Consider the following 72,089-nt stretch of genomic DNA (forward strand, 5'->3'; position numbering starts at 1 on the left):
GCCGTACCACGGCCAACTTTGATTTCTCCAAAATTGGCGCAGAGCAGGTAATAAATTTCCAGTGTGTTTTTTTTTTATTCAAGGAAGAAAGGGCTGATTGAGTCTGAGAAGACTGCGAGCCCGGCGAAACACCATCTGATTAATCAGGGCGAGATATGTGTAACGGCCACGCCAACGGGGGGATACGTGGGGACAGGGGTGGGGACACCCGTGGCGGAAGTATTCCGACCACCCGTTGGGGAATTGGTAGTCGTCCTCACACGACCATCCACAAACTCTGCCTCCCGGACGCCTGGGATTACAGGAGTGAGCCACAACTCCCGGCAATTTCCAGTGTTCAAACGAGTTCTTACTCAAAAAATAGAATAAAATAAAATAAAATAAAATAAAAACACACAAATTATAAAGTAACTTCGACAAGACACTTTAGATAAAATAATTCCTTTTTGTGTTAAAATACTAAGTTCTTCCCTAACAAATTATAAGTTCTCCGGTACAAATTATAAGTTCTCAAATACGAATTATAAGTTCTCAGGTACGAAATATAAGTTCTCAGGTACTAATTATAAGTTCTCAGGTACTAATTATAAGTTCTCAGGTACAAAATAGTTTGATCTTTTCACAACAGCAGAGTGGTCCAGACTAGGTAATATTGCACCGCTGTTTCTTTATTTGCCAAGTTTCAAGGGTTTTCCTAACATCATCGATACTCCACTGTTCACCAGTAAGACCTAGCACCTTTTCGATCGGCTCCCCAAAATATTCTGCCCGCCAGTCATTACTAGATTGACTATCGCATGTTTCGGGGCATTCTAACAGCACATGATAAATATCTTCGTCGACCTGGCCACAAAGTTTGCAAAGCGGAGAACGATAAGGAAGACCCAGCAATTCAGTCTGACGGACTCCTGTGAGGAGGGTTCCTGTACGAGCCTGGAAAACCAAGCCACTACCCCAAGAACCATTATAGCATTCCTCTTTAGCTGGCTGTTTTTTTTGCCTTGTAATAAATTAGGCTTTTCTTTTGCCGAACCTCAGCTTTCCACTTGATTAATGCTGCTTCCTGCACTTCCTTATCAACATAGGCTGTCCACTCCTTATAAGAGTTGGCTTGTCCACTTTCAGTTCCAATAGAGTACTGCTGGTCAAGCCGCTCTACTGCTCGTGTTCGCTCAGTATTGGCACCCGTTTCTCTGACATATTTATAGATTTGGTGAGCCATACGTTCTTTCTCCATAAACTTGAGTCTACCCAGGAACTTAATTTTACTTCGGGCTTCTCTAGTAGTCATGCTGTTCCATCCCATCTCACCATCGATTGCCGCATTAGCAGAAAAAGGGCCTGCATTCAAAGCTGTTTTACCAACTAGTCTTTGGTATCGTTCTAACATTTCTCTGGTAGGTTTAGAATAACATACAACTTCATTTGCATAAGTTAGCAAAGGAACTGCCACACTTTTCCAAAGCGTCCGTGCGACTGAGTATTTATTGTATGAGTTTTCTGCTAAGTTGCGGACTGTCCAACGCATTTTATTGCATTTTCCAGCTATGTTGCTTTCCATATCCTTTATATAAAACTCAGCGTTACTAATAGAGACTCCAAGGTACGTGTAGTTAGTCACCGTTTCCATTTATTTCCCATCAAGGGTATATGGCTTTAGAAGAGGGGTTTGAGTGTTCAAAGACATTGAATTTGATTTTTCCATACTAAAAGTCAGATTTCTGCTCCTTGCGAAATCCGAACAAAGGTCCAGGAGAATCTGAAGATCCAAAGAATTATTGGCAAATAGGGCAATGTCGTCCGCATAAAATAAACAAGGTATGGTGAGATCTAAATTTTGAGGTGGATAGCCGGGTAATGTAGCGCCACAACCAGAGTTCAGAAGACTATGTGCCAGATCATCCAGATATAATGTAAATAACACAGCAGGGGAAAGAGGGCAGCCTTGCTTCAGTCCAACCCGACTATCGATTTCATCAGTCAGTACTCCATTAAGGTTATACGTATATTTGCATTCCCTATACAGCTCCATAATTCCATCTCGTAACGCAGCAGGGACAGCTTTGCTTTCCAAGCATTCCCTTAGCTTACTTCTATTTACGCTATCAGACGCTTCTTTAAGGTCAATAAACGCAATTTCTAGCCAGTTTGACCTTTGCTTTGATAACTCAATTAATTGAGTTAGTATAAATAAATGGTCGCCCAGACGCCTATCTTTCCGAAAACCACCCTGCGCTTCACTCAAAATTCGATTAGACTCTAAAAATCCAGTAAGTCTATTTTTCAGTAACATAGCGTATATCTTGTAAATGACTGATGTAATGGCAATTGGCCTATAGGAATCTAGGTCGAAAGCATTTTTCCTTTTCCTTTGAAGATGAGAGCTACCCGGGCAAGAAACGAGGACTGGGGTAGTACTTTATTCTTCCTAATAGAGTTCAACACATGACAAAGAGCTGATCTAGCGCCTATCCCCAAAATCTTCAGACACTCTGCATATATGCCATCCGGACCTGCGGCCTTTCCCTTTTTTAAATCGGCAAGTACTTTATTGAGCTCCACCATTGAAAAATCATCATTATATGTAAGGCCTTGAGTTCCATCATCAGAAAGATAAGGCACAGTTGAGGGGGAGTGCATGGTTGTATTTTCTGAGGAGTTTGGCGATAGTAACTCAACTTCTAGATCCTTAATATACTCAGTAATACGCATGACTATAGCCTGTTTTTCCCACAGTAAGGAACCATTCTTAGCTTTAACACCTTTAAAAGATTTTTCCGCAGTCTCTCCCTGTTTCCTTAGCAGTAGCGTCGCTAAGGGTGGGCTGAAGTGGGCTTTAGCCCCCCTGCATTTCTGAGAGGGGCCACATATTTATATTAAAAGGGCCACATATTTTAGTTTAAGAATTTTTTTATCTCTAGAAATTTGTTTTATTGTCAAGAAACGTTTTTCTGGAAAAAAATCTTTCGAAAAAGATAGTAGGGAGCGGAAATTGAGAGAAAGTTGAAAATAAAAGGGCTTAAGGGAATTTAAGGAAATATCCCAGGCATGCACGTGGGTTTGGGTCCACTTGCGCAGTTTTCATTTGCGCACTTCCCACTTCCGCAGTTTTCATTTGCGCACTTCCCACTTCCGCAGTTTTCATTTGCGCACTTCCCACTTCCGCAGTTTTTGTTTACGCACGTTCCCAATTGCGCTTTTCCAATTTGCGGAATTGCTATTTGCGCTGCTCCCCATTTGCGCAGTTTGTCATTTGCGCATTTTACCATTTGCGCGCTTTTTCCCGATTGCGCAGTTTCTCGCTTGCGCGGGTTTCTCGTTTGCGCAGTTTCCCGTTTGCGCGGTTTCCCTATATGAAAACGGTGCCTACGCGCCTGCGGCGCGCCCGGCTAACCTAACCGTTGGGCGCTTCGCGCGCTAGCCTTGATATAACTACCTCTATATGACAAACCTGCGCAAATGGAAAATATCTGCGCAAGTGGAAAACTGCGCTTACGGAAAAAACGCAAATGAAAAACGCGCTAATGGAAAACTGCGGAAATGGGACACTGCGCAAATGAAAACTGCGCAAATGGAAAACCGCGAAATTGCATTTGCGGAAATGGGAACTGCGCAATTGGCCCATTACCTGCACGTGTACCCTCCAGGTCGGATACAAGGTCAGTAGGGGTTCCGGAAAATGCGACGAGAGCAGCAACAATAAAATGACCATGCTCCTCTCGCTTCCTGGAAAATCTGGGATTTTTTCGATTTCACCATTTTTGCGAAATATGGTCAATCCAAGGTTCCCGCTAAGGGCCACAAAATTCTTAGGGGCCACAAAATAATTAGCCCACCTGTGAAAAAACCTTAGCGCCGCTGCTGTTCCTTAGCTTCTTCAGGTATTTCCAAAACTTCCGTCCCTTATCTTTCGCCGCTTTCTCTATATCCCGTTCCATTTTACGGTTCACCCGTTTAATTTCTCTTGCTATCAAATATCAATCATCATGGCCGCGTTCAGTAACATCCATAGAAATCTCATAGGTAACTAGAATGCTGCCGCCTACGGCCGAGCTTGTCGCCAGTTCGTTTTAAACCTTCAGCCAATGAGAGGCCGTAGAGTGGTTCCGCCAAAGAGGATAATAATCCTCCTTGGTTCCGCTACTATCGCAGGAGTAGACTTGTAAATAGCGGCAGTCCACGCGTCAAAAATCCCTGAAAAAAATCACGGGACTCCTAAAAAAATGTCTTTAGAAGGGGGTAAAGAGTCCACGGGACTCCCTCAAATTAGATCGTTAGCTGTGTAAAAAGAGGGAAAATATCGATAATTAAATAAAAAGTTGAATTATTTTTCTCCTTGAGGCATCTGTATAGTCATGGAAGAAGTAGAGAAGGAACCATGGAAGAAGTAGAGAAGGAACGGCGGCCTCATGTTAAAAAACCTGTCGCAAAAAGCTTTAGAAATTCCCCTATTGGTTCATTCCCCCCATACTTTTACCGGGCATAAAGTTTCGTTTGCGCAACCCTCACGCGCATCCTACCTTATGTTATTGGTCTGAATGTCCGTATTCAATGCTCTTTAGTAAGTTACAACTTATTTGTTCGGTCATCTACTGCGTACAGTTTTTAAAATTTTAACGGATATTTTTTTCATGTGTAAGGCTTAGGTAGTTTGGGGTTAATTAAATTGCTGATTTAAGTTTTAATTATAATGGTTCTTATATTGGGTTAGGGAATGTTAAAAATGAAACGTTCTTCATATAAGGTTCTTTGTAAATCTTACTGCTATTTTTAAAACCCGTGTAACAACATTTTGTGTAGTTTACCATTGTAGATAATTATTTATAAGCTAAACTTAAAACTATTTAAAAAAATGTAAATCAATTAGGCCTTTGCGCCTTGTGAAGATCAACACAAACACACGGAAGACACTCTTATTCGCGGTCTTTTTGACCTCTCTTTTTGGCCGCCCGCTAGTCGGCCACTACCTGGAACCACCGGTGGGGGGTCTAGGCTCGGGTCTTTGGTCCCAGGATATGGAGAATGGGGGTTAAGGGGGGTAAACTCAACTTGAACGCGCCCAGCAAAATTCCCCAAAAAAGTGTCGCTGACTAGACTTCGCTTCGTGACGTGGTGCGCGTCGAAGAATGCGCATTAAGGACTGAGTGCAATAACCAAAGGGGGTTGAAATGGGGGAAGACAACAACATTTTCGGTACAGGCTTTCCTATTCTGGCCGCCGTTCCTTCTATACTTCTTCCATGGTATAGCGTATACTGACCGCCCCTATTTCAGCTCTCCGAATATTAGTCGGACTCCCCACGGAGCTAGAGCTCCCCTATCTACTTATCTGTGAGGCCTATAGAAATTGACAATGACCAATGAAAAATTTGGAAAACTTGGGCCTACCAGGGAAAAACCTATTTTAACTTAAACAGGTGTGGCCCGTGTGGGGAATAATTTCCATACTACTACTAAGACTAACGAAGTATGAAAATTATTAGTCGATAATTAATAGTCTTGCTCTGAATTCCATTAGGCGCAGTAATTGTAACAGTGCCATTGAAGACCAAAATTTTGCTTTATTAAAATGAATAAAGGTAGAAAAAATTAAGCTCTATGGGTTTGGAATGAAGACTTTAATGGTTAAATTAATTGTGATAATATTTACGAACATTTTAATTTACCCGATCACGATTATATATTAAAATATGTAAACTTTGATGTTGGGAATATATAATGTAATAATGCTGTAGTTCGATTACTGACTGTCTCTTTTATAATTACCATATACATTTTATAGGCTTTGCCTAGCTGGTTAGGTGCCATTTATTTTCGAATATAATATGGAGAGATTAAAGAACATATAAATTTAAACGAGGGAGGGAGGGGGGAGAGGGAAGAGTCCTGGACTCGTCGAAAAATAGATCGGCGGAGGGGTCCGGGTCCAGTGGACTCTCTTAATAATATACACGATTTACAAGTCTGCGCAGGAGATAGATGATGGCATTCTCTCTGGTGACATTAAATTCTTGGCAGAACCACTCTTTCAGCTCTGATTGTCTGAGATCTGGCTATCGTCTGCCACGGCGTTTGGTCCATTTGCCAGTTACACGGCAGCATTCTAGTTACCTATGAGATTTCTATGGTAACAGCAAACGGAAACCGTTGAATCAAGGATCCTGTATGTTAGAAAGATAGGTAGCCCTCCGGCCAGCGCGTGTTTTCAAAACGCTGGCAGCGCCGTCGATATTAAGAGAGCCTCTAAACGTGGGACGTCTTGTTTCTATTCCCTCAAGGACCAATTTTGGCGGTGCTTCCTACATGTTTTGTCCTTGACGGAATCTAAAGACGGATTCTCTATTGCGCATGACCCACCGACGGAGCTGCCATTTTTTGTACCTCGCCTCATATTCTTCCGAGGGGTCTGTCACTTGAGAAATCAGGTGTACATTTAAAAAAAATCGATAATCGGATTACTAAAAATCACGAAATCCATAGAAAAATTCAGAAATCGGAAGAAATCCGAAATAATCGTGAAAATCCAAAATAATAAAAAAATCTTTAGAAAGGCCAAATAAAATCAAAAATCTCGAAAAAATCAAGGGTAATCAAAAAAAAACGTTAGTGATTTAAAAAATCTTACCAGTTTAAAAAAATCACTAAATTTTAAAAAAAAATTGAAAAAAATCCCAAATAATGAAAATAATCTAGAATAATCTGGAAAAATCAAAAAAATCATGAAAAATCCAAAATAATCCAAAAAATTAATAGTAATACGAAATTTGTTTATAACCTACCCCTCGACCCACCGACCTCGCCTTAGTTTGTTCAAGTGGCTTCTTAGACACTTGATCTCTTTTTGTTCGCTATTGTTGGCTTCCAACTCGAGAAATGGAAATAGCGAGGGAAATACCAGTAAGCCGCATTCTTTCTTTACCAAGTTTTTCTTCAACTATTGTCCGGTTAAGTAAGCCAAACCGAGCCAAACGCAGGAACTCGGGCAGGTGGGATATAATACTAAAAGAGGAGCGCAGTAGCTTTGTTTAGATTCTTTCTTATAGCGGGAATGGGCTATATATTTTGTATTAGTCCCGAGATAAGGGTAAGAACATTATCATTCCTAAATCTTCGTTATGCTGGCTGTTAAGTACAGGAGATCAAAAACTAAGTAGTGATCGTTTAAAGCGAATGACGCAAAAAGCAGATACATCAAATATTGTTAATAATAAAAATCCAGTTGGCAGTTGCACGTCCAATTTTCCCCTTTTAGAACCATTCTGCAAAGAAAAAATATTAAACGTTTCCGAATGGGCAATATTTTGAAAAGAAAACCGAAAAAATGTGCTAATTGGACTCGTACTACATTTTTCCTACTGAAAGGGTGTTGCAAAATCCAGAGAATATACTTTGAACTCAGTGCCCACTAAGCCTCCATCTAAAAATGCGAAGGGTATCGGTGTAGCGTGTAACTGGTTTTCTTGGGAATCTAGTTTTATTTTACGTAACGCAGAAATTCAAGGTTACGGATTTTATGATATACGCGTATACTATTAATCGTCCCGAAATTATGGGAAACGATTTCTTCGTTAGTAAAACCACATTGGAGAAATTAAACCAAATGGTTAAATGAGACAAATATATTTTTCGCTATTAAATTGACCATTTAGCAAATAATAGTTTAAAGTAATTTGGTTAAACAATCTGCAGTAATTAAGCTAAACTTGTTTAAGACTACTTTACAAGTTTTGTACCAATTCATATTAAAATTTCAATCAAGATTAAAATTTCTAACAATTATTAGCTTGTGATATTTTATGAGAAAATTTTAGACCTGTAGAATTAATTTCGTGGAGAGTATAAAGCTTCGTTTCCACTAGCACGCGTCATTATGTTAATATTTTGGGCACATAAGATATTGGGACACACCAATTTGGATTGTCGTGGTGACACTCGGTTGACACTAAGCTAAAAAATCACAAGTAAACCAAGGTAATGAAATGAAAGGTAAGAGCGACTAATCATTGGTAAGAATAAGAATAATGAAAAAGTATTAAAAAATATACATATACAAATTGAAAATCGTTAAAAATCAATTAGCTTAGATATAGAAGCCCTTTAAGACATTTAAAAAAATCAAATATTATTTCCGAAATTTAAAAAATCAAAAAAAATCTAAGAATATTTCGAAATACGACAAAAATCGAAGAAATCATGCGGTTTAGATGAAAAACAATCAGTAATCTTTAATAAAAATCTAAAAAATTAAAGATTATTTATAAACTAAAGAAATTGTTGAAAATCAAAAAAATCACGGGAAATCTTTGGTAATCACAAAAAATCAAAGAAATCAAGGTAAAACCAAAAATAATACGAAAATCTTTGTGAAAATTTTTTTAATCACAGATTTTTTTTGTAATCGGAAAATCTTCGAGAATCAACGAAATCTTTTGAAATCAAAGGAAATCTGTGGTAATCAAAAATCTGGTGTACATTTTTTACTTAAGTGGCAGGCCCCTCGTATTCTTCTAACATATAGGATCCTTGGTTGAATCAAAGATAATTTAAACTCGTACCCTAGATTCGAATACTTAGAGCTTTCCCATTGACGGTTTTGTTACGAAGCGCCGTTTACCCTTTTCCGGCACGTAAATTCAGAAAAATCGGGCTCCATCGGTTGCGGTAAGGCGCAAACCATGGAGCGAATTTTTTCTGAGTTCCGACGGGAAGTGGGTAAACGCTATCGGCAACGCCCGAGAGAGTGATTTCGAATCTAGGGTACGAGTTTAAATTATCTTTGGTTGAATGTGCATTCGCCACTGTACGACCTTTTTCACTTCCGGGATTGACGTCACGTTGGCAAATGGAGAGTCAACGAAATAAGCGGCTCGAAGAGCCGCTTATTTTGTTGATAAACGCAATCGTGACGTCACAGCACGTGGGAAGGCTAGTTGCAGACGACACGACAGACGATATTTTATAAAATTTACAAAAATCGTAAAAAAGCGTTCAACAGACGTGGCGTCACGATTGCAAACGGAGATAACGGTTAATTCACAATTTACTTTCCGTTGAGCGTCACTGAACGCGGCCTATAGCTAGTCAAATGACAATAAGCATTTCTAGTCAAAAGTCAATCGGCATTGCCAGTTAAATGATCAATGGCAGAAAATTATCTATTTCAGAAAAAGTATGCTTTGAAAATTAGCAGAAAATTGGTCCATTGTATGAATATTGTCATTAAACTTACCCGAATATTAACAACACCAGGCGCTTCTATACAAAGCCACGGCACCGATGAGAACCTGCTCTGCTGGGTGGAAAACGTCTTACGAGACCACGGGTTCCAGGTCAGAGTTAATGGAGAACGCTCAGCTTCTTACATTGTCAAGAGGGGCGTATCCCAGGGCAGCTCTATCAACTCAAACCTTTTCAGTGTAATGCTGGATGTAATCCCTCAACTGTGTCCCCGAAAGGTTGCTCAAGGTGAACACGCGGACGATATGGGAATATGGATTAGCGGTAGGGATCTTGTATCTCTGTACCATAATATGCAAGTTACTTTGGATTACGGTGTCCCCTGGGGACTCAAAATCCTGGCACTCAAATGCCAATTCATGGTTATATCTCACACACGAAGTATCCCACCGCGCCTAACCCTGACGCTCGACGATACCTATCTGACTAAAGTACGCTCCTACAGGTAATTAGGGGCGTAACTGACGATAGACTGACATGAAAAGAACACATCGATATCCTCATGTCCTCCTCAATGAAAAGGATTAATCTCCTAAGGGCCGTATTCTTCGGCTACTGTACACCCACCTGATTCGCTCCCAGCTCAAATACTCATTTTCACAATATGCGTCGGCCACCTCCACTCTTCAAGCTAAACTGGACAAAGTTCAAAATGTCGCCTTCCGTGCTGTTTTAGGAGTCAAACAGTTTACTGCTATCAAGCTGATGTAAGCAGAGACTGCAATCCCTCCATATTGAGCTACAGAAGGGCTCTACAGGACCTGATAAGCCTCGCCCCGTGTACGTGGGGCTGCCGACAGACCAGCGTACTATCCGTCGTTTCTGAGTGAAAATCTGGCTTCACTGTAAATTATTGAAGATCGTTTTTCGAAGGGCCGGCCCCCCTTTCTCCTTCGGGCATGGCGCTTGCATCATAACCTCTCTTGGCTATTCCATACCACCAGAAGCCATCTCTTACTCATTGTTACTCCGATGTGGAAAAAGCCGACTTCCTCGATTATCCTTCGTTAACTTACCACTCCTAAGGACTCTGTTCATCGGCGCCTAATTCGTCAATAGTTACTAATGAAACTATTCTTCATACCAAAACTACCAATCCCCTCCCCCGTTTGTTATTCTCACCCCCCCCTTAAACCCTCTACCCATATTCTTAGATACCCAAATGCCTTCTTGAAGTCAAACAAATGTAGAATGCCTCAAATTAGTTGAAAGTTTTTAGGAAGTAAACTAGCCAGGGTGGGATACGGCAACTCCTAACGTATTTTACAAAACCTTGAATAAGGAAAGTTATATTTAGGCTAATGGAAAAATCCTTTAGACACATTAGCCCAACGTTTCAGCTACCCTTCTAAGTCTGTCAAATTTTAAATGAACTCAATTTTGCCAAACCTAGGAGGATTCAAGGGGCAAACTCCGTCGTCCACCCTTAGCACCGCAGCCAAGGCTTATTGAAAATTTTAATAAAATTATTTTATAGTTTCCAAGTTAAAAATCAGAATGTAGAAATAGCTATAAGAAAAAAAAGTTGTATTTCTGAAGGTATTTTTTTAAGTTTGAGATCTAGACGAGTTTCGATAATGTGTGGCATTTAGCCAGAGAAATCTTAAAACATAGAATGATTCCGTATAAATACAAAATGGGCCAATTACATTTTCGGAGGTTTCGTCATTATAGGCCAATCACGATTCAAAGAGTGACTACGGCAACGACTCGTTGCCATCTAGTTTGAGTTACTGAAAATAATAATAATTCGATTTTAGATTACGTCACCTTAAGAACCAGCATTTGATTGGCCCACGTCAATCGAGTTTAATGTAGTTTTTAAACATGGTAGACTGTTTTTTTTTTCTCGTAGAGATTATTCTCTTATACGCAAACGTTTTGGATAACTATTACGTTGTTTGTTGTTTTGGGTACTCGATGCTTCATTTCCACATGTAGAAAACGATTTGCGGTGGACGATAATGTGTTGCTAGAAGGTTCTTAATGGTTTGAATTGACCTTTCAGCTAGACCATTTGACTGGGGTGGTATGGACTGCTAGTGATGTGGCGTACACCCCATAAATCGAGAACTGTTTTGAACCTGAATGAGCTAAATGGTGGGCCATTGTCAGACACCAGACGTTGGGGATGGCCATATCGTGCAAAATGCGGTTTTAAGAAATTTATGACAGATTCAGCAGTTGTATTTCGTAATTCCTGGGCCTCTATAAACTTAGAAAAGTAATCAACTAAGATTATCATTTTGGACTGAAACTTTTCGCGTGCTTAAACTATACCCATAGAAATCTCATAGGTAACTAGAATGCTGCCGTGTAACTGGTAAATGGGCCAAACGCCGTGGCAGACGATAGCCAGATCTCAGAGCTCAAAGAGTGGTTCTGCCAAGAATTTAATGTCACCGGAGAGAATGACGTCACCTATCTCCCGCTATAGTAGCGGATCCAAGGAGGATTATTATCCTCCTTGGCGGAACCACTCTACGGCCACTCATTGGCTGAAGGTTCAAGGCGAACTGGCGTCAAGCTCGGCCGTAGGCGGCAGCATTCTAGTTACCTATGAGATTTCTATGACTATACCAAGTAACTCACGTTCAATTTGGGAATACCGCCTTTGAGTCTATTTGAAAGTCGTCAACGCATATTCTATAGGTTGTTCATTTTGTAAGAGAGCCGCACCAACGCCATTTGCACTGGCATCAACAGTGATAGTGCATTGTTTCCCAGGATTGAAAACTATGAGAACAGGAGCTTTGAATATTAAAGATTTTAGAGAGTCATATATTACTTGAGCATTTGGTGTCCATACGAAGTCAGTTCCCTTTTTAAGTAATTCCCTTAAGGGTGCAGCTTTCTCCGAATATGAAGGGAGGAACTTCGTGACATAATTCACCATTCCGAGGAAACGCTGTAGAGCCCGTCTGTCCTGTGGTGGTTGGAGCTCAATTATAGCCATAGAAATCTTATACTCCTACCTAGAATGCTCCAGTCTACGGGAGAACCTGACGCCAAGTCATTTTGTAGCAACGACCAATGATTATATAGTCTTTGCTTAAGCTTTAGACAATCAGCGGCCATTCATTGACTACGGCCATGGCCAACTTCGCACGCTCACTACGCTCGCACCAGGCGGCCTACCCAAAAGATCAAAAATAGCGAAATTCGTTCTTTCCCGCTACGGAGGCGCTGGAGCCACCTCCGGACCTAAGTATTAGCATAGAATCGAATGGAACGATTATGGTTTTTCGTTACTTTAAGGAATTTATTGATAACTATTCGATATATTCGTCGATGTCAGAGGTAGAATAAACCTTTTTCCATGATTTACAACCCTTTTCAAAATTTTCTAATTCATTTTTCCCGCCAAGATCGACTATTTCCAAAAGTGCCACCGCTCAGGCGTCAGTGAAAATCACGTGTTTAGAATGGAATGTAAACAAACCGACATGTGGAATTTTTCATCAAACGTTTTGGTTTGGATTTTAAACTATTTGATGGCAAGTAGATAAACAATTAAACTGATATTTAAAGTGATGCAACTAAAATTTTAGTGTAATGAGCATAAAAAATACTTTTAATATTTTTATGAAATAATTTGTTTGACATAAAAGTTAATAATTGCATTTTTTCATTAAATTTTAGAGACATATATAGTTGGAATAATAGTGATAATGAACGAAAACATGAATGAACATTGGTAAAAAAAGTATGAATACTGGTAGATATGAATGAACGCTGGTAAATATGATGGTATGATTTTACTATGAGTGTCGAAATCGATTTTGTAGGTCAAAAACCTATGAAACCTACGATATATCCCAATATTCGTCTACTTTGGTCTAAAATCAAAAAAAATGCTATAAAAACACATGAAAAATCCGTTTAAATTTTAAACACTCTATAATATAATAAAAACACTCATTAGTTTTGTCTACATATAATAATTGTATCTTCGTGTACCCTACGGAATATCAAAATGTATTAATATGACCAAATTGCGCCCTCTACTGGTGTTAACACTCATAGTAAAATCTTACCAATATGATTATATGAATACTGGTAGATATGAATGATAACTGGTAATTATGAATGGTAGATATGAAAGAATCCTGGAAAACAATGAAGTATCACTGGTGAATGGTGATCAAAATATGAAAATCCATAATGAAGTTTTCTCGATTGAGGTTTGTAAACTAGTTCCTTTACTTTCTCAAATCAAATTGTCCTAGTTATGTTATCAACTACCGGTGGTATTATTTAGTCACAGATAAATTTGGCAGATATCGAGGCATGAGGGACATTAAAATTGCAATGCAAAATTGGACACCTGGTAAGTTTCGGCAACACGGGAGCATGGAGGAAGCATGTGACTGATACTGCGTTCAGTCAATAGGAGCGGACATCTCCATAGAAGAGGAGGGGTTCAAAAATCAAGTGGCTCTGCCGAACGGCGGAGACACGAACTGAGTCTAAGCGGACGATTTTCGTGAAAATTGTTTTTTCTCCCTAATGCTTTTCCTACGGGAATTTGTTTTCCTAACTGTGTTGCAATTCGGAGACTTTTTAATAATATTAGTGTTTGTACTCAACTTTGAATTTTTCATATGATTTTTAGTAAGTTTCCAGGTTTTATTTAAAACTACTTTCATAATTTTCCCTTAATTATTTCGCTCGTAATCTACTTTTAAAATCGACGAAAATTTTAAGGCGAGGAAATGAATTCCCCGCCTTTGGGACCTGTATTTGTGCTAGGCCTCGGTATTGCGCAATGATTTTTAAATTCCAAACATTAAAACCGAGGCCTAGCACAAATATAGGTCCCAAAGGCGGGGAATTCATTTCCTCGCCTTAAAATTTTCGTCGATTTTAAAAGTAGATTACGAGCGAAATAATTAAGGGAAAATTATGAAAGTAGTTTTAAATAAAACCTGGAAACTTACTAAAAATCATATGAAAAATTCAAAGTTGAGTACAAACACTAATATTATTAAAAAGTCTCCGAATTGCAACACAGTTAGGAAAACAAATTCCCGTAGGAAAAGCATTAGGGAGAAAAAACAATTTTCACGAAAATCGTCCGCTTAGACTCAGTTCGTGTCTCCGCCGTTCGGCAGAGCCACTTGATTTTTGAACCCCTCCTCTTCTATGGAGATGTCCGCTCCTATTGACTGAACGCAGTATCAGTCACGTGCTTCCTCCATGACGGGAGATTCAATATTTTCGCTAATTCTTGCTGATTCTCGAAAATAAGGAAGTGCTGCCTCAATGAAACATTACAAAATCCTTATTTGGGTAACTTATACCTAATCTGTCGGATGTTTTAATAAAGTCTAAAAGTGTTGAATTTGAGAAGGGTCCGGAAATGCACTCGAGACAGAAGCTACAAAATTCAGCTTGCTCCATTTTCTGTACCACTAAACCAGCTACGTAAGCCAAACTTGCCAATTTTAAAGTGGTTCGTTGCGTGTCAGGCTCTGTACTCAACGCATTTGGTATCATATAAGTTGGATACTGTATAGCCACTCTAATCTAGAAGGTTGGGTAACGTGCCTTCGGAGGCCTTAGAGCGAACTATACAATAACTATCCTATTATAATAAGATACTAATATTTCTTAGATATTCCCACCAAGGGAAGAGAATGCAACCTGGCAGCCACTGGGGGAAAACTACAACTGACTAGCAAGCTAGCTGGGAGTTAACCACTCCAATACTAGTTTCTGACTGCTACTAACCACTGACTCTACAGCTCTTAAAAGCCCTATCTCTCTCTCTGCTACCTCCTTTTATACCAACTCCCACACTGCTGCCACCACCCGCGCCCTTGGGAGTTAGGCCTAATAAGATAAGGGTTTGCCTGTTTGGCGTACTAGCAATATGACTGCCACTGACCAGGTTGGCTACAACTGTGGGAATACCGTAGGTATTGCCGTTTTTCCCAGCGTTCGTAATTTAAGACCTTTACGGTAATCTGTTTCACAAAAATGTAAACTACATACAACGCTCAATTCTGATCTGTCATTTATTTGAAAATTATCCCTAGAGATATTTTCAAGCCACATGCCTCTCAACGCCCCATCAGAAGGAAACTCGTGGAAAGAAACTCCAGGTGTTTTGCCTTTTACAGATGGGTCATAGGGAACGCAACTCGAAGACATTTTTCGGTAATTTATACAAAAATTATTGATATGTAACAACTTTAAATAATAATTGAAAAATGAAATAAATATCTTTTTACATAAATCTAATATCATTCAGCATTAAGTAATTATCAAGTGTTCGAATTTCCCGCCGCGAAAATTGTTTTAAAAGACAACAAATCTAAAATCCAACAAGGCTTAACTATTCATACAAACTATTTAAAAATTACCTAAGTAATGAAGTATTTGAGGGGTTATTTATGGAAATTGAACTTTTAAGTTATAACCTAAGTATAAGATAAATACAATTTTCTGATATTTAAATAATTTCCAGTACTATGTACTCATTATGGTCAAGTTTCGCGCCATAGAAAACCATGTTATTTATATCGTAAAAGGAGCCGACTTTAAGGTCCGGAAGTAGCGCTCCCGATGGCCGTCGAAGACACTAAAATCCAAACTTTTAATTCGCGCCAATACATGGATTTGAAATTCTTTGGATAGGCCGCCTGGTGCGAGCATAGTGAGTGCGCGAAGTTGGCCATGCTACGGCAAGCCGCTAGCGCCATAACATGGCGGTTAAAAATAGTAGAAGCTCAGACGATTTTTACAGGATCCCTCCGATCCAAGCTCGCAGAATTCCCATGGTTTTTGCTGGAATTTTTCACATCAACGTTTTTGGATTTTTATTTAATAATAGTGTTAAGATTTTTTTAACTTTAAGTTTTGTTTTCATATTTATTTATTATAAGGAATATTTAAATGCCATTGTGAGGTAGAAAAATAAGATTTCGTTTAGGTTCGCTTGGAAAATATTTAAGCCTAGGCCTGACATAGGCCCAACTTGTAAAATATCAGGCAATGTCAATTGCAGTTTTGGGAGAAGCAGTGACTGAAGGTCCTTAGTATTAACCTTTGTATTTAAAGGTTATTTCACATTTAAAGTAAGTAATATTATATTTGTAGAAACTTGGATAAAGAAAAACCTTATGAAAGAGTAATTATAACCCAGAAAAAAATACATTACACTAAAGAATGACACTTGTGACGAATTGACGACAGTCATTGAATTAAACAGCAACAATCACTGATAATTGCCTTATTTTCAAAACTTTACCTTCTATTTAATAATAAGCTTTTTATCTTAGAAGCTTAGCCAAGATAAATGTCTCGCACTCTGCTTAAATTCAATATTCCACTGTTAAACAACATAAGAGATAGTACTCAACGAAGACCGATATTTACAATGTTAAATAAAGTGTTTTTAAAAAAAACGGATATTGCAGTAATTATAGTCCTGAGTTGTTGTTCCACTAGGCTCACTGAACTTCCTGAAGTAACTTTTACCAAATCATCAATTTAAAAGCCCGCCGTTGGTTAACATTTCAAATTGTCCCGAGGCTTAAGGAAACCAAACTTTTACCTGTACAACGACACATTACCGTCCACCGCAAATTGTTTTCTACATGTGGAAATGAAACATCGAGGAGCCATAACAACAAACAACGCAATAGTTATCCAAAACGTTTGCATATAAGAGAAAAATCTTTACGAGTAAAGAAACAGTCTACCATGTTTAAAAACCACATTAAACTCGATCACGGCCCCCTGCACGCTTTCACTAGAGCAGTAGGCACAAAAGTGGTTGACAATAATTGTGTGGTTTCATATAACTAGGGATTGCAATTGCTGGATCCCTCATCCAGCTGGATCCAGCACATTTTTCGGTCTGCTGGATCCAGCACCACGTTTTGGACGCCAAAGCGTTCACCTTGTAAAAAATAAAGGTCCTCAAAAATAAAGCTATTTTTCTCGGTTTTAAATAGACTTTGTTTCACTAGTTATTTCACCAATTCGATCAAACGATAGTTTAGTGGATTGTTTCAGTCCGATTCGCTAAAATCAAACGCTCTCCTAAAATGAAAATTGTTACGGGAAGAAATAAACCGAAATTCTTCACAGCGCTCCGGGTTCTCTTTTGATCAGATTTCCTACAAGAAAAAACGGGCTCTTTTTAAACGCTCCATCAATGATAAAAAAAGGGACAGCTGGAGACAGTACTGTGCCAGGCTTCACGCTCACACTCCTCTGACCCAAGTGTGGTCTCAGGTTCGCTGGCGCAAAATGGGTTCTGTTACGGTTGCGATAATGTAACAATCTCTATATGGTTCGGTGGTTGGAAGAGTCTTTTTATTTGGCAAATCGCAGCCGACTGAAAAACCGTGTTTCCTATTTTAATTAATAATTGACACTTTCCACTATAACTCGGTTTAATCTAGTTTAAATAACTCAACTCTCAATATATTAAAAAAACTTTTGATCGACCGTCTCACTCCTTTCAAAACAAAATTCTCAACTGCCAAAATATAGTTTTCAAATCCTCTTTGTGCGCGTGGAGTGAAAACGTTTCACGCACAAACTTAAACAATTATTCCGCGCAATTTCTTCAAATACATTACAAATCAAAAATATACGATACATAACAATAAATATTAGCACGTGATACATTTACACAACTATTCATTACAGTTCAAATATATCGTAATTATTTTACAATGATTTACATCTTAAATTTATATATATATATATTAACGTTTGGATATATTTATTATAGTGAAATTCCTTACCTCGTAAACTTCTCACCCTTAAAACTGGCGCTGCCTTCTTTACGGACCAGAAGGAAGTCGCGGAGTTTCTGGCTTTGACTGCCTGCTCTGACATTCATCCTCCTTTGGCGCTTCGTCCTGACCAGGTGTGTCTCGGTTTCTTTCCCGGCTAGCCCACCAATCAGTTACAATGCTCCTTTCTCCGAAGAAGAACTCTATGGCGTTCTCTCCGCTCTACACAACACTTCCCCAGGGGTGGACAATGTATCTAATCTGATCATAAAAAACTCTACTCCGGCCTATTGCGTGGCACTCTTGGTACTCTACAACCGCCTCTGGGCTGAAGGGGTGATGCCTTCGAGGTGGAAACACGCTATCTTACACCCGATCTTGAAGTCAGGGGAAATCCGCTACGGACGCTACCTCTTACAGGGACATTGCTCTTCTCCCAAATCTGGGGGAAATCTACGAGAAACTGGTACTTGGTCGGTTAGTCTGGTATCTAGAGCTCAACAAGATGCTCCCTCCGGAACAATCGGGTTTCCGAAAAGGTCGTCGTGCCACTGACAATGCAATTCGTCTCGCTTCTACGCCAGCTGCACTCTGGCCTCCAATAAGCATTGCCTAGCGGTGTTCCTGGATCTCAAAGACGCATTCGGGAGTGTCCACCATCGCGCGCTCCTCTAAAAACTCCAAAGTTTAGGCCTTGAGGGCAACCTGCTGCGGTGGATTGAAAACTTCTTGGCGGGTCGCACTTCTCAAGTTTGCGTCAACGGTGAATTTTCGGCCACTTTCCCTATTAGCCCTATCCTATTCAGTGTCATGCTAGATGGGATTCCTCCGCTCTGCCCCAAGGCGGTTGACCACGGAGAGCACGCGGATGACATCGCCGTCTGGATCAACGGCTTTGATTGGGGGAATCTTTTCAGGACTATGCAAGTCGCTCTTGACAGGATCACCGACTACGGCGCAAACTGGGGACTAAACTTTCAACCTCTAAAGTGCAATTTTATGACCTTCTCTCACGACACCGACTTTCCGGCGGCTCTCACTCTCACACTGGGCTATCAGCCACTCACTAAGGTGTCCACCTACAGGTACCTAGGTGGTCTTTTCGATGACCGTCTCTCTTGGATTCCCCATATCGAGGACCTTTCCTCCTCTTCGATGAAAAGACTAAACCTCCAGCGAGCGGTTTCGGGTACCCAGTGGGGTGCAGGTCGTAAGGTTTTGCGGCTTCTGTATACACACCTGGTACGCTTCAGACTGGATTACTTTAGTCCCCTTTACGCGTCGGTGCCCGCTTGTGCCCTCAAGAAACTAGATACAGTTCAAAATGCGGCCCTTCGAGTCTTCCTCGGGACTCCGCCGTCTCCTCCTATCAGTTTAATGGAGGCCGAAGCAGCCATTCCGCCCTTAAGCAACAGGAGAGACTATATGGATCTAATAACCCTTGCTCCATGTGGGGCGGTGGACATTCCGGACTTCTAGGGCACTCTCCTGCGCCGGAACCTTGCTTACTTGGAGATTTTGGAGCATCGCTTCCCAAAGAACAGGCTGCCTTTTCTACTTAGAGCTTGGCGCCTGGCTCAGGCCTGCAATCTTGATTGGCTTTTCCACGTTACTAGGCAACACCTCGTCACTGCGGCGACCCCACTATGGACCACTCCGTCGGCGACCATCATCTCGCGCTGGCTCACCAGTCCTAAGGATGACAGTAACTCTGAACAGTTACGGCAACTGTTTTTCTACATGGACGGTTCGGCTTCCCCCGATTCAGGGGTCGCGGGTGCTGTCTTCGCAATCCCCTCCCTCAACGTTGGTGCGGTTAATTTAGTGGACTCCGGTCATCCTATTAATCGGGTCGAGCTATTTGCCATCCAGGTGGCTCTCTCCTACGCGTCCACACATCCCCATTCACCGGTAGTTGTCTGTTCCGACTCTAAAAGCGCACTCACCCAACTGGTAAGTCGGTCGATGGACCCGGTGGCCATCTGTATCCAGGAGCTTTGCGATTAGTACCCGTATCCGGTTTCTCTAATCTGATGTCCAGCACACGTGGGAGTTCCAGGAAACGAGACGGCCGATCGTCTCGCCTCGGTCACTGGGCTCCAGCGCTCTTCTAGAGTGGACTTCCTCCTAAAGGTCTACTCACTCTTATAGAAATAAAGAGTGCGTGTCGTCGGGCTCTCTCAGCTGAGTGGAGTACGGACTGGCAGACCAGTAGAGTAGTGCGGCCTCTTCGTGAGGCAAAACCTTTTCCCGCCTCTAGTACTATACATCATTTGAAACTCTCGCGCAAGTACGATAATCTTACCTCGCGACTAGGTTGTGGTCGCCTTCCCACAAACGCGACCCTACACTGAGGCTAAACCGGTGCAACCTCAGTGTGACGGCCGCTTGCACTCACTGCGGAGCTATTAACGATGCGTACCACGTCTTATTCACCTGCCCCTATCACACTGGGTGTTGCCCAGCGCTGGTTTCAGCGCTCCAGAAGCGCAATCTTCCGAACACTCTCGGGGGGTTCTTAAAGCAATACATGGAGGTCATATGGACATCATTATCGCCACCTGTGCTATTCTGCCACGTGCGGTGCATTGACATTCTGATCGGCTTATTTAATTTGTTTTCCTTTGTTTTTGGTGTAATTCTAACATTTCTACAGTATTCTTCGGGCTTTTTATTGTTTTGGTTTTGTTTTTTTGTTTTTTTTTCAAATTGCGCGCCTGGTGTGAAGGCCCCCGCTATATACACCAAAAACTTGTAAACCTTTATTTCGACCCCCTCCCACGTGATTTTACGAAGGTCACGGGTGTCGAGAAAATGATTCTTTGGTAATCTCAATGAGGTAGAATAAATAGAGATCCAAATCCGCCTTCCGGGACCTACCGTTTCGCGGGACAGTATTTGATGAGTTGGAGAGTTAGGCCTACTATATGAACTTAATCAAATCGTGTTGACGACATCAATCTTGTTATTGGAAAACTAAACCTTAACATATTTTGCAAAAGTGTCTGCTTATAGAAACAGATGGCGCCAACACGATTGGATTAAGTTGAAACTTAAGCCTAATTCTCCTACTCGAATAAAACGTGTCCCGCGAATCACATTTTTGTTTGGATCTCTATTTATTTTATCTCATTGGGTAATTAATTCGTAGAACACGAAAGGTAGACAAATCGTAAATTATATTATTTTATAATAAATAATGAAAATTATATTAATATAAATATTAAAATATAAATTTAAAATGTAAATTATATTTGACCGAAGCTTAAAAAGTAGATTACGAGGTTATATCAAGGATGAAGGAACATGGCCTGTAATACATACAGCCATAAAGATTGGCATCTTAATATGAAATTTGGAAGACTGGTTACACTAGCGCCACCTACCCGCCAGCGCACCGTACTACAAAAACATATACGAATATAATTTTTACTTCCGGCGGGAGCAGCGGGATAGACTTTTAAAAATGGAGGGATTTAGTAAATCGGCGAAGTGGAATAAACAACATTGCGCGGTCCACAACTGTAGAAATTCGAGGGTTAATAACACTTATCTTTAATTTTTTCGTTTTCCTAAGGATTCTTTATGGTAAATATTACTGTTTACGGTTTTAAATCATTTATTAGGCACTTTATAGAAATATATCAGCTAAGCCTTTGTCACTATAATTATTTAGATATAACAAATAGATTGAAAAGTGTGGTAGGATGGATTTATCTCGACGAGAGTCTGAGCTGTTTAAAGCTGGGGTCGTTTGTCCGAGTAACTTTGAACCACATTCTTTTTTCGATATCAATAAGAGGTTAGCTTTGAATCTGTTTCAATATAATTTTCCTAGATTGATGAAAATATTTTAAAAGGAACAAACTGTTGCAAAATGCTGAACCTTCAATTTTTAATCTTGAGCCTGAAATTGACCTGTTTGAGGATGTTGATCAGTTGATTACCTTCCACTTTCTCACAAAAATGTTTTAACTAATGTTGCTCGGTACATTGGGAAAAAAATGATTGAGATGCATCCAAATTGTGAAAACTGTAAAATATCAATGGTGAAAGAAACAACTAAAATGGAAAGTGACAACGAGATGCTTCTCATTCATTTTAAGGGCTTATGTTAATGATTTTGAGAAAGAATGTGGAAATCTAAAAATGCCAACTACAGAATTGGCAGATGCAATCATGAAATTTGATAGATATTTTGAGCAGCTCTTTAATAGAACCATGCACAAAACAAACTTGATGGCAAAACTGGACTATAAACGAAAAGAAATCCCAATGCCAAATTTAATGTGCGAAGAGACCAAAACAAAAGCCTGACATTTTTTTATAAAATGCTTCATTCATCGTTCACTCGTTTCATATAATGAAGAGCACGCTGCAACAAAAGCTGCTATGAGAAAAAATTACTGTAAGTCTGACAGTAATGAGAGAAGGAATAGAAAACTGGCTAAAGTTTTACATTTGTAAGCAGTGGTATTAGTTTCTATTTAAAAACCACACAGTATTTTGTATTTTCAAATGTTTAAATTTATCATTCTTGTATTACATATTTTTAAGAATATAAATATTTCTATTAATTAAATTTTGCTTTCTAACATATAATTTAATAATAATCAGCTAGGCTAATACCCAAGGCACCAAGCAACTTTTAAAGCCATTAATTCAGGTACTAATTAAAGTTTCCAGTAATTATAATCATATAACAAAGCATTTCTTAATCTATGATATAATGCAGCTCTAGGTAAATTTAAGGATATTTGGATTCTGAAATTGGAACACCAAGGTTTAGTTGTATTAGTTGAATAAAACTAGTAAAAAACCATTTAACAACGAAATTAGTAATAATTACATTAAAAGATGTTTAGGGAAACTATGAAATGTAATTCTATTATTAATCGAATTTTTACGATTACGAAGGAATTATTTCTTTTGAGCGATTCGTAAATCCCTCCATTTTAAAAACTCCGTCAGACGGCAGATCCGCCAAGAAAAAAAATAATATGCGTATTTATTTTTGTAGTACGGTGCGCTGGCGGGTAGGTGGCGCTAGTGTAACCAGTCTTCCAAATTTCCTAATAAGATGCCAATCCTTATGGCTGTATGTATTACAGGCCAAGTTCCTTCATCCATGGTTATATAGTAAAATGATATTTCAACTATATTTTCCCCATTGAAATATTAGATATGTAAAATCCACTCCTTGTAACAGAAATTTCCGCAAAGTAGTAATAGATTAATAATTTAATATTTAATCTTAAGCATACATAAATAGATCCGTGACCGAAGTATGTGTCACAGTGTCAGTAGTTTGAGAGATATCCTTTGAAGATTCTAATTCAACATGAAATAAATTCTCATTTGGAATTGCGTTGGGTAAAAGTCTCCGTTTTCCATTGAATATTTCTATATTCGCGTCTAAAAATGGTTACAAAATCGTTCTTTGATGGATACCAGCAGGAAACTATAGAGGTATACACTTGGAATGTCGAAGGTTCCATTGGGACGGTGATACGAAAGCGCGTCGAGAAAAAGGCGGGGTTTAACTACGTCAAGTGTAAGACGTAACACGGCATTTCAAATTCATTGGCTCGAGGTTTGACGCGAAAAGAATGCGTCGTGATGGTAACAAATAGGCGATCTTCCGCTCAAAAAAGGCTTATAAAACAATGGATTTAAAAACCTCAATTTGTTATCGTACTTAATATTTTAAAGTAATTATAATGTTCTTCGCGAAAGAAGTGTAGTGATACCTAATTTCAGGTATTTGTATGGTTATAAAGAGATATTCTCGTGAGTTTTCCCGCTTTAAGACACGCCCATTTCTACGAGCTTCATCACGGCCGTAAAAATCTTCCTTAGACATTCCAAGTGTATACCTATATAGTTTCCTGATACCAGTTATCACGGTTGACGGCACTAATCCATTTTGAGAGAGTTTCGGGTTTAAAGAAGGGAAACCTATAGTTTAAAACAATTATAGGCCTATAAATAATAATATAAAATATTTAAAACTTCTCCTACCTATGAAAACATGCGTTTGTGCCTAATTTATAATTTCGGCGATGCGAAAACGCGCAAATTTTGACCATTTTAGCACTTGTAAATACCAAACCTTTTGCGTCTCTTTTAAGCCTACGTCGATTTCGCAGCTCTCCGCAACTCCTGTATACTTGTTTTATTCCTCCAAGACAAGAGTACGCCACTACTCCCGGCATTCCGCGATTGTGTTTTGTTTTTTTTTCTCCAAAAATAAGAAAGACTTTATTGGTGTATATGGCAGCGAAGGCCTTCACACCATGTGCATCATACAGCATTAGATTGGGGTTGAGAGGCCCGTTGCGGGACAATCTGAGTTCCGGGAGCTCGAGACCTGGTCCGACGGGTGACCTGAGCATAACTCCGTGATTTTGCCAACTCGCGGGCCTCCGGAAACGGAAGGTGCTCCGTACGCTGTAAGGTGACCACCGTTTTCTCCAAACGTAACGTCGGGCAGCGGCCATCCTTGCAGTTGTGCGCACTCTTGCAGTTAACACATTTTGGTGGATTCGTACACGGGGTCGTTTTGTCATAAACATGGTCCTGGTCACATTGTGCACAGATTTCGAATTGCACCGAGGCCTTACACTCCCTGGCAAAATGGCCGAAACGGCGACACCTGTAACCATGGAGAAAGATACATTGGTTAGGACCCGCCTCATAATCGAACAGCCGGTAGTAGGTGCTGTAAAACATAACTCGGTGAGGGGGGGGGCTTTCCAGGAAATCCCAAAACAAATGCTGAGCTACGGCCTCCCAAGCGAGGGATACTGGAAATCGCCACCCCAGTGTCACGTAAAGCCTCCAAAATGTCATCCCGTGTAATATCATGCGGTACTCCGATAATCTTCTACACTAGCGTGTAGGTGACGTCACCGAGAGCTGAAGTGAGGAGGCAGCGGAGACCAGTAATTCGCCGGACTCTACTAAAGGATGCAGCGCCTTCGTCCCAAGTTCGTGGAATTTTTTTGATCCCACAGCGGGGCGCAATTTGAACGGGAAAGCCTTCGTCTGAAGCGGGGGGATAGTCGCTCTCGAATGCTGGTCGTGCGTGCGTGCCTTTTTTTCTGCCTCTCTCTACTGAAAACAAAAGGGACAAGGAATAAAAAAAACTAGGGCTAAATGAACAAAAGAACCGTAAAACAAAACTTACAAGACGGAGAGCAAAAAACTGCGACCAACTCGCAACAAAGCAGCGCCGCTCCATCATTTTTGTATGTAGTTTTTAGCCATCAGTAGATGTCACGAAATAAGTTTTGATAATTTCGAATTGTTATTTCAGATGGCGCTTTATACTGAATTTACATCACGACCGTTAGTTCTTGCTTGCATGTTTATTGTTAGGCTTAGTCTTTTCGCCGGGGGTGGCCGGGGGTCTATTTTATTTCATATTCTTCTTCTTCTTAATGACTGCACCAAAACTGCCAGAGGCTGTTTATAAGCGCTCAGAGGGGTGACGTAAATGAATCAGGAATATATATTTTTTATTTTAAAGACACAGTCTTTTGAGGAAGGTGATTCCAGTTGGATATTGTTCTATTAGAGAAATGATGTTTTCGATATGATGTATTTACACGAGGCACAAAAAGTTTACGATCGTGCCCTCTAGTTATTGTTGAGGTTTGTCGCGTGAAAAAATCCGATTCTCGGAGTACACTTCGTCCAGATAATAAGTCAGTTTCATCATGGCGATCCTCAAGAGTGGGTCGGCGGATTGGTCATGTAGGGCGGGTACTAGTTTGGTCAGTTTGTTTATTGACTTGTTGATTAGGCTCAAATCCCTTTTTAAATAGGAAGACCAAATCGGGGAAGTAAAGTCTATCAACGGGAGGATGAAGGCGTTGAAAATAGTCCTGATGACCTGAGGAGTTTTAAAATGAAAAGTTCTTCTTACAAGACCGGTGAACATGCTAATTTTGTTCGCTACAACCCGACAATGTTCGGATAAGGACTGTTTGTCATCCATCTTGACGCCTAGATCACGCACACATTTGGCAGCAGGAATAGTCTGTCCTTGGGGGTAGTACGTTGCGTGAGGGTTTGTTCTACCAAGATGCAGCACGTTTAACTTTAGGGTATTGAATGAGAGACCAGATCTGGCAGCCCAGGTTTCAACTTCGTTAAGGTCGTGTTGGAGTTCAGCAGAAGAGGTGTCGGAGAGGAAAGTCTTGATTAGTTTCTGTTATATTTTCTTGAATAATCTTAAGTAAATACTACTTAATAAACTATAACAAAATATGTATTTAATTAGAGCAGCACAACTTCGTGTTACATACAATGGCCATTGAGGAACAAGTATCTTATTAAGAAGATGACCGAGAATAGCTTATCGCTAATAATTTAGTAGTGACATCTATAGTTCGTATTTGTTACTTGTCCGTAATACAACAACTATTATTTTATTATTAAGTTACATTATTAGGAACATATTAAATCACTTAATATCGCATCTTCCCTTTCTTGAAGTTACTTTGTAATATTTAATTAGCATCTAAAGATCTAGTTTACTCGGAGGTTTCGCATGTCTTCTGGCTCGTGTTATAATGTCTTGTTTTGGTGTTTGGTTTCTATCATCATTTTGTCCGGTAGGCGAACCTGAACTTCCTGAAGCTGCTGGTTGGCTTCTTGGAATCGTTGATCGTTGAACGCTGTTGTGATGTAGGATTGTAGTGAACTCAGAGTTAACATGGTATTATCTGAACGATTAAGTATTGTCTCAGTAACTAGTGCTCGTTCTTGATGGTTCGAGGTATTGGGGATAGGAATCAAATGAAACCTATTTCGTCTAAATCTTCCTGTCGGAGTTTGAACTATACATTGTATAGGAACATGGTTCGAACACTTTCTCCACAATATGACCTTCTGTGCGAATGTCAATTATCCAAACATTATCTCCCTCTTTCAGTTCTTTAAGTTCTTTAACTCCATATCTTATGTCATAATGTACCTTTTGTGACGCTTTTTGAATTGCTTCAGCTTTTTGTACGTCGCTCGTAGGTGGGATTCTAGGTTTCAATTGACTAGGCGCAGTCGGTATTGTTGTACATAACTGTCTATTCATTAATAGTTCAGCTGGAGAAAATCCATTCTGCAAAGGTGTACTACGATAGGCAAGAAGGCTTAAATAAATATCTTTTGATTTCTTCAAATAACGCTTGACTACTTTAACAGCTGCTTCGACAAGCCGTTACTTTGGGCAAAATAAGGACTCGACGTGATGTGTTTAAATCCGTAATCCTTAGCAAAGTCGATGAAAACAGTAGTTTTAGTTGGGTTAAATTGTGGTCCATTGTCATTGCGTGCAATTTCAGGAATTCCGTACCTCACAAAAATGTTCTTTGTTATTTGAATTATTGATCAAGAGCTACTATTTGCCAAGCTCTGTCCGGTAGAGGTGATACTATCAGTCGTTCATGTTTATTCTTTGATTCTTTAATACATTTTGTGCAGCTTTTAACTTTGTATTCTATGTCATGAGATACACCTGGCCACCATATACTTCGTCGAACTCGAAGTCTGCACTTCGTGATACCTAAGTGACCTTCGTGAAATTTATTCAGCATACTAGATCACATGGCTTTCGGTATAAGAATTCTGCATCCCATCATTATCAAACCATTTTGCACAGTTATGCTGTCGCGATAAGGGTAATATATCAAACAAATTGAATTAACTTTGCTCTTTCTAGGCCAACCTTGTTCAGCATAAATCTTGATAGTGTGGCATTCAGAATCTTTTGATTGGCTTTCCCAAATTTCAGCTAATTTGGCATCGGATGCAGGTAGTGTAGAAGTGATGTGCTGAACATAGGCAGCTAATTCATCTTCTAACTCAGAGTCCCCTATTTCTAGCAATGGTGCTCGCGAAAATGTGTCAGCGGCTACCAATGATTTTCCAGGTATATACGTTATCTTATAATTGTAGCGCATTAATCTAATTCTTAAACGTTGGAGTCTTGGAGATAGATCGTCCAATTGTTTTGCTCGTAGTAGCGTTAACAATGGTTTGTGGTCCGTTTCAATGGTAAATTGAAATCCAGTGATATAGTCAAACATTCGCATGACCAGGCAATTGCTAGAGCTTCCCTCTCTATTTGCGCGTAGCGTCGTTCCGCGTCCGATAAGGTTTTCTATGCATACGCAATTACTCGTTTAGTACCATCTTTTTCCATTTGTAGTAATACACTTCCAATTCCATAAGCTGAAGTATCGCTGGATACGATGGTCGGTTTATTCGCATCGAATATTCCCAAAACTGGTTTGCTGGTTAAAATGTGTTTCACATTCTCAAATGCTGTTTTCTGTGGTGCCTTCCACATCCAACTGTTTTTAGAACTCATCAAACTGTAGAGAGGTTGCATTATCTCTGACATATTGGGTATAAACTCGCAAAGATAGTTTGTCATCCCGAGAAATCGTCCAAGTTCCGACACATTCGTTGGTGGAGACATCTTGTCTATCGCTTCGACCTTGTCATTATCAGGTCGTATACCTTCAGTATGTATAATATGGCCCAGAAATTTAACTTCATCAACCCCAAATTGGCATTTGGCACGGTTAAGCGTGACGCCTTTTTCTTCCAAACGTTTAAGAACTTTTCGCAAGATAACGTCATGTTCCTTCATATCTGAGCCCCAAATAAGAAAATCATCTTGCTGACCCACAGTGTTCGGAATATTGTCGATATATGAATTAATTCGACGTTGAAAATGTTCAGAAGCTGAACATATTCCAAAAGGTAGTCGATAAAATTTAAATCGCCCAAATGGTGTTATGAATGTGGCATACTGACTTGATTCAGGGTCATGGGGAACTTGCCAGTATCCTGAGTTGCAGTCTAATTTAGAAAAGACTTTCGCTCTAGCCAAACGTCCCAATGTATGATCAACTGAAGGCAATTGATATCGCTATCATCTAATGTATTTGTTCAATTCGGTAAAATCAACACAAATACGCAGGGATCAATTTGGTTTTATTACGATTCTCATCGGAGAACACCAGTCGGTCGGCGTTTCTACTGGTTTTATTACACCTTGTCGAACCTTTCTATCGAGTTCATCTTTCAATTTATTCATCAATAGAATTGCAACTCTTCTTGGTGTTGCTAACGCATATGGCACTGCATCACTTGTTAACTAAATCTTGTATGGATCTTGAACATTTCCTAAGCCTTTAAAAATATTCGGAAATTCTTTCTGCGGGTCTACTTGTGAAAATGTTGAAATTGCGAATAGTTTCTTCACAGCTAGTTTTCAAATTATCACTAGCTGTCAAACTCAATAAAGGTTTATCAAGATCTCTCACAATGTATACTTTTTCTTGCACAGCATTACCATTAAATGTTAATTCAGCATCAAGCATTCCGAGGCATTGAAGTTGGGACTTAGCTGGTCCAAAAAGTTGTCTAATTGGATTCTGGTTCGGATATTTTCCAAGATGAATTTTATACACAGATTCCGGAACCACTGTCACCTCAGCTCCTGTATCAATTCTGAACGTTATTTAAGTTCCATTAACTTTAATGTCTACCAGCCATAACTTTTTTCGATTTACATCTGTAATTTCCTCCAGGTATGCAGTAGAATCGTCATTCGTATAAGTAACTTCACCCTGGAAAGCCTCATCAACCTCTTCAGTAACTTCATGTACTGGTTTCTTTTTCTTAAAGCATTCTTTTGAATAGTGACCTTTATGTTTACAATAATGACACGTAACATTTCGAGCAGGACATGTTTCAAGTGCATGCCACGGTTTTCCACATTTATAACATTTTTGCTTTGGCTTATTTCCATAGCTGTTATTACTCTTAACATCAGTATTACGAGTTTGACGAGAACTGAAACTGTTAGATCCAGACTTCTTGTTCGTGTACCTATCTTATTAACTGTTGCATTTTTAGATACCGACTGACCTTCATGTAATAACTCTTGTTGGCGTTTAACTTCCTCATGTTGACGAGCCTTGTCCAGGGTCATCGTGCTATCTAGTTTCATTCTTTCAGAAAACTTTTTGTCTCGCACTCCTACTATAATTCTATATCGGATCATCTCGTCATGAAGAGGTCCGTAATCACATGAGTCTGCCAATGCGTATAGCGCAGTAATATATTCTTCCATATGCTCTCATTCTCGTTGGTTTCTTGAATTAAATGTCACCCTTTCAAAAACCACATTTTTTTCTAATCACAAAATGAGATTCAAACTTGTCAAGAACCGTTTTGTAGATCGTCTGATTTGCTGCAGAAAGCCCAAACGAAAGAAAAATATCTTCGGCTTGATCACCCATCATGTATATTAAAGCACTAACTTGTTCTTCATCCGGCTTGCCACACAATCCCGATGCCATTCTAAATCGCTCAAAACGGCGCTTCCATTTCGGCCGTTCGCTCGGAGGTGGGGTGGCGGAGTGAGGTGGGGTGGCGGAGTGGTTAGCACTTTCGCCTCGCAGCAAGAGGAGCCGGGTTCGATCCCAACTTGTGGCACTGGGTGAAAACGCGGAACAACTCCTTCTGCGTTGAGTTTGCAAGTTCTCTCCCCACTGGTTTAAGGGGTTGGGCTCGCGTAGCTTGCAGGGCTTGCCACCACCCTCCTACGCATTGTAACCCGGCCACCTGAATTAAAGGCTTTAAAAGTCGCTCGATGACTTAGGCCTAGGGTGGTGCCTTGGGTATTAGCCGAGCTGATTAATAGATTTAAAGATTTTTAGTTGCAAAATTATATTGTTCTGGTGGCATAACCTGATAAGACGCGGTTGGAGTGGGAGTAGTCGCCATTTTGGCGCTTTGAACTCACCGTGATAGCCTTCTGCAAGTGGAATAGAACACCAGCCAAAGTCTATGAACAAAACACTCGACTTTTAAATTATTACCACGTCACGAGGCTAGATTCGTACGACTTCTGACACCATATATTTTCTTAAGAAGATGACCGAGAATAGCATATCGCTAATAATTTAGTAGTGACATCTATAGTTCGTATTTGTTACTTGTCCGTAATACAACAACTATTATTTTATTATTAAGTTACATTATAGGGAACATATTAAATCACTTAATATCACAGTTTCGTGTCATCAGCGAAAATACTATGAAAAGAGTTCGTAACTGAAGATCGCAAACAGCAGGGGAGCCAACACAGATCCCTGAGGCACGCCGCTTGTGACGGAACAGGGAGAAGAGCTAGATCCACGTATCACAACTCGCTGGGTGCGGTTGGAAAGGAAGGCAGTTATCCAACGTAATAAGGCTCAAGATATTCCAGCAGATAGCAGTCGTTCATAAAGAGTGTGGGGTGGCACTTGGTCAAATGCTTTTTTAATGTCCAGGTAAACCACATCTACAGGGTGACCATGGTCAAGAGCGGAAGTCCAGATATTTGTGGCCCGTAAGAGGTTGGTGGTGCATGATCGTGACGGAAGGAAGCCATGTTGGTGAGCGGAGAAAAATGAAGAGGCGAGTAGCTGTTTGAGGATGGCGTCCTTTATGAGGGATTCTAAGACCTTAACCACTTGGCTGATTAAACTAATAGGTCTATAATTTTCGGGAAGAGTTGGATCGCCTTTTTTCGGTATAGGGGTGACATTAGCAGTTTTCCAACACTCCGGTACCTCCCCGGTGGCCAGGCTTAAGTTGAAAATGTAAGTGAGCGGCCAAGTTATCTGACAGGCAGTTTTCTTCAGAAGATTGGGGTGCAAATTGTCCGGGCCAAGAGCTTTCGTCGAGGAGAGACCTCTTAGTTTTTTTTTACATCTTGCTGGTAAACTTGTAAATTATCTACCAAGACAGGCTTTGCACTTGTACCTTGAGGGGGGATGGTGGTATGATGAAACGGAGTGAAGACTGAAGAGAAGTAACCATTTAGACAATTTGCAATGTCAGTGTCGTCAGTCACAGTTTTCCCATGAACACGAAGACTCTTTACCCCACTTTTTGATTTACGGTTTGATTTTACGAAACGGAAAAAAGACTTTAGGATTTGCTTTGACGTTAGTAACAACGTTGGTTTCCTGTTGTTGGCGCGATTTTCGAGAGAGGTGCGTTAAATGGTTCCGAGCTCTTTTGTATTGTTCGTGAACAAGGTTCTTACAAGCGGAGGATGCAGAGAGTAACTCGTTCTTGAAAATAGTCCATCATTCAAAAGTAGACTTGCCGTGAAAACGATCTCTCCAATTTATATGCGATAGATAATTTTGCAGATTTGAATAATCAGAGTTCATGTAATCAATTCTATCCGCTGGACCCAACATGAGTGAAATAGGAAGTCGTATGTTGAAAGAGATTATGCAATGATCACTTGTACCCAGGGGTGGAAAACAACGCGCATCAAAGACCAGCAGCTTGTCAGTAGAAAACACTAGAACCAGGGTACTATCCCGCTGGATAGAAAGCCTTGTATTTCCCGAGACAAATTGGTGGAGACCATACAGAGAAAGTGTCGCGAGAAAATCATTATCGTGTTTTGATTTAGCCACAGGGTTGGCTGGAGAAGTCCAATCGATTTCCGGATAATTTAGGTCACCCGCAAGTAAAATACATTGTTTATTTTTTGCCGCATAAGCATCAATATGTTTCAGAAGATGTAGTAGTTCTTGTCTATTAGAAAACGAGGAAGAGTGATAAATACAGACAATAAGATAAGAAGTGGTCTCAATGTGAAGTTCAATAATCGCGAAATCAATCCCGTTGTAAGGTTGCGTAGCGCAGGTTGTACAATTTTGAGTTAGAAGGGCTGGCGAAATGGGAGCTGAATGGTAGGCAGAAGTATTCTTGCGACGATCACAGCGAGTGAAAGTATAGTTCGGAATGATTAGCTCAGCATCGTCAATGGTGGGATCCCACCAAGTTAAGTAATTAAAAGTAATGTGGAATTTTGTAAAGTTGCCAAAAGTGATAGTTCATCCCGCTTTTCACGTGTGCGAAGGCTTCGAGCGTTTAAAAGTAGACAGTTTGGGAAAGGTAAAAGGGGAGGAGGAAGGTTACCCGCCGGGTCCAAAGTTGGTGTTGGAATGGTTGTTTGAGGCAAAGGTCGTCAGTAATGTTGAGGGGGGCATTGCTGCCCCGCATTGAACGTAGCAGATCGGAGTGCGTAGTGTTGATGCCCCAAGGGTACAAAATTCGGGGAAATGGTTGAGCAGTTACTTTGTGGTTGGGGAATGCTTGGTATGAATTGAGCATAGAAATCTCATAGGTAACTAGAATGCTGCCGTGTAACTGGCAAATGGCCCAAACGCCGTGGCAGACGAAGCCAGATCTCAGCCAATCAGAGCTCAAAGAGCGGTTCTGCCAAGAATTTAATGTCACCGGAGAAAATGACGTCACCTATCTCCCGCTATAGTAGCGGAACCAAGGAGGATTATTATCCTCCTTGGCGGAACCACTCTACAGCCTCTCATTGGCTGAAGGTACAAGGCGAACTGGCATAAAGCTCGGCCGTAGGCGGCAGCATTCTAGTTACCTATGAGATTTCTATGGAATTGAGGGAGGTTCGACGCATGCTGAGGGGACCAATGGGAAGTGATTGGGTGACGAATGAACCTGTAAGTGTTGATTTTTAAAGTTGACATGTGCATAGTGCCGTTGGGTAGGTACTTTGGGAATAGCGCCGGGTGAACGAGTGGATGTAGCATTAATTTGAGGATTTGTGGCCGATGGTATTGGTACAACTTTGTAGTTCCAAACACGAAGATTTTTTTCACCATTCTGGAGACGTTGTTGTAGTTCATTCACGGCTGAGCAGTAGAGTTGCTGTTGGGTTGGTGTACGATCAGGGCGCGTGTGCAATTCAAAGGTTAGATCTTGACGGAGGTAGGATATGTGTTGCAGGAATTTGGATTTGTAATGTCCGTTGCCAAAGGCTTAGGATGACCCGAGAGTGAAGGATGGTCACGTGGGAGGCGAAAGTATTTGGTCTGCTGGGGTAGTCCGCATTGATGTAATAAATCTGCAACTTGAGCACGCCCAGAGCTGTCATCAGAAGAATTTTGGTCTTCAGGGACGTTAAATAGTAACACATTATTTTTTCGTAAGTCTTGTTGGCGTTTGTCATCAACTTCCTGGACCTTTGCGTTTACTTCGGCTAAGTGAGACGTTTCACGTTTTTGGAGAAGAGGATAAAGCTCAAAAACATTATTGCTAATTTTGGAGTTATCAATCAGACTTTCTAATTTAGAAACATAGGATGTTTCACGCGTTTGTAGGGCTGAATCCAATCGTGAGAAGACATCCGAAGCAATATTCGAAGCCTGAGCATCGATTTTGTCAGCCAGGATATTATGGCGTGAATTAAGGTCGACTTTAACCGCTTTCGTATCTTCTGTAATTTGGTTAGATAACAAGTCAAGGTTTGTTTCGTGCGACTGTTCAAGTTTAGTCAGTGAGGTTTCAGGATTTTGGACAGTTTTTCTAAAAAGGTTAATATCACTCAACGTAGACTGCATGAAAGTCTCGAGATATGACACTTTGGCATCGATAGTTTGGTCATGCTTTCCGAGAAAAGTGATTTCATTTATTTATTTATTTATTTAATATTAAGAAAAATACAAGTTATGAACCTATCAGTCTTGATCTCTGCCGAAACTATAAGTGTTAGGAATGAATTGGACTCTCGCCACGCAGCGTTGACTACATTACTTCACCAACAAGCCTCGTCTATCGCTGACGATGTTTTAAGCAAATTAACTCCTGTTCTAACTCAACGGGATTCAGACTCTTTTAAAAAACTGGAATCAACATTTTGCTCCGAGACCAAAGTGGCTGAAATGATTTCCAAGTCTTCATCCACGATTTCTGCCGCCTTTGACACTGCCTGCAGTGAATCTGCCTCGGCCGTTTCGCGCTGGCACAACGTACTTCTCTTCGGATTCCCGGAATCCTCTTCCGCTGGTGATCATGCTGACGTTGCTAGCTTTCTCTCTCAGTGTGGTATTAATAGCTTCGTCCGGCTATACCGACTTGGTCGCACGATTCCACCAATTACTTCTCGGCCTCGCCCCATCAAGGTGGTTTTGGAGCTCCCTCACCACAAGGAGAAAGTTTTTTCCATCGTCCGCCAGCAGCACATGGCTGACAACTCGTATCCCTTCGCTGCCCGCTCTGATTTTACCCCTATTCAGCGTCGACGTTTCATCAAGGCCAAAGATGAACCGAACACGAAGATCAACGCCGGCGAGCAGGGCTGGACTATTCGTAACTTCAATGTTGTAAAGTGGAACCAACCGTCGCTTCCCTTACGTCCGCTTTCCAGTCTTGCCAACGGTGCGGTCCCAAAGGCGTCATTTTCTCATCATCCACCGCACTCTCATGGAATTTCGTCGCCTCTTCGTGTTAGCTCCCAGAATTTCACGTTCCCTAATCTGCAGCCGGCACCTTTCCAACGTTTTCAGCCACCACCACTCCAGAACTCGCCAGGAGCATTTCCTTACTACGGTGCCTCTTCATACAGTGCATGTTGTTCCCCAACTCTCGTTGCTCCCGGAACTCCAGACTACTCAACTTTGAACTATCCCCAAGTTGCCTTTCGTCCTTCTCGACCCACCTACGTTAAATGTTTAACGGACCAACTGTCCACTTTATACCATCGGACCTCCGACGCTGTTTTAGGTTTGCCCCCTGATACTTCCCCTAGAGTCTCTAATGCTCTCTTTTGTAATGCTGGTGGTTTATCGGGTTATAAAATTGATGAACTGAACTCGCTAGTCCCAAAATTTGGAATAACTCTTGTCGCTATTACCGAAACTTGGTGGAACAAAGACATTTCTCGCGCTGAACTAAACATACCAGGTTTCTCGCTGTTTCGCCACGATCGTGTTAAAGACCCTATTGGGGGTGTTCGTCACCCTCATGGGGGTGTTGCGCTGTTTATCCAAGAGACTCTATTGGTTCGGCCTTTTAACTTTCATGATGTTGCTATTGACTGTTCAATGGGCACTGATCTCTATGGTGTCGAATCTGTCGCAGTCCAGGTCGTAACCTCCGATCTAACTATTGTTATTTGCGTTATATATCGTTCGAATAATGCTCATTATCACAACCACGCGTATGTTATTTCTTTAATCTCTGCTCTTTGTTCTCATTGTGACGCGAAGCGTTATAGTTTATTACTCTTAGGAGACTTTAATTATCCCTCTATAGACTGGCTTAATAATATTCCGCGTGTAGGTGCCTGTGCCCAAACGAAACTCTTTCTTGATTGTATAACTGATTCCTCCCTCTCCCAGTTTGTTAATTTCCCAACTAGATCTGGCGGTGCACTGTGTCGCGACAACACTCTTGATTTAATTTTTTCCTCTGACCCCGGTCTGGTTTCGAACACTTCTCTTTTTCCTCCTTTGGGTACTAGTGACCACGGTATTATTTTCTTCAATTTTTCTTTGCTTTGTATGGCTCCCATTTTTTGGTGTAAACCTAATTTTTACAAAGGGAACTATGACGCTTTTAATGACTTTCTTTCACGTATTGATTGGTCTCTGACGCTTTCCCGTGATTCCCTCGCTGACTCTTGGGTTGCCTTTAGTTCCCTCTTAACTGCCGGTATTTCGTCCTTTATCCCATTTAGTAAGCCGAAGCAGCGTAATAATAACTCTAACCGCCACTCTGCCTTAAGCAGAAAAGCTAAATCTATTGCCTGGTGTCGCCTAAATCAATCTAAAAAACGACACGCTTCCCAGTCAATTATCTCTGGACATGTTGCCTCTTATCGTAAGGCTCGCAACGGCCACTCTAATCACTTGCGTAATTTGAGGAGAAAATCTGAGGCAGCTCTTTCCAGTCTCGTAAAGGTCAACCCTAAAGCTTTCTATTCTCACGTCAATCGATTTCGCGTTACTCGCCATAAAATAATTCTTCCTTGGAGGCCGCCAATGTTTTTAATCAGTATTTTCCCTCTGCTATTCAACCTCTGCCCTATGTCCCGTCTCCTTCTTGCGCTGCCCCTCTCTCTACTTTTGACAAATTTACCTGTACGCCAGCTGATATTAGTCGTCTACTTGGGAAACTAAAAATTGACAAGTCTCCGGGCTCCGACGGTATTCATCCACTCTTATTACGCAATTGTGCCGCTTCCCTTGTTTTTCCCCTTTACCTTCTTATTTCATTCTCCTTCTCGAATTGTTCGTTGCCTCCTTCTTGGAAGGAGGCAAATGTCACTCCAATTCACAAAAAGGGTCCCCGCGATCTTCCATCTAACTTTCGCCCCATTGGCGTTTTAAACCAGGTTCCTAAATTCTCTGAAACCTTGGCTTTTGAACAGCTGCTTAGCTTCCTCTCTTCCTCAAAATTCTTCAGTAATGTCCAGCATGGCTTTCTACCTAAACGATCCTGTCTCTCTAACCTCCTGTTTGCTTCTAATCGTTGGTCAAGTTGGCTTGATCAGGGCTTCGCCGTCGACGTAATTCTTCTTGATTTTAGAAAGGCGTTCGACTCCCTCCCCCACGCCGCTATTCTTTCCGCCCTTAGAGACGCCGGTGTTTGTGGTGATGCGTAAACATCGTGTTGTGATTCACGGTGAAGTCTCTGATTGGGCTGATGTCCATTGTGGTGTCCCCCACGGTTCTGTCCTTGGTCCCCTTCTGTTTAACGGCTTAATTAACTCCCTCCCTGATGTTGTCCGTGATGCGTTCATTGAGCTCTTTGCGGATGACACTAAATTATTTCATTGTATAAAATCCTCTTCTGATTGTCTGTGTCTTCAATCTAACCTTAACGCTGTTGTTCTCTGGGCCGACTCTAAGGGGTTATCTTTTAACACCGACAAATGCTCCGTCTTACACTTAGGAAGGAATAACCCCAATCACACATATTTTATTAGGGATGCCCCAATTAACACCACTCTCTCTGAACGCGATTTAGGCATTATTATGGATCCTTCTCTGAAATTCTCGAGTCACGCTAACAAAATTTCTAAGAAAATTCGCTCTATTACTGGTATTGTCCGTCGCAATATTTTCTTCCGCTCTCCTAGGCTAATTCGTACCCTATATAATTCCCTAATTCTCCCCCACTTGGATTTCTGTTCCCCAATCTGGCGCCCTCGTCTCCAATCGGATATCCTTGCTCTCCAAAAAGCTCAAAATGCCTTCGCTAAGCTTCCCCACAAAATTTCTTCTCTCCCTGCCGCCTCTCGCTTGCAGTACCTTCGCATCGATCCGGTACATCTTCGACACCGTGTTAATGATCTCTGTTTGCTTCACGATTTTTTTATAATAACTTAAATCTAAATTTTGATTAGTTCCTCCCAAACTCGGGGCCATTCCCTTAAACTCTCCAAGCCCCTAGTTCGTACCGCTCAGCGTCTAAATCATTTTTCCTGTAGTGTGATTAATGATTGGAATTCCCTTCCCCAAGAGATTGTTTCTATCCCCAATCGCCACACGTTTCGCCGCCACGTCTCTGCCTTTTTTCATTTTAAAGATACCTCTCGCGTTACTTGATTTTTAACCAATATTTCCAAATTTACTCATTTGTTTTCGTCTCTCCCTTTATTTAATTTATTTTTTATTTTTTTGGTTTTGCGTCTTTCTGTAGCGATGCTAAAACAAAAGCCCACCTGAGGCTTATTGAGCAATTATTTTTTTGTCATAAATAAATAAATAAAATAAATAAATAAATAAATAAATAGCTTGTATATAACCCACAGGTGGAAAAGCAAGGGGGAAAAATTTAAACGGTAGAAAGGAGAAACTCCCGAGTGCGGCAGTGGAAAGTCCAACGAGATTGAGCAGAAAGTACATCTGCGGGGAGGGAGTTCCAAGTTTGGATAGCACGGAAAGCAAGGTGCCATTGACGTTGTTTGGTCCGGGCCCGTGGTTTGAATATTTTTGCTGCATGACCCCTGATCTTGCGAAGAGTGTCTAATTTGAAGAAAGCGGACAACTGGAGAGCAGACTGACCCGACCACATGCTCCAGATACACACCAGGTCATTAACCGCGTGTCTGAGAAGCGGGGAGTCTAGCTTGAGGGCCTCATTCTGCGCAACCGGAGGAAGGCACTCGAGGCCCTTAGTGAGTTTAGTAAAATGGTTGTGGGCTTTTGTGAGGTTGTCCCGATCACCTTGAAGGGGCGGGCTCCACACTTCGGATCCAAAGTTGATATAGGGCAAGACAAGGGAGTTGTACAAGGTACTTATCAGCCGTGGGGAGCGAAAATAAAAAGAGCGACGCGTCAAGCCGGTGATAGAATTAATATTTTTTACAGCTTTTGTGCAGTGGTGACTGAAGTTGAGGGAGGAATCGACCCAAACGCCGAGATCGCGCACCGGAGAATCACTGGTCGGGATAGTAGAACCACCCAAAAATTACGAAGCACAGGGATTAGAACGCCCAAGGTGGTTTACTCCACATTTAGGGATATTAAAGGGAATATAACCTCAGGTATTTGGTGTGGAACACCAACGCTTGCAGCTCTGGCCACTCTTGCCTTCGGCTTTAAAAATGTTTGGCGCCACTGTACAGGGACATTTGAAAAATTGAAGGGGTCTTCCGTAAAGATTGCTTTGCAGGTTATATTCCCTTTAAATTCCATTTTGTGAACTTTAGCCGCCACAGCCTGGAGGTCTTGATTGAGGCGCTGTTGATCTAATGAGGTGGATTTTGAGTCATCAGCAAATAAGTAGAGTTGAGAGTGCTGGACCACCTGCGGCATGGAATTGATGAAAACGGTGAAAAGGATCGGACCAAGCACACTCCCCTGGGGAACCCCTGTGAGAGGAGTTTGTGGTGGTGAAGCATATCCTTGAAGGCACTGATAGGTTTATCAACCAAGCGTTCTCCAATTCGAGCAACGTGACAGGTGTTGGCAATAGGGCGGTAATTGGCAGGGTTGTCACGGGCGCCAGCTTTATGAATTGGAGTGATGTTGGCACTTTTCCATTGCTGGGGTACAATCCCTGTAGTGAAACTCATATTGTACATGATGCATAACGGAGAGGTGAGCGCATTGGCTAGGAGTTTAAGCAGGAACGGGTGTAGCCCATCGGGGCCAGCAGATTGGGTAGAGTTCAACGACAGCAGTTGTTTGTGTACATCAGCCGCAGTAGAAGAAAAGGAGTCGAGAGAAGGCTGGACACTGCCAGGGGTGGGAGGCACAGTAGAGGGCGAAAATGATTGATTGACAGTAGAGGAAACAGATGAAATGGTCAGTGAGGATAGTAGCCAAGGAAAAATGAAGTTAGAAATATAAAAACGGGGTTGTTCAATACTTGCAAAACGCCAAGTTGTAGAGAACACGTAGAAACAACGACGTAAGGGTTAAAAATTACAGGGCTAGTATCAAGACGTTTGAATTGAGCGTGCGCCATTTATTAAATGATAATGATAATAGTAAAAAATAATTAAAGAACTTTAATTGTACCTTAGTTTGCCAATCATATTCAATTTCGGTGAAAAAAATAAAAAAAATATATCTATAATATATGGTCTTTGACAGTGAATTCGAATTGTTTAAAAAATTTCGACCGACACTATGGTTTAGCAGACGATTTTTCGATTTAATTCTTACTCCCTTAATTTTGTTGTTTGGTGTATAAGGTTTTTTCCTGTCACCATAAGCTTATTTAAATAAAATAAAGAAAAATCAAATTTCATACCATTACGCAAGCGAGTTCAATGTAAATTATATTCAACATGTACATAAATAAATCCCGGTATTGGTCGCGGCATAAATATTAAAATTAAAACTACCTTCGAAACTACATGTGTATAAAAACAAAGGATAAAAATCTCTAGAGTGTATAGAAATATACTTTTCTTATGTCTAATTTAAAAGGTTTGCCTTTCCTAATTTCGGGAACAGTTGTTAAAGGATTCGGTAGGGGTAGTAAAGAATTGGGAATACCTACAGGTGTGAAACATTATGGTTCAAAATAAAAAATACACAAGAACTTAAATTATTTTTAAAATATTGCAGCTAATTTTCCAGAAATTGTCGTTGAGAAGTTACCAAAAGAAATCAATTGTGGTATTTATTACGGCTGGGCTTCTGTTAACGATGGTGTAGTTTATAAAATGGTTATGAGCGTAGGCTGGAATCCGTATTTTAAAAACGAAAAAAAGTCAATGGTTTGTGTTAGTACATTTCTAAGCATGTGGTGTTGAATTCTGGTTGGGCATTTTCATCTAAATGTTATTTTGACCTACATTTAATATACCTTATTTAATATCTAGTTCTTATTTTAGGAAACTCACATTATGCACAGCTTTGAAAATGATTTTTACGGATCACTTTTGAAAGTAGCAATTTTAGGGTTTATACGACCCGAAAAAGACTTTAGTTCCTTAAGTAAGTATATAAGAAGTGATATTCATTATGAGTCAATCACCTTGTGCCTTAAGATTATTCAATTCTATCAAGTACAAAACTAGTCACTTTAAAAACTATTATACATCATATTTGTTACAGATGAACTAATAGAAGCTATCAAATCTGACATAGAACAAGCTGATATATCTCTAGAACAACCACAATTTAAAGTTTTTAAGAATCATCCATTTTTTACATCTAGTGAAAATAATCATTCGATATGAGAATGGTTACTTATAAATATATTGATTTTGGACCTTAGAAGTGTTTTCTGCCTATTAAATTCGTATTTATTTTCTTTATAGGGACGGGGGTTTTCTTAAATATAATTATTCTTATACTGGGAATTCTTTAAAAATCATTCCTGCCTTGTACGTAGTATTAATTAGAAGTACTTATTTACACGAGATATTAAAAAGTTGTTAAAGTGCTTTAGTAGTCTCATTTTAATATACCTATAATTTAAAATACAAACCATACATTCAATCATTTATGTAATATTCAATTTGGGCCTTGTATCTTGGCGAGGCAATTTTGCTAATAGCTCTTTTTGCTCTTCTAATATGGCCTCATTTTCTTCGTAATACCATAATTCATTAACTTCGACACCTAAATGATGTAACTGGAATCTAATTGGAACTGTTTCCGTTTCATTTATCTATAGAGAAAATGTAAAAAATTAAATTTGTAATAACATAATATTGACTTCAAATTACCTTAACAAAAATGGCAAATTCTTTGTTTTGTTTTGTTGAATCTGGGCCAGATATGGGACTTTTGGGCAATTTTATAGAAGCTTCTGGTGCAATAACATTCTGAAGGAAATAAATTTAACAATATATTTCTATTAATTAGTGGAATAAAGACATGTTTCAAAACCAAAGACGTTCGAAACATGTCAGACCCCTAGGCTACGTTCAGTGAAGCTTAACGGTCTTATACCGTTTTACATTTGCGTTGAGACTTTTTATCCTGGCCTGTTTTTACGATTGTTGTAATTTTTATAAAATATCGTCTGTTGTGTCGTCCGCAGCTAGCCTTCCCGCATGCTTTGACGTCACGATTCTGTTTAACAACAAAGAAACAGGCTGGAAGAGCAGGTTCAAATGTTTCAGCAACGCAACGTCACACCAGAAATGGAAAAAGCGTACAGTAGAAAACCGGTTCCAAAATCCTGCAACGTTTAATTTGTTGCAAGCTACTGAACGTAGCCTTCGTTTCACTAGGTATATTAAAACTTAACAAAGCTCTTTCGTTATTCCAAATATTAAAACCAGCATATAGACAGCAACAACCGTATTTTCTTCAACTATAAACTTGTTTCCTTAGCAACAATAGAAATAAACTTACGCTCTGTCTCAAAGCAAGCCTGATATGCCAAGGTTCAATGGTCCATGGTTCTGTAGCACTCATAGAAATGGCGAAACATTTTTTTGAAAGAAGTCTCATCATCTAAAAATTAGTTTTAAATTTCAAAAATAAATTATAGGTGGAAATTTTACGAGCTCATACCAATGGCGCAAACCGGGAACTGTAGCTTTGTACAACTCTTTGTTTACGAGCTTCAATTTCCTCTGAATATTGTTGCAGGTTATCCGGAGAAGAATAAACGGCCAATTTTGGTAATAATAAGTTGTTTCTAGCATAGTTTGGTTTCACCGAAACAATATCTCCACATTCTCCTAAGCCTGTTAAAAAAAATATGGCACAAAAGGTATTCTTTGTTTCAGTAATGAATATTATAACTAACCTTCCACAAATCTTGTTAGTATAACATTTATATTGGTATGTTTACGCAAATTGGCATCTTCTACTAAATCATAAATGAAATGTCTGGTTTTTAATTTTTTATACATCTTCTCATTTCTTTTAGAAAGGAGAGGAGTGTGTCTTCGTTTCAATATGAAAGTGGTCTATAGTTTAAAAAATAATCATTAATAAGCTTTATATATTAAAGATTAAAAGGGAACAATTACCCTAATTTGTTGCATAAAAGGGCTTCTAATTCCAATTGCATTGATACACATTCTAAAGGGAATAATTGATGACATTATGCATCGAAGAAGTACACACCAATTTGAATATTTTCTTAAATATATGAATATTTAAAATTTTTTGATAGTTACAAAGTGGTGTCGGCCCGAAGCCTTAGACACCAATATGAATATTTCAATAAAATGTCTCTTTGCAGGACGCAAATACACTAAAAGCATATATAACATAATTACTCATAAGTATGCCACTAGATCTATTTCTTCACTAACGGTTTGTTTCACAGATATTGCGTCATCCGTACCCTACGTAATATTTTACGTCATTATTTGATGTCATATTTGACGTCATCGAATCTCAAATGCCGATAATGCATAATATAATGCACAATGTATAATTAGCTCTACGTCTGATAAACCGACGGCCACTATTTTAGTAAAAAAACCGGTTTGAACAACCAAGGCTTAGGAGCTAAAATGAACTACAATATAATAGTGTCAAGTTCTGTTAATGTAATTAATTTACAAATTAATGAAATTCTCGGAGACTCACGTTCTAAAATAAATTTGCATTGTCAAATAAAAGAAACAAGACAGTTTATTGGAAAAAATAGTTGAAATTCAGGTTGAGCTTTTCTGGCGCATCTACAAGGTTGGAGTCTTTGCAGATTCTTTTGAGCCTAGGCCTAACTCTTCTAGGCTTGATGTGGGTTTTAATAACGCTGGTGGAATATTCCACTTCGACGACTTGTTCCATTTTCGGAAAGCGATCACTTATTGGTCATTTTCCCCAACCTTTTATTTTTCTAAATTACTCATAATTTAACTTCATCCGCGCAAACCGAGCGAATTTATAAATTTCAATAAAGCTACATTGGGCTGACTAAAATTCCGACGCAAAAAATTACTTCTCAATTTCGAGGTTTTCCAATTGTTTAAATAAATATGTTAGTAGCCAATAGTGTGACTCCCAAAATTACTAAAAAGGTTAAAATCTAACGTAGTCCTACTTTTTACAGGTTCGTGGTGAAACAAACCGTTAGTGAAGATTTTTGAATGGAATAAAGGTACAGTGGCATACTTATGAGTAATTATGTTACATATGCTAAAAGACAGCAGTCGACACTATTAAAAATGAACTATAATCATATGTAACATAATTACTCATAAGTATGCCACTGTACCTTTGGTACGTTCCTTACAACTGACAAGGGCGTTCTTTTCTTCTTTAGTTCTTTTTTAGTCTTACACGAGCCGTATAGGCTCTTAGTAAGACTCCTGGTCTCGCTCCGTTGTCCAGCGTCCGCCGCCGTAGGCATGACACGGCACGGTAGAAATCATACTAAACTTAGAAGAATCCTCGCATGCGATTGCGAATAACAGCCACGCGAGGAAATCAGCCTCTAGAAGTAACAATCAAAAGCTAGAAGAATCTTCCTACAACTCTTAGAGAAAGAGACACGGGAGAGTCACGTGACACACAAGAGAGGACGCGGGAATCGTCACTACGTCTAGACCTGCGCTGGGGTAGAGCTGTACCGCGAAATGGCTGGGGAGAGGACGCGGGAATCGTCACTACGTTTAGACTGGCGCTGGGGAATAGTAGTTTAATAAATATATGTACACTCAAATAAATAGTCGTGCTTATTTATTTTTGGCTTAGTTTAACTCACAAACTCGATACAGTAAGCTCGTGTAAGACTATTATTTGGGTCACGTGACCCACTTGTTTTATTCGGGATTGTAAAGTGTGGGACAATTCAGTCCGCTCGTCCACCTGATTAATCACGGCGAGATATGTGTAACGGCCACGCCAACGGGGGGATACGTGGGGACACCCGTGGTGGAAGTATTCCGACCACCCGTTGGGGGATTGGTGGTCGTCCTCCCACGGCCATCCACAAACTCTGAATCCCAGACGCTTGGGATTACAGCAGTACGCCACTACTCCCGGCTTCGTTAGTTCTTTATTAGCTTAACACGTCAAGTCAAGGGGGCATACAAAGAAAATAGGGCTGCAAACACAATGTACCAAACATAGAAATCGGATAACCAACTAGAACGCTTAATCGAATGGCTGGCAGCCCACCGATTAGATTCTTGGCTAAAACGACAGTAACACCATCTACGCCGCGCGCACGAAGCATATTACCTCTCCGAAGGGACTATGTCCTCTAGGAGGGGTTTTACAATCACCGTGTCTGCCTGTCTGTGTGTCTGTGTGTTTGTGTGTTTGTGTGCTGCGAACGCGTGACCGGGGCAAAGTCCAAAACCGTGTTTGCAGTTTAAAGGGAGGCTAAAACACTGTGTGACGGTAAGCGTTAACGGATGAATTTCCGGTTGGGTTGGGCGCGGTTGTTTTTTTTTTGGTTCAACTCAGTTTTATTGGAAAGTTTGTTTTTTGTAATGTTTATGTGTAGTGTGGGAATGTTGAGTTTGTGTTATTTCAGTTGTGGGTGATGAGTTTGTTGTGTATGCGTTTTGTATGTATGGGTGTTTTGTCTCCAACTTAACCTTCTTATTGACTTTTTGGACGGACCAAGTGCTGAGGGTTACGATAAACGTCTCAACGTCCAAATGGCAGGGTTTCCACCAATTGTTTACGGTATTCGTCTTAGTATCAAATTACGATCGCATCGGGCGGCATTCGAACCTGAGCCCTCCTGCATGACAGGCAAGTGTTCAACCACAGAACCACCGATACCTGTTACGGTTAATTGAAAATTATAAGCTCAGCTTAAGCGGAAGAGTATATTAATAGATTTTAAAGTCTAAATTTTTTACGTATGAAAATTTAAAGGCCAAATCTTGTTTTAGCGTGTCAGCAGAGATTAAAGGGTAGAACCCGTGGGTGGTCCACCTAGTTATTTTTTTTGTAATTTATTTGCTTTTTTTCAGTCGTATATTTTTATCTATTGTGTGTTTAGCGTATTTAGTTTTCAAGCGTAAGAGTTCATTTATTAAGAAAATTTCGAGTTGTATACATCGTGCTTTACACTTATGTTCGTCTGGTTTTTAACTGGGTCGTCATTACTTCGTAATTTATTTTGAACGTTTTCTCGATGGATTAAGATTTTTAATGCAGTTTATCCATTGGGTTCGTTTGTTTTTATTTATAAAGAGCCCTAACTATTCCGTCTATAGTCATTTATTGATATACGAGCTGTCTTTTAGTCAAGGGGCTTTCTGTGCTTTGTGAATGGTAAGTTTTTCGCTTCTTGTTAATACATTTTTTATTGGTGTGGATATTTGGACATCTACGATTCCTAATGCAGTCTTTGTATTCCTGGGTGTGCGAGTCATTATATGATATTGGAAATTGGACGGTATTGGTCTTTTTCATGCGGTATGTGTCACAACGTCAACAGGAAGTTTACGAGTCGTCCACTACCAGATGTCGAATATAGCTATTCTACGGTATCTTCATCAAGGGCAAGTGTTGAAATAAAATGAGCGTTAAAGATGCGGCTAGTATTTCGTAAGCGATAAAAATACAAAAACCCTCTGTAGATATTTCTTTCATTAAAATTTCCTTTGTATTATATTTAACTGATCAACTTGTTCTGTAAATAGGGTTAAATTCAATTGTGCATTGTTTTAGTACGTCTAAATCGCTGTTGTAACTACTTAATTTATATTATTCTGAATAAATTAAACTCGGTTGTTTCGTCTCAATCATTTTAATTAAAATTAAAATTTTATACCGGGCGGGAAGCCGCGGGATTGAACCGGGATTACGTTTTTAGTAAATATCTCTGAATTGCGGAGATATCTTTAAGGGTCATCTCGAGAAATTAATACCATTAGGGACAATTCTTCCGAGGAGAGGTATATTTTGGCTTGCCAACTTGTTAGCTTTAAAATCTGTTTCCACGCCACGTGTTTTTAACTCGGGCCTTGGCCTCCCAATTTCGCATTTATTTTTCTCATGTGCTATGCATACGTACACGCGAAGGTAATATAGTTTCTTCCGTCCGAACTCAACAACCATGTTTTTCTTTCTTAACAAAATTCTCCAGTGCCATGGGACCCACGACTTTTTTGGTCTTAACTAAACTTTTTAATTTCTGTGCTTGCCCCCGCTATTATGTCTTCGCAAACTGATAAAGTTCCTTGCTCTCAATGTGGAGTGTCGTTTATTAGTTTAAACAAACACTATGCATTTTCAAGAACATGTGTCAAGCCATCTTCGGCGCAAGAGGACCCTGCCCCGACTGGCAGTTGTGATGATTTTATTACCCTTCTCGCTCATCTTAAATCATACCGGCGTATTATTCGTCGTATTCCGAAAGGGGCGCGAGCAACAGTGGCTTGGGCTCTCTCTAATACCATAGAAAGTGTTGTTCGTGAGAATTCTTCGGACGCGCGGAAGGCGCTTCTCTGCTTCTCCGCCATCTGTCTTCAGGTTCCCGTTAAAGCTGGCGATAAACCAGTGTCTCTTGCCACCGCCGTCAGAGCTAACGTTAAAACGTTCGAGGAAGGACTGGTCTTACCAACTATCTCGCGAAAGACTAACGTATCTAAAAAGAAAGCCCCAAGGCCCGATGGAATCGGTAAGATCGTGGAAGCTAAGATAGCTGATGGGGATATCTCAGGAGCAGTACGTGTCATTTCATCGGTCGACTTTTTTGCCCCGTTCGACGCTGAAACGCTCGACGTCCTGCGCCGCAAACATCCACCGGGTACGAACCACCAAGACTTCTCGTACGAACCCTCGGATTTGTCTTCAATTTCGCGACCTAACGTAGCACTACCTGACGTCCGCTCCGCTATCCTCTTCTTTCCGTCTGGTTCCGCGGCTGGCCTAGACAACTTGCGACCCCAGCACCTGAAGGATTTCATTTCCAATGGTACGGGAACGGCTGGGGAGTCGTTACTTAAATCTCTATGCAATCTGATGCTTGCCGGTGAAGTCCCTTCCGACATCTGTCCGATCTTATACGGAGCCTCGTTATGTGCTTTAAAGAAAAAGGATGGTGGCTTACGCCCGATTGCTGTGGGAAATACTCTCCGCCGCCTAGTCACCAAGTTGGGTTGCTCACTCATTATTCCTTCACTTGGCCTTCTTTTTCGCCCCGTGCAGTTGGGTTTTGGCACGCGCGGTGGGGCCGAAGCCGCAGCCCACGCTGCTTGGCGCTATGTCAACCACGCCCACTCAGATGCCAAATTATTACTTAAAATAGATTTTCGCAACGCTTTTAACACTGTTCGTCGAGATCGCCTCCTCGAATGCATCTACAATGAGCTCCCAATACTTTATCCTTTTTTACGCCAATGTTATCGTTTTTCGACCCACCTAAACTTTGGCGAGTCCTTAATTTCGTCGGAAGTAGGCGTTCAGCAAGGGGATCCTCTAGGCCCCGCTCTTTTTTGCTTAATCGTTCAAAAAGTAGCGTTAAAGATGAAATCCGAATTTAATGTTTGGTATCTTGATGATTCATCGCTGGGAGGCAATCCTGAGTTAGTCCTGAATGACTTGGTTCTCCTGAAAGAGCTTTCCCTTGGCGTCGGTCTCGAGCTTAATCCATCGAAATGTGAGCTCTTAATCCTCAATGCTGGCGGGGTCGAAGCGTCTCACTTCACGTCCATGTTTGAATCGGCGGCCCCTGGTATCGAAATTGTTGATCGCTCCAATTTTATTCTTTTGGGCTCTCCCCTCTCGCAAGAAGCCATCTCGAAGTCCGTGGAAACTAAATGCCAGTCTTTGTCCACCATGTCTGCGAACCTTCAGCACGTCTCGGCCCACCACGGATTTTTCTTATTGAAAAACTCGTTGGCCATACCTAAGCTGCTTTTCCTCCTCCGCAGTGCTCCTGTTTGGCTCTTTAAAGACCGCCTGGGCTCTTTCGATAACACGCTCCGTTCGGCCCTTCAAAACGTAACCAATACTTTGATGGACGAGGGTCCCTGGGAGCAGGCCTCGCTCCCGGTAACTCAAGGCGGTCTGGGAATCCGCCACGCTTCTAAACTTGCCTTGCCGGCTTACCTGTCATCTTGTCACAGTGTGATAGATTTGGTTAATGACATTCTCCCAAACCACATTAAGACTTTGCCCAATGGGTTGGCTCTCGATGCCCTCGCGGAGTGGGAACTCACTTCAGCTTCAACCCCGCCTTCTCCGGATAAGCAGTGCCATCAACGCGAATGGTAAGGTCCAATTACCGCAAATACCTCGATTTGTTTGCTCGGTGACGCGTCTACTGACCGCGATAAGGCCCGCTTGCTTTCAGCCTCCTCAAAGGAATCGGGTGCTTGGTTGAGCACTCTTCCGTCACCATCTTTGGGCACTCATTTAGATGATGATTCTTTTAGAATCGTGGTCGGCCTTCGGTTGGGAGCCGAAATCTGCGTGCCTCATACGTGTATTGAAATTAGTGAGCACGTTAGTCATACACGTACTCCAGGAGAATCCGATTTGCGCCACAAAGTCAAAAGCCCGCCGCTACACCGATTCGAGTGCGTGAGTCCCACTAGCGGTAGAAGGGGACCACACCACCGAACAGTACTCCAGTATAGGGAGGACGTATGTCTTGATGGCCAAGGACTTAGTGTTGAAAGAACAGTGGGCTAGGTGGCGTTTGACAAATCCTAGAGCCCGCGCAGCCTGGGAGGAGACCAGAGCAATGAGGGTGTCCGTGATTATCACTCCCAAATACTTTTGAGAGGTGACGACCTTGAGAGGAACGCCGTCAATACTGTAGGATAAGGCATATGCCGGTTGACCAGCGCGGCGCAGAGAGAGAGGGCTGAGCATTTGGTGGTGTTCAAGGGAAGCTTCCATTCTACGCTCCAGGCGTGAATGGTGTGGAGGTTGGATTGCAGAGTCGCGCAATCCAGGTCCGACACAATTGCACGGGAGAGAGCAACGTCATCGGCGAATATGTAGAGAATTGAGACCACGTGGTCGCCAATTTCGTTGATGAAGACAATAAAGAGGAGCGGCCCGAGAACTGACCCCTGCGGAACACTCGAAGAGGCAGGACGCCAGTCGGAGGAGGCACCAGGGAGGACGACGCGTTTGCGGGAGAAGGTGCAATAAGCGCTTCCGGTTTGTTTGAAGATTCGACGCAACAAGGTCCAGGTGGCGAGTGAAGTGCTTTCTGTTGGTGCCACTTGGGTGGAGCTTGTGTTGATTGTAGAGGCGCTTGGTCTTTTGAAGTGGCGGACCGACCCAAGGTAAGTTGTGGCGAGAATAAATGCGCTTAGTGGGCACATGGGCCTTCGGCGCAAGTTCGAGTGCCGACGTAAGCGAGCACCAGGCTTCCTTGACCGTCGGCGGTAGGTGAATAGTAGAGAGTACTGCAGAGATAGCCAGGAAATCAGCCCGGTTGAAATCCATGACCACACGGGGGGGGCACCCGGGCTGGTGGTTTTATCCCACGGATGTTGCTGAGGCGGAAGTCGTGGTCACTAATTCCAGGAAGGTGGATGACGTCACCCAGAAAATCTGGGTTTGCAACAAGGAAGAGGTCTAGGACATTCCCTCCATTTGCGTTGTCACGAGTGGGCTCCAAGATACACTGAGGAAGCGCGTGTCGTCAGCGGATGGGCCGGTGAGTGTCGACCAATCTATTTTCGGGAAATTGAAATCGCCGACGATAATGAGATCCGACTCAGCACCGGAAAGACGAGAGATGAGTGTGTTGATGCGCTTGGTATACGCTGGTTTAGCCGACTGGGGTCGGTAAATACAGCATACCGGGAGGCAGAAGGGCCAATGTTGATCCGGGCTGCCACGGCCTCTACTTCAGTGTGCAGATCTAGCCACCATTCTTGTTGCGGTCCTTCCAGAAGACGGTGAACGAGGTGTCGAAGAGTTCATGAGAGGAATGGGAGGAGTCCAGGTGCGTCTCTGTGATCGCAATTATGGAAGGTTGGAGTGTACCGGTGAATGCCCGGAGGGCAAGATGCTTGTTAACCAGTGAACCTAGGTTCGTATAGAGAAGGGGGATTTCTCCAGTCCCGAGTCAAGTCTGGGGACGTGAATTTGGCAGTTCGGAGACAGATTGCTTGCCAACGGAAGGTTGATAGAAGGCGACCGTGATCCCCTAGGCCCAGTTTTCAGTTAGGAGCGCTAGGTGAACCTCATGTGCTTGGAGGTCAACTTTAAAGGAGGTGAAGTGCTGGTGATTATCGGCGGCCAACACTGAGACTGAGAGCGGGCGTAGGCCAAGTTGACGTAGATGGTTGTCGACTTGGGAGGCCGTGGGGGCCACGTGGACCTTGGAAATGACGAGAGTTTTGGTAAGCTTGGCGGCGAGGTGTGACCAGGCGGTATCGTCATTAGTGCCCCATCAAGCCGGAGGGTGATCAGTTTTGGCCCGTACACTGCGCGAAACTAAAGTCCCGGCAGGCCATTTCGACGGGTCAAGGATGGCATCCTCATCCTTAGCGAGAATATCGAGGAATGCTGCCTGGAAATCGTTTTTACGAAGCGTAAGCAGCCGGATGTTGGAAGGAGTTATGTACATGGCTTTGACAAAGGATTCGAGATCGGGCCAAGTGGAGGCGAGAGACGTAGAGCTTCGTGATAGCGTCCGCGGCTAGGAGGCTACTAGGGGGACCCGCTGTTGCTAAGCCCGTGATGGCACTTCGACGACGGGTTTTGGGTGATACTGTTTTTTATGGCGCTTAGGAAGCCGGACCCGGGTAGTCTCATACTAGAGCATCTTTGTGTGGAGGGGGAGGTTGGTTTGCGGGAGGCCTTTCCATACCTTGGAGTAGAAAAGTTGACTGGAGGGGAAAAGAGGGTGGGAAGTCTGTAAGCTCAACGTTACCCAGAATCCTTTGCTCCGCGGTAGGGGCACCTTAGTGTCGGTCCCAAACCGGTTTTTATTGAAATAAAATTGTAAATATTCACCATGCTTTGAAGCTTGGAGTAGTTTAGAATGAATTTTTTATTTCCGATTGTATTAGTTCTTTTTTATAATGGATTGTTTTAGTTTAAATTTTTTGGATACCAACATGATCACACATATATCAAATTTTCAAAAATTATTTAAAAAAATGAAGGTAAATTTTGTTCTATTATCTAATATTGTAATATAAACCAAGGCCTAACAAGTTTTTTTCTCTTTTATAAATTAAAATTATTAATTGAATCACATTTGCAATTTTTATAACAGCAGTACTTTTTCATTATGAACAATTCTAACTGTCAATGGCTAAACTATATAATACCGTCTTTAAAACATGATTTTGATTGTTACAAATTTGTCATTCAAACCTCTGAGTTCAAACCTTTAACGGTTTGTTCGGCCTTGGTTCTATAAAATCAAGATCAAATATTCACAACACCCTTGGAAATAATTCTCTTTTTCGTCGCTAGAGTAAGGTAAATCGTGGGCCCCTACCAAAACGCAGTGCATGCTGGGAGGGCTTAGGCCGAATTGATGGGGGAAGAGACTCAATGCTACCGATATGGAAATTTCCCCTCCAGTCAACTTTTCTACTCCAAGTCCATACTAGGTACGTTACTTACTGTTATAATGTGATTATCCTATACACTCTTTTTCATGGTATTTTACAGGGCGCGGCCATGTTTGGTTTTCCTCGGCCCGAGCACTCGACCTCTTGGTGAGTCCATGGTGTGGCGGATGTTCGGAGCTTTGAATCAGCTGTGGGGGAAAAGGCCTACTCTAGAGTCTATACCATAGACATAATAAAGAAATAGACCGAAGATTCTACGGGTGGTTAATACGGAGGCGACGCCAAGCAGACAACCGGTAGTTGTTCCGTATTCCTGTGGTACTACGTTTAAGCGGCGCCTGTCAATTAGGTGAGAAAATAAAAAATCGTCACGTGTTCGTGTTTGTAATCTTTTAAGTACTCTGACGTGATTCGTGAATATTTCCGCTGTGAGAATTTAAAATAAGGTGAATTTTAATTATAACTTGTAAATAAGTGAATTAATTCTTTCAAAACCCAAATAAAAAGCAGCAGATAATCCTTTAAAAAAAAATAAAAATTTCTAATTGACGAAATGATATTTTGTCAAAGGTTTAAGTAACTCGTGAAACTATACAGTTGTTGTGGTTATGGCTTGTTATGGGAATCTTCGGAGATTCTAAATTATAAACAAATGTAAATGGAATTTTGATGAAATGGATGTTTATACAAAAGGTATGTAGTTATTGTCCTTGAAATAAAATGAGCTTTGACAATTAAGTCTGATGGCTTGACCATAGAAATCTCATAGGTAACTAGAATGCTGCCGCTTACGGCCGAGCTTGTCGCAAGTTCGCTTTGAACCAATGAGAGGCCGTAGAGCGGTTCCGCTACTCTCGCGGGAGGATAAATAAGACAATTGCAGACGATGCAATCGACAGCCAAGCTCGGGAAATTCCCATAGGATTTCGCTGGGTTTTTTCGATTTTGTGATCTTAACAGTTGGCGCCGCCGGATAATAACTTAAATATAATCGTAAAAGTATTAAATTTAAAATTGGTTTTCTTAAATATATTTGTAATAAGGAATCTGTTAACTTATTTCGAAGAAGATAGCTCCGTTTCATTTGCAGGTGCGCTTCATAACCGTTAAGCCTAGGTCTAAGGGTAATGGGCATTGAGCAGATCGAAAAGTGAACTTTGGATTAGACACGCTCTTCGTGAGTGTAAATAGATATGCCAGCTAATTCTATAAGGTAAGAGTAAAGGCATGGAAGAAGGATGGCATGAGCATAGGAAGGGCAAGGATCCTATATGTTAGAAGGATAGGTAGCCCTCCGGCCAGCCCGTGTTTTCAAAACGCTGGCAGCGCCGTCGATATTAAGAGAGCCTCTAAACGTGGGACATCTTGTTTTTATTCCCTCAAGGACAAATTTTAGCGGTGCTTCCTCCATGTTTTGTCCTTGACGGAATCTAAAGACGGATTCTCTATCGCGCATGACCCACCGACGGCGCTGCCATTTTTCGTCCCTCGACTCATATCCTTCTAACATTTAGTATCCTTGGGAAGGGCAACTTAATAGAAAAAGGGGGAGACTAGGCCACCTGTTATTCAGATCTGGTACTACAAAATCATATACAATAATTGTAATTTTTTGATTGGACGGAGACAGATTTAGGCTTTTAAATGGCGGACTCTATATCCCCGACGAAATTGAATACCCAAAGATGCGCAGCTCATTCTTGCGAAAATTCTAGAATTAATAATCCCCAATTATCCTTTTTAGTTTCACATCGAATATATATTCGAAGTGACACTATTGCTATGGACGGAATGTCGTTAAGTGTTTGTTTGTTTGTTTGGCGTGGAAAAGCGACGACACGGTAGATGGAGCTGCGAAAAATAATTTTTTATATAATTTATATTTTAGGCGGCGCCGGGACTCGAACCCAGATAGCCGCTGGCCGCAGTGCCCCCGCCAGCAGTAGGCACAAGTAGGCACGTGCCTATGTTCAAAATCTTTAGGCCTATTTTAGGGGCCTCTAAAAGTTTAAAAAAATTGCCTCTGGGGCCTCCAAATGTGATTTTTAAATTTTATTTATTTTTAAAAATTGGTCATCTAGCCCCCTAAAAAAAGAACTCCCATTCTATTCCAATTTCCAAGAATCCTAAATGGCCCTAACAAAACGTTCTCTTCTGAACCACCTATACTCGAAATCAATATTACTTGGGTACGCAACCAAAGGCAGCTAACTCTGTGGTTTCTGCTTTTGGTAGTGTACTCTGTTAACATTGATATAGAGTATATGACAAAAGACTGGCCCGGGACGGGGAAGTCCGTCGTGCAAGGAAAGCAGCAAAAAAAAACCACCTATTCGCCTCAGTGATAATTTAGCTCCAACCAACACAATAAACATAAGCTTAGTTTCTAGGAATTCTACAAAAGGGGGAATAAAGTGAGAAACTGCATACGACTTAAACAATTGCAACGCTTAAACGAAGGGAAATCCCCGCGGAGCTGAAGTCGAAGCGTAAAGCATCGTACCAGTCACAAAAATATACATAATATAATTTAGTATTTTAGTAGCCTACTATAGTCAGTTGCAGGCTAAGAAAGACAAAATATATAGTACATTCGGCGCAAGGATACGTCAGACCAGTTCCGGCCAATCGACCGCGCGTAATTTAAATTTGACCACTTTACGATCAATTTCAAATTTCGTGAGTTTCATCATTTTTTCGCGCCATCTAGGAACCGAAATTGGTTCTATTTTTTAATTTCATGTTGTCATGAGTTTAATTACTGAATGCAGCTAAAGAAAATTCGATAATTGAAGCTCCAAATATTCTAAATAGTACAAGAGGTTATTATAAAAAGCATGATAAAGGTTTATTGTTAACAAGTAAAGAGAAAACCCCCAAGAAAGCGTGGTAACTATTTTAAAAGAAACTGCCGATTTAACTGGTAAGACGTAGAAATAAATTTACAAAATTAAATAATTATACCTACTATTTTAAATTTAAGAATGATAGGAATGCCTTATCTTTTAAATTTACTCGCCACCACAATTATGAAATTAAAAAATAAAGATTCCAATTTCGGTCTGTAGATGACGACAAAAAGAGCAAAATTCGAATTTGACCGTAAAATGGCCAAATTCAAATTTCGCGCCGTGGAATGACCGGAAACGGTCTGAGGCATCCTTGCGCCGATTGTACTATATATTTTGTCTTTCTTAGCCTGCAACTCACTATAAGTCTACTTACTTTTCGTAAAATTATTGCTAAACATAACTTAGACAATGTAGGAGTTTTAAGTCTTTTTTTCTAAAGTAGTATTAGATTAGTTTCGTGATATACTTTTTCATATGTGTCGGGTACCTGGTTTTACTACTAATATCAACACTATCATGTAGAAAAACCGTTTTATGTATAAGTTTTGCCATAAGTGGTATTACTCTAAGTACCCAACTTCGAACTATGCCTGTCCGTGTGCCAAACTCTCCCTCTCTAGAACTATCTATACCTGCTACTAAAATGAATGCTAACCATTGCCGCGGTAGGCTTACGCTTTAGTGCTTGCTTACTAGAAAACCGAAGGGGAAGAAAAAACGAATGTCTCTGGAGTTTCCTTTCGATTCCCAAGGCTCGGCTCGATTCGCGGAGAGGGGGTTAGTTATGAATATTCTTTCCCACTAAACCTCCTATACAAGAGGGGGGGGGGAATAACGAGAATGAATATTGGTGTATATAGCAATGAGCCTTCACACCAAGCAAACCAAATTCAAAATAAAACAAATGGAAAAATTAACAAACACTAAAAGCGAACAATGCAATAAAATGAACACACAAAACAAAAAAATTAAAATACGCGACAAATCGAATAACAAAACACACAAAAAAAGAAACGAGATAAAAATAGTCCGCAGAAAGTTATCAAGTCCGAACAGCGTTGCGAAGTATAGCGCAAGTGGCGGAAATAACTTCTGAAAATCCGGCGTGGACCGCTTTCAACACACCCGTCAGAGAGACGGGAAGAGCCCTCTTATGGAGACTACTAAGGAGACCTCACCGTGCTGCAACTTGGGATGGACAGGCTCCGCGGTATCTACCACCCCGCACTTCGAGCAAGAATCCGAGCTACTCAAAATAAAGCGGAAGAGAGTTGCTTTCGTGGGAAGGTGTCCGCAGCCGAGACGCGCCAAAAGAGTGTCATCCCGCCTGGGGAGCTGCCGCCGCATAATCTCGCGAGAGCCCGGATTAGGCTTCGCTTCCCTGAGCGCGTAGGAGGTGTCGCAGGTCTGCCAGGAGTCCCACCAAGCACTGGTAACCACTTTACTACACGCGGATTTCAATTCGGAGAGCGTAGCTGGGAAGAAAAAGTCCACCTTGGAGGGACGCGGAAGACTGGTGACGTCCGCGAGGCTTAGTTTGCGCCGAAACCCACTCTCCAGGGTTACAAAATATTAAAGCTATTTTCCGTTTAAAGGCGGGAATTTCATTCAAGAAAATATCTATTTATGGAGGGTTTGCTTAAGCTAAATAGTTTTGAAACTTTTTCCCACAGGGAAGAAAAAATGTTATATATGTCAAAGCCCGACACATCTATATAACAAGTCGGCCCAGGCCGTAATATTAGTTCCACATCAGTGTATTCGAGTGGGCAAAGCCATACACCCCTAGTAGACACCGGTAGGCAAACTAATACAAAGCTTTTGTGGCTTTGTGATTTCTTATCGTTGGATATATAAATTGCCACCCTAAGTGAAAGGGTGGATGCCGCCCACCATCAGGAGACCCGGGTGGGCAAACTAATATAAAAACTGTTGAGCCCATGTGATTTCCTATAGTTAGATATACTATTTACCATCCTATGTTAAAGAGTGGCCACCGCCCACCCTCAGGATACACGGGTGGGCAAACCAATTCATAAGCTGTTGAGGTCATTTGATTTCCTATCGTTAGATAGACGTAAAGTATCAAAGGTGAAATAGGTAAGCAAAACACGACAAATTGAAATTAGTGGAAAAATGATTTAAAGAAATTATTAAACTGGGATTCAAATATGTTTATTTTAGGAAATTTATGTCAAACATTTGGGTATGGTTCAAAAACCAAAATTCCTATTATTGCACAAATTCAAAAAAAAGATACACTTGAATGTAATTAAGCTTAAGTCCGACTGCTTTGCATTTTTTGGTCTCCCATATTCTAAGTACATAAATTCATTCTTGATTAATGCATATTGGTTTTGACTTAACTTGCAAGGTAATTTGACAAAAAGCTATATTTTAAATTTCGATCTATTTGTGGTAGAGCTATAAACGGGTAGTCTTTACGTGAACTTGTAAGTTAATATACCTAAGTTTTGCGAATGGTATACGGCAAAGATTATCGTAATAAAAATTTACATTCATAGATATAAAAATACATATGCCCGAATGCCCCTAGTTTTTGGATGAGTATGGGAGTCCAATAATTAATAATGGCGGTACGTAAGTGTGTGAAGGGAAATAGAGTCTTCAATGCTTTAACTGTTTAAGCGTACGCGTGTTCTTAATAATATAATACCTTCTCCCGATAGTGACTTCAATTTATTATTGTTTCTTTATGGTTCCATTATTGCTTTTATTACCCAAAAGGAAGTTCGTCAGGTGTGGATTGAACTCGTAGTTTGTCTTGAACCTTTTGTGTGGTGTAACGAGTGATGAAGTTTTTCAATGTCTCTTGTTGATTTATTTGAATAAGAAAATAAGTATCTCATTGTGGGGCTTTTAGAGCATTTATAAGTACATATGGGGAAGAGGGCATTTAAAATGTTCGAGCTCGTTTATTCGAGTACTCACTTTCGAGCGAGGCATCTTAAGCGAGTGTGCCCACCTACCACTGCTCACCACCCGAACATTTAAAATTTTCGAGCTCGTTTATTCGAGTACTCACTTTCGAGTGAGGCACCTTAAGCGAGTGTGCCCACCTACCACTGCTCACCACCCGAACATTTAAAATTTTCGAGCTCGTTTATTCGAGTACTCACTTTAGAGCGAGGCATCTTAAGCGAGTATGCCCACCACCCGACGCGAAGTTTGAGGTTCACTTGACCTTAAACTCCGAAAATATACGTAAAATAAGTCGGAAAAAGGGACGAGAATTTCGACAACTTAACTAGACAACTCCCCCCGCGTCGCTAAAGCTGACGAGAATACAGTAGAAGTTCCGAACTAATTATGGTAAGCTTCCAGTGGCCGAGAGCGTAAAGGCGTAATTGTTTGTAGATTTTGACTGGCCGTTTGTGAGTTCAAATCCCGGTTTCGCCAAAATTGCAAATTATTTTCGCAGTGCCATCTGCCGTGTCGTTGCTTTCCACACCAAACAAACAAACACACAACACTTAACGACAATCCATCCATAGCAATAGTCCCACTTCGATATATATATATCTCGATGTGGAACTAACAAGTTGGCAAGCCAAAATATACCTCTCCTCGGAAGAATTGTCCCTAGTGGTATTAATTTATCGAGATAACCCTTAAAGATATATCTCCGCAATTTAGAGTTATTTGTTAAAAATATTAACCCATTTCTATAAAATTTTAATTATAATTAAAATAATTGAGACGAAACGACCAATTTTAATTTATTCAGAATATCATAAGTTAAGTAGTTACAACAGTAAGTTAGACGTACTATAACAATGCACAATTGAATTAAACCCTTTTACAGAACAAGTTTATCAGTTAAATATAATACGAAGCAAATTTTAATGAAAGAAATATCTACAGAGGCTTTTTGGAATTACTCGCTTACGAAATACTTGCCGCATCTTTAACGCTCATTTTATTTCAACACTCGCCCTTGATGAAGATACCGTAGATATCTGGTAGTGGACGACTCGTTCACTTCCTGTTGACGTTGTGACGCATACCACATGAAAAAGACCAATGCCGTCCAATTTCCAATATCATATAATGACTCGCACACCCAAGAAATCATTGACTGCGTTAGAAATCGTAGATATCCAAATATCCACACCAAATGTATTTACAAGAAGCAAAAACCTTACCATCAACAAAGCACAGAGAGCCACTTGACTAACCGCCAGCTCTTAAAGCAATTAACGTTAAATTATCTCCTTTGAATTAACAGAACTATATATAGGTCGTTAAGAAAGTGGACCACCCACAGGGTCTACCCTTTAACCCTCTAATCTCGGCTGACTGCGCTAAAACAAGATTTAACCTTTAAAAAATACCAGATTAGGCCTTCATAAATTCATTAATAAAAAAAGACTTTATTACCTATTATGCTTACGATGCCTGTCTTAATTTCAGTGAATCTAAGCAGCTATCGGTGGTTCTGTGGTAGAGCGCTCGACTGCCAAGCCGAATGGTCTGGGTTCGAAACCTGGGTGGCGCATTTGTTTTTAATCAATAGAGAAACGCTAAATTAGAATTTCTTCGATGCAATAATTTCAATTTCAATTCTATTTCAATTAAACCAAAATTTCCTACTCTATTAAATACGCTTCCGATAAAGCTGAAGGTCTAATTTTCAATAAGGCGTAACAAGTGTCGGTGGTTCTGTGGTAGAACGTCCGCCTGTCAATCAGGAGGTCTCGGGTTCAAATCCCGCCCGATGCGATCGCAAATTGATACTAAGACGAATACCGTGTACAACTGGTGGAAACCCTGCCATTGGACGTTGAGAGGTAGCATTACACTCAGCACTCGGTCCGTCCCAAAGTCATTAAGAAGAAGTTGGAGAGAAAACGCCCATATAAACACAACAGACTCAACATCAGAACACAAACACAACAAATTCAACACTCACAACCTACGCATAAACATTACAAAAACGTAATACACCAAACCGTCACGACGGTGAGCGAAAAAACACCATCCAAACCAAACCGCAAATGCATCCGTTAACGCTCACCGTCACACGGTGGTTTTGCCAACCCTTTGAGAAACTGCGTACGCAGTGATTACACTTTGCACCGAAAATGCGAACGCGTTCGCAGTCCTGACAGACAGACAGACCGACCCACAGACAGACACGGTCGTTGTATAACCCCTCCTAGGGGACTTTGTCCCCTCGGAGAGGTAAAAACTGTGAGTTGAACAATGGTCAACTTAAGGGGAAGCATTTTGAACTATTAGTAGCAAAATAAATCAGCAGATGGCGCTGACCGTTGCACTTTTCGCAGGTACTTCCAATCTTACAGCGCCATCTACAAAATAATTATATTGAAGATAGAAAAATGTAGAAAAAAATTACAGAATTCATGAATTCTTCGTGAGATTCGTATTTATAAAATATATTAACTTAATAATAAAATAATTATTTCGTTTTATTATTTCAATATTTTTAAACGTTTAGTAGCATTTTATATAACGAAATAGAATGGTTGTGGGAACCGTTTTCCCCCTAAAAAAATTCTATGGGGTGAGGTCTTGTTGCTGCTCACCTGGTAAGACGTGAAAAGGCGTAAGGAAGAAGATTGTACGACGTATCGAACGTTACCTAGAATATCGCTTCAAGGTGACCCGTTGCCAGACTGAATCGGACGAACTTTATTGTTTGGCCCGTGGCGGAGGATAGCGTGGTAGGGGGGGGGGGGGGTATTGGCTCCATGGGAGATCTCCACTCCGGTCAATTTTCACCGTCAATAGACGACAAAATTCTTCGAAAAAGTGTTGGCAGCGCTTTCTTTACATTTTGTGGGTAGTAAGAGGTTTTATACAGGTGTATGACGTTTTTGGTTCAACTATATTTTTCTCTATTTTGGGACCGGTATAAGCAACAAATAACTTCAAAATTTGGATATGAATTAAATTGTCACCGCTATATTAAATTATTTGGTCCGGAATTTTTGGTGACTGTTAATATATACAAACAAGAATGTAACTATATTATAAGGGAGAGATTTTCCTTCGTTCGTAGTCTTCATTGGACGAACGTTTTTCGTCATTTTCGATTCGTCGCCTTGGACATTGGAGACTTGATATAGTAGATTTGATTTTGGTATATCAAATTACGATACCCGTTCTCCAACTTAGCCGTCTCAAATTTTAAATGACCCTTTTAGTTATTTAATTAAAAAAAATCGTAAAAAAAAAATATATATATTTATTGGTCCAAGCCTGTACCGAAAATGTTGTTGTCTTCCCTCATTTCAACCCCCTTTTGGTTAGGGCACTCGTCTTTAATGCGCATTATTCGACGCGCAACACGTCACGAGGCGGAGTCTAGTCAGCTGTAAACATTACTGTCTTTTTAGGGGAATTTTGCTGGGCGCGTTCATGTGGAGTTTACCCCCCTTAACCCCCATTCTCCACCCGTTGTTCCAGATAGTGGCCGACTAGCGGGCGGCCAAAAGGGGGGGGGGGGGCGAAAAGACCGTGAAAAAGAGTGTTTTCCGTGTTTTTGTTGAGCTTCACAAGGCGCAGAGGCGTAATTTATTTACATTTTTAAATAGTTTTAAGTTTAGCTTATGAATAATTATCTACAATGGTAAACTACACAAAATGTTGTTACACGGGTTTTAAAAATATCAGTAGGTTTTACAAAGAACCTTATATGAAAAACGTTTCCTTTTTAACATTCCCTAAACCTAAAATGAAATATGATAAATTCAAACTATGAATATATATAATAACCATTATAATTAAAAGTTAAATCAGCAATTTAATTTGCCCTAAGCTACCTAAGCTTTACACATGAAAAATATCCTGTTAAAATTTTAAAAACAGTACGCAGTAGATGACCAAACAAATAAGTTGTAACTTACTAAAGAGCATTGAATACGGACATTCAGACCAATAACATAAGGTAGGATGCGCCTGAGGGTTGCGCAAATGAAACTCGATGCCAGGTAAAAGTATGGGGGGAATGAACAAAAAGGGGAATTTCTAAAGCTTTTTGCGACAGGTTTTTTAACATGAGGCCGCCGTTCCTTCTCTACTTCTTCCATGCTGTTACCCTCCCGCTGAAAGTCCAAGGGAAGTTTTGGTCACTCTAGACAGTGGCGTCGCTGATGGTCCGCAGGGCACGCGGTGCGGGGGGGCCTCGAGCTTCGTGGGGGGCCTCGAGCTTCGGAGGGGGCCCCGCTAACCATAAAAAAAATTAAAAAGGGGGCCTCATAGAGATTTTTGCGGGGGGCCTCTGAGTTCTCAGCTACGCCACTGACTCTAGAATGACTGTGCTCTTATATTTTTTGAAGAAATAAGTCATTTTAGGTGTCGTAAATAAATGCCCTTTCCGAAATTTGGTACCGATTTGGCCCCGCGCTCGCCATGTTGGGTGGAAATTTTTTATCTATAGGTTTTAGCATAGGTGACGTTGGCCTACGTCACACTGTTAGCGAGGGGCTAACCACTCTCTTACAATCTGTACACCGATTACAAATGAGTACAGCCTTTGGTAGTGCTAAATCCGTACTCATTTACGTAATCATTTTAGTGCAGTCAAAGGTACAGGCATGTACACCGATTACGGGGAGTGGTTAGCCCCTCGACTGTTAGCTCCCTATTATGGAGAAAATATTTTGACAGTGTTTCTCAGAGTCGTACACAGTTAATTTTTAACATACCAGTGATTATAGGGAGCTAACAGTGCGACATGTTGTGACAACATCCATGCTTTTCCCTATTGAAAAAAAAATTCCACCAAGATGGCCGCCATGGCTAAAGCTAGGACTGCCCACCGGGACTGTTATTTCTCTATTTCTCAGCCAGAATAAAATTCATTTATTAAATTGTGCCATTTTTCGATTTGCATTTCCCTTTATACAGCAAAAATTAATAGTTGATTTTATAAAATAAAAAGTGGTCTTGCCAACTTGTTAAAATGTTGCTCTTACGTCACAAGACCCAGCTTTATTAGTGTATTCTTCGCACGAGCGATTTGCACGCGCTCTAGAAAAAGCTATATTCCTCGCGACTGTAGCGCGCGCTCGTAGGCTTGTCAAAGTAAGAGACTGTGACGTAAGAGCAACATTTCAACAAGAAGGCCACGTTAGTTTAAAAAAAGAACTATTGGCAATTTAATAATTTGAAAAAAATGGCTTGAATAAATGAAAAAACCATTCAGAGCGAGATAAACTTTACAGCCACTTTATTTCGGGAAACAAAACGAGGGCGGGGGCGCTTTTTAGCAACCAGTGCTTCCAGGGGTATAATCTTAAGCTTGACCGAGATGTCCCTAAAACCCTGATACCTTGCAGCAGAGATTTGGCGCCTACAAGACACGACTCTTGTTGGCACAGAGGTTTTCACATCTAAATGGCGTAAAGGCCGTAAAAGGCTTAAGCGCGGGCCCTGTGGCGGATTTACACATTTCCCAAAAGTAGGCTGTTCACATTTTGCCGCCCTTACCTTTACAATTGTCAGTTCCCATTTTTTTTTACAATTCAACAACTTGGTTGAAAGTGCGCAAGAAATAGTTTTTGGGTATCTATTTTTTTTAATAATTAAATAGACTAATACCTTAGGCACCACCACAGGCCCCAAGTCGCAAACGACTTTTATTGCCTTATTTACGAGTGGCCCTTCATGCCACGCGAGCTTACCGTCAGCTCCCTACACTTACTATTACCGTTAAACTCCGCAATTTTCCGGGTTTTAAAAAACCCGTTTTTTTTCATAAAACCCGGATACATCGGGTTTTATTGAGTTTTTTGGGGTTTTATTAAAATTTTGAGTGGTTTTTTTTGTATGGGTTTTTTTTATTTCGAACCCTGCTTACAATAATTTAAAAAAATAACAAATTGAATGAAGCTATGAAAGTTTCTTACAATACCTAAAGTGCACATGTGATACTGATTAAGCTTTTTTAATTTTTAAGAGAATAAAATTGTTTACACGTGTTTGAATTTTCGGTAAAGAATAGAGATAATAACTACAAAGGTGTTAAAAATATATTTTGGTTTAGTTTTACTTTCGGGCGTTTCGGTTATGTAAAATTTTCGATTTCGAAGGTTAATTCGATATGAATAGTGAATAAACTTGGTTAACAATAACAAATACCTATATATATCAATGCCATGTAAAATTAATGCCGTAATAAAAAATACAGAAAATAAAAAACTTACAAATTTAAACGTCAGTGTCAAATGAGTGATATACACAGTGTCCGTATAATCTGTGTCCGTTTGAGTCCGAAGTCCGTTAATCTAAAAACTACACACGAACGGCTAAAACTTCGACGGAGTAGCACGAACGGCTATTACTACGTTAATAGCCGCCTGACTCGGGAAAACAAAATTCGTATTTAGAATCTTCGATAATACTAATACAGATGCATTTATATTTATTATTTAATTTATTTATTATTTATATTTTACTCCGTAACTTAAATTTTTTTAACTTGTATCAGATACATTTTGCAGGATAAATGTTTCTATTTTTTAAATTAAATTAAACAACTTCCCAACGCTGCCACTGCGCCAACTAAAAAAATTTGCTTACCTAATAGTCCTAGAATTTTTTGCACCCAAAAAAACCCTCGCGCCCGTACGCAGTTGCGTACCCTATTTCGCCACCCCTGACCAGTAGTCGGACTTGTATGAGTGGGGGGTAGTGTAAAATATATATGCCGCAATTGTGTTCTCTTCTCACTCATACAAAGTACAGGCAGAGACGCAGAAGCCGATTACTGGTGGTGGGCCGGGAACTGGGTGTTTTAGCATAGAGCTTATAGAACTGATAGAAATTTTCGGTACGTTGAATGTACAATGAAATTGAAAAGGGAAAAGTCACCGGAAAATGTATTTAGACATCAGAAAACCGTTTCACAGAAATCTTTTTGATTTCTGTGAAACGGCTAAAAAAATTCGGTCCCCAAATTGCCGCCTCTAAAATCTGCCGCCCTAGGCTCCAGCCTTTTCAGCCTTATGGTAAATCCACCACTGCAGCGCGGGCCATACACGATGCGATTTTTCGAGCGACCGCGACTCGCGGTCGTTTGTCCTTGAAAAAATCGTACCGTGTGTACCGTTGTTGGGAGACCAAAGACGGCGATTGCGACCGTCGCTGGTCTTCCGACCAGGGCGGGAAATTTCAGCGATTTTCCCAAGTCGCAAACAAAAAACTTCCCGTGTATGGGCTAGTCGGCAGACCAGCTAACGAAAATTTCTAATTTTCTTTAAATATCTATTATTTATTTATTTTATTTATTTATTTATTTATTTATTTATTTATTAATTAATCTAAGTAATATAAAATTATGTTTATATAAATAATAAATAATTATTTATGTAAAATATAAATATATTTAAATAATATGTATTAAATATATGTATATATAATTTAATGTAGAAAATCTAATCAAGATTTGATTAATCTAATCAAGATTTGATTAATCTAATCAAGATTTGATTAATCTAATGAAGATTTGATTAATCTAATCAAGATTTGATTAATCTAATCACGATTTAAACCAGATTTAATCAATCTAATCACGATTTAAACGAGATTTAATCATTCTAATCATGATCTAATCGTTCTAATCATGATCTAATTCTAATAATTCTAATCATGATCTAATCTTTTTAATCAGGATTTAATCATTTTAAACAGATTTAATAATTTTAATCAGATTTAATTAATATAATCAGTCGAATCGAGATTTTATAATTAAAATCATCCGCTTGTTCTAATCACGCACAATTATAATCATTCCAATCACCAATATAATCATTGTGATTCTCGTTCTAATTTCTAATCGCGATTTAATCATACTAATCACGATTTAATAGTTTCAATCAGGATTTAATCATTTTAATCAGATTTAACCATTTAATAATGATTAAATCATATTTAAACATTAGAATCACGATTAAACGTCATTTAATCAACATAATCGTGATTAAATTGAATTTAATCAAAATAATCATGATTAAATCAGATTTAATCTTTCGAGGGGTGCGTCGTTAAGCAAGGAAGTGACCTACCCCTCGGTTTGGTCAAATTTTTCCAGTTTCGAAACATCGGGGTTTTCGCGTGTGTGGCAAAAACCGACGAGCGATCGCGATCTCCCGGATCGTAGCGACAAGTCGCCCCCCAAAAAATCGCATCGTGTACGAGTAGTCGCCTGGGATTGTACCCATATGAAAAAAAATTACCAGAACTTTAATTTTCAATAGAGTTTAACAAACAAATTTCTGGGCGTTGACGTACGCGTAAACGCCTAGAAATTAGAATGCTAAAACTGTCTGCATATTATCATAAGTAACATAACGAAAGTATGACAACGAATGTTTTTGATAATAGTCCGTTATATCAATGGACAGTGGTCGATTGACCATATAAATCATTACGTGGCTAAGAATAAGCGTGCGCACGGGGGGACAGGGGGTACCTAAATTCTTCTGAGGGACGCAAAATTCAGGTAAATATGGGCGCAAAATAATGAAAATAGAGTGTAAAATCCATCGTAATAAAACTTTAAAATATGAATTTTTTTTTGTACAATAGCGACAAGGCACATGATGCCATTTTGAGGGAGAAAAACGTCACCCCCCACTGCAGGGCCGGGGGGGCGCAAAATAATCAGTTAACCCCACCTGACGAAAAAGTTAAATCGAGTACATTCATTTCGATTCTGACGGTGGTTATTTTAGAATTTAAGGTCGTAACGCGTTTTACTTGCATATACAGGGAGCTAGCACTCCGTAGCTTTGCCATGGCCGCCATATTGGTGGGTAAGACGTCACAAGCATGGCCGTATCTAGACAGGTACGAGTGGGGTATCCGCTCCGGGCGTCACTGGCCTGAGTAACCATTAGGAGCACCAAAATATCGGTTTCAAACATTTTTTGCTTTTTTTAGGGGGCGCCAAATTTTAACCCCCGGGCGCAATTTTTGCTGGCTACGACCCTGGGCAAAGCGTCATCCGCTACTCCACGGCCCCTTTTTTCTTATGGGGCTGGCTATCAACCTTTCTATAAAATACCGTGAAAGTATCTCTTACGTTACTTTTAACCTCTCTTACTTTTTACGACAGGGACCACAAGATGTTACAATTTTAAATATTAAGTACCTAAAAAATTCCAAACGTAACAAAACGCTCCCAGACAATAGTTCTCACTAAAAACTATTGTCTGGGAGCCTGTGAACTTCTCAGAAATATTTATTAATACTAGAATTAACATTCCAAATTATACGTCGAATTAGACAATTTATTCAACTTTTATAGGGTTAAACTATCGAAATATTCGATTAAAAGTTTAAGAGTCTTAGGCCGCGTTCAAACTAGAGACTTTGGAAACGCTTTGAAATGGTTTCAAAAAGTCAAATTGTAAAATTTTGGTATCAGCTGGATTAACAAGCAAACGATAAATTCTCTTGACATAAATTTTTTAAAAATTTAGCTTTTGAAACCTTTCCAAAACTTTTCCAAAGACTCTAGTGTGAACGCGGCTACAGTATAATTATCAAAACGATCTGACAACAACTTTAATAGTTATCAGATTAGTTTATGAAAGTAGCGTATACTCTAATACTTTCAAAAATGGGAAACCGGGTGAAATACGGACGTTTTGAGAGAGTAGCGCGAACGCTTTACAGATCCCTGTAAACATAGACTGAAATAACGCAAATGAAGAAAGGCTAAGCGGAGGGGAGAGTAGATTTGATGGACAAGCGTAGCTAATCGCGGTCCGCCAAAGAAGGGGTCATAGTTTTCAGGGGGAGGAAAGAAGTGTGTCCGTTTTTCTACTCTACTACCTTTACTACCAAAAACCTCCGTGAGGCTTCTATAGTAGTACCATTCACCATTAAAAAAAAATCCCTCTTCGAAAACCTTCAAGCTGCCATCTACACATTTTTTTTTCTTTATTTCTCGTTAGTTTGGAAAACAACCTCTAGGTAGCCCCCGCGTGCAGATCCGAGTATAGGAAAACTTATCAAATTCTAATATTTTTAGATAATGTGTTTAGTTACCAAAATATAAGTTTTTTTTTGAATTTTTTTTCTATTCAATAAAGTAAGGTTAAATTTACGAAGCGTATGAAACTAAAAGATTTTCGTAGTACTGAAGTATATTAAAAATGATGACGAAATATGTTAAATATTGCTTAATTTTGTCATCATATAAAAAATTTACCAAGTCTTCGATTAAAATTCGCCTCGAACAAATTTAAAATCGAAACTTCCAGATGAACTTAAAACCTTTCCCAAAGCTCTAGTGTGAACGGTTTTCTAGAATACCAGGCGCGAAGTTGATATGTATCAGCATTATTGTTCAAGTTTAATGCTCATTATTTAAATATCTATTTAAGATAATTGAATAATTATTTTTACACATGAAAGAATACATGTTTCGTAAAATGTACTATAAATTTGAGAGTAATATCGACTTTCAAAGTATTTAAACAATTCAGCCAAATATATTTAATTTTAGGTACTTTTTCAAGTTAAATTAATAATTAACTAAACGATGGAATCCAATTGCCTTCGAACAATTTATAGTTTGAACTGTGCTGATCACGATACAAAAGATCACGTGAAGTTATATTTAGCCATTTACGAGATAAACGGTGTTTTGTGAGAGCTTGTAAGCTCATTTCATCCAAATTTAAGTACAATTATTTAAATAACCATTAGCGATATCTAAATTCGGTTCGAAGGTTATTTAGAACCAGACCTCGTGATTACAAAACCGAAGAGTTCTTAGTAATCCGAGCTATAGAACTCTAGATTAAAAAGCGCAAACACGTCACGTTTTTTAAACTTTCACAATGCTGACGTCCCTATACTGAAAACGTCAAACGGTACAAAATAATACGTAACGCAAGTAAAATTTTTATAATCATATTGTGAGTATAAAAAATATATGACAAAATAATAATGTTCTAAATTATTATTTCAAATAAGGGTCAAATCTTTTTCATGGAAATTTAAATGACTGATTAAAAGAGATTACTGTGATTAAAAAACAATGAAACTGGAGAAGATCACACGGTATAAATTTTTTATTCGGAGACGTTTCGAGCCGTGGCCCTTTATCAATCCATTTTTTTAAGCCTATTAATATAAATGTAAAAAACACGAGATTTTAAAGCATGTCGCGTGAGGCGCATGTGTGAAAAAAGAAAGAACGTGAAACAAAACAGATACCAAATGGAATAAATACTACAATAAAAATTTAATTTTAAACATTAAGTAGACCCCAGTTAGTTATTTCTGAACAGCCTAGCTCTATCTAAATTTAAAGTACCCTTTTTTCGAATAAATATGCTTTCTAAGAATTTTCTCTTATAACAATTTGATTATCTCCTTAGAATTTTGAAATCATCCCATTTTATCGAGTGAGAGTCATTTTCCCAAATATGCTTCGCAATATTATTTGTCAAATCACAGTTCTTTATACAAATTTTATGTTCTTTAATTCTATCGGTAATTGAACGTTTGGTTTCTCCAATGTATACATTAGAACACGAGCAGGGAATTTCATAAATTACACCTCGTAAATTTTCTTCGGAAATTTTTGGTTTTAATTTTGAAAGTTGTTTTCCTAATGTGATAGGGGTTTTCGAAACTAGGTTTATACCAAATGGTTTTAAAATACATTTTAATTTTTCCGTCGTGTTCTTCATGTATGGGAGAACCAATGTTTTTAATTTTTCAGAATCAACTGGTTTTAAATTTTGAACTATATTTTGGTTCAGAATAGAAGTCACCAAATTTTTAGGAGAGTCCGAGCTTGTTCATTGATTAGTTACAATTTGTTTATCTAAAATGGGATTATCAGATATTTTCTCAATGTGGCTTTTTAGACCCTTTATCACTAATGTTTTCACCCGGTGAGGATGATTGGAATTGAAATTTAGAAACGTTTTTGAATGAGTTGGTTTTTGGTGCATCGTGAAACATAAGATATTTTGTTTTTTCTCAATATTAATATCTAAAAACGATAATCGACCAGAGTTTTCTTATTCTAAAGTAAATTTAATTTTCGAATTAATATTATTAATAGATTGGTGAAAAGCGTCTAAATATTTTCTATTGCCTGACCACACAAAGAAAATATCACCCATAAAACGTCTTCCAAATTCTCAACAAATAAATTGGCAATGATCGGGGATGATTATCGGGGTGATTATTAGATTGAGATATGAAATAAGTTGATATGGGACACCGGGCCGTGCAGACGGGGGGAAAGTGAGAGGGGGGGGGGCAAAATCCGCATTGTCCCGTTGAAAAGGGCCCATGAGGGACTGTTAGGGGGCCCGCAAGCTGAAGGTGCCCACGGGAAAAGTTCAAGGGGGGGGGGGGGGGTGCTCGGCACGGCCCTGATGTGACAAGATTTAATCTTAAATTACAAATAATCATTAATGATAATTTTCAATAGGTAATTTATCAGTTGAACTCGGGTGATGTTATTTCACCAGTACATATTTACATAAGTTTATAATATTTTACATAAGTCTGTCACTTCCTATGTTTTACATGCAAAACTTTTACTGAGAGCTAGATACGAGAGAGACTTTATAACGGACTTCGGTGACGTTTTGCGTCTGCTCGTTATCGTGTCTAGCGGGGCAATTTTCGTTCCATGATGACGTCACTCTGTGATTAGCTCTTACGAGACGTTAGTAAAATATTTTCCAAAGTGACATACTTATTGAAAAATATTATAGACGTATGATATTTATAATACCTGAGTTTCAAATATATAACTAGATATAGCCATAGGTGCCATAACTACAATAAGTAGGACACTTTCTATTGCTTTAATTCTAATTTCCTTACAGAACCTTTTTGCGACAAAGATACTCTCTTGAAGTTACCGTCCTTGGTGAATAATTTTCTTTAAGAATATAATCCTAATATCGGAGAGCCCGTTCTGGAGTCGTCAGGAGCTTTGCCTTTGTTTTGAAGCCCGCGTGCGAATCACGCGTGCCAAAAAACATATTTGGGCTCGTGCCGCCGAATTTTATTTTTTATTTTATCAATTAAGTGTAATATTCCACCGATATATCGGAAACCAGATATTTTGGCTTAGGCGGAAGTCTCGCGTGTTTTAGACACTAGGGGGCTCTGTGCTGATAAAACATCTGGATTGCGCAATAGCTATGAAAATCAGTTCCGTTTTAAATCTGGTTAATTGTCATACTTACTGTTATTATGTTACTTATGATATGGCCTATTGAATCTTTCATTATTTCCCTTAATTATAGTCCTTTTTTCATCATTTATTTGAAATCAACACGCTTTCTCCTATTCACTTCCGCAAGAGAGCTTTACAACGAAAACAAACTTCACCATTGAGTTGAGAATAATAATTAGCATTTCCGTACCCAAAAAACTACTATTCGAAGTTATGGGATTTCGAAGTTATGGGTTATGGGAATACGAAGTTATGGGAATACGAAGTTATGGGAATACGAAGTTA

The 72,089-nt window shown here is 40.1% G+C and overlaps 3 protein-coding genes across 6 annotated transcripts; 1 reads left to right on the plus strand and 2 right to left on the minus strand.

Moving 5' to 3' along the window:
* Positions 1 to 39,596: 39,596 nt before the first annotated feature.
* Positions 39,597 to 39,932, minus strand: LOC149921913 (uncharacterized). Its single transcript, XM_090162189.1, has one exon. It carries the CDS (start codon positions 39,930 to 39,932, stop codon positions 39,597 to 39,599), a length of 336 nt encoding a protein of 111 aa, XP_090018315.1.
* A 705-nt stretch (positions 39,933 to 40,637) lies between these two features.
* Positions 40,638 to 41,743, plus strand: Rfk (Riboflavin kinase). 2 transcript variants are annotated; one of them, XM_090162613.1, is made up of 4 exons: positions 40,638 to 40,860; positions 40,927 to 41,084; positions 41,196 to 41,298; positions 41,419 to 41,743. In XM_090162613.1, the coding sequence occupies exons 1-4, from the start codon at positions 40,770 to 40,772 to the stop codon at positions 41,541 to 41,543; spliced, it is 477 nt and encodes a 158-aa protein (XP_090018739.1). In that variant the 5' UTR covers positions 40,638 to 40,769; the 3' UTR covers positions 41,544 to 41,743. The 2 variants fall into 2 exon arrangements, with proteins under 2 accessions (XP_090018739.1, XP_090018740.1); XM_090162614.1 differs by having other exon boundaries at positions 40,927 to 41,078.
* On the minus strand, positions 40,667 to 43,389 carry mRpL9 (mitochondrial ribosomal protein L9). Of its 3 annotated transcripts, none has more exons than XM_090162611.1 (7): positions 43,296 to 43,389; positions 43,070 to 43,232; positions 42,832 to 43,007; positions 42,670 to 42,771; positions 42,036 to 42,134; positions 41,800 to 41,977; positions 40,667 to 41,041 (listed from the first exon to the last, which is right to left on the minus strand). In XM_090162611.1, the coding sequence occupies exons 1-6, from the start codon at positions 43,368 to 43,370 to the stop codon at positions 41,810 to 41,812; spliced, it is 783 nt and encodes a 260-aa protein (XP_090018737.1). In that variant the 5' UTR covers positions 43,371 to 43,389; the 3' UTR covers positions 40,667 to 41,041; positions 41,800 to 41,809. The 3 variants fall into 3 exon arrangements, with proteins under 3 accessions (XP_090018737.1, XP_090018738.1, XP_090018736.1); XM_090162612.1 differs by lacking the exon at positions 40,667 to 41,041 and adding an exon at positions 41,052 to 41,152; XM_090162610.1 differs by lacking the exon at positions 40,667 to 41,041 and having other exon boundaries at positions 41,731 to 41,977.
* Between the last annotated feature and the right edge of the window lie 28,700 nt (positions 43,390 to 72,089).

This window comes from Leiobunum rupestre, chromosome 11 (genome assembly GCF_980474605.1).
Source record: "Leiobunum rupestre chromosome 11, qqLeiRupe1.1.hap1, whole genome shotgun sequence".
Taxonomy (NCBI): domain Eukaryota; kingdom Metazoa; phylum Arthropoda; class Arachnida; order Opiliones; family Sclerosomatidae; genus Leiobunum; species Leiobunum rupestre.

Coding starts and splice junctions, on each gene's coding strand:
- LOC149921913 (XM_090162189.1), bottom strand. CDS start 39,932: ATGTACAATATGAGTTTCACTACAGGGATTGTACCCCAGCAATGGAAA.
- Rfk (XM_090162613.1), top strand. CDS start 40,770: ATGTCTAATTTAAAAGGTTTGCCTTTCCTAATTTCGGGAACAGTTGTT. Junction 40,861..40,926: donor AGAATTGGGAATACCTACAG/GTGTGAAACATT, acceptor AAAATATTGCAG/CTAATTTTCCAGAAATTGTC. Junction 41,085..41,195: donor AAAAAAAGTCAATGGTTTGT/GTTAGTACATTT, acceptor TTCTTATTTTAG/GAAACTCACATTATGCACAG.
- mRpL9 (XM_090162611.1), bottom strand. CDS start 43,370: ATGTCATCAATTATTCCCTTTAGAATGTGTATCAATGCAATTGGAATT. Junction 42,772..42,831: donor GTTCCCGGTTTGCGCCATTG/GTATGAGCTCGT, acceptor ACTAATTTTTAG/ATGATGAGACTTCTTTCAAA. Junction 42,135..42,669: donor GGCTTGCTTTGAGACAGAGC/GTAAGTTTATTT, acceptor TATTTCCTTCAG/AATGTTATTGCACCAGAAGC.